Genomic DNA, 52111 nt, shown 5'->3' on the forward strand with positions numbered 1-52111 from the left:
CTCTTTATATTTAGTCAAGTTTTGACTAAATATTTTAACATCGAGGGGGAATCGAAACGAGGGTCGTGGTGTATGTGCGTATGTGTGTGCGTGCGTGCGTGCGTGTGTGTGTGTGTGTGTGTGTAGAGCGATTCAGACTAAACTACTGGACCGATCTTTATGAAATTTGACATGAGAGTTCCTGGGTATGAAATCCCCGAACGTTTTTTTCATTTTTTTGATAAATGTCTTTGATGACGTCATATCCGGCTTTTCGTGAAAGTTGAGGCGGCACTGTCACGCCCTCATTTTTCAACCAAATTGGTTGAAATTTTGGTCAAGTACTCTTCAACGAAGCCCGGGGTTCGGTATTGCATTTCAGCTTGGTGGCTTAAAAATTAATTAATGACTTTGGTCATTAAAAATCTGAAAATTGTAAAAAAAAATAAAAATTTATAAAACGATCCCAATTTACGTTTATCTTATTCTCCATCATTTGCTGATTCCAAAAACATATAAATATGTTATATTCGGATTAAAAACAAGCTCTGAAAATTAAATATATAAAAATTATTATCAAATTTTTTTTTCGAAATCAATTTAAAAACACTTTCATCTTATTCCTTGTCCGTTCCTGATTCCAAAAATATATAGATATGATATGTTTGGATTAAAAACACGCTCAGAAAGTTAAAACGAAGAGAGGTACAGAAAAGCGTGCTATCCTTCTGAGCGCAACTGCTACCCCGCTCTTCTTGTCAATTCCACGTGCACTGCCTTTGCCACGGGCGGTGGAGTGACGATGCTACGAGTATACGGTCTTGCTGCGTTGCGTTGCGTTCAGTTTCATTCTGTGAGTTCGACAGCTACTTGACTAAATATTGTATTTTCGCCTTACGCGACTTGTTTTACATTTAGTCAAGTTTTGACTGAATGTTTTAACATAGAGGGAATCGAGACGAGGGTCGTGGTGTGTGTGTGTGTGTGTGTGTGTGTGTGTGTGTGTGTGTGTGTGTGTGTGTGTGTGTGTGTGTGTCTGTCTGTCTGTGTGTGTGTGTGTGTGTGTGTGTCTGTCTGTGTGTGTGTGTAGAGCGATTCACTACTGGACCGATCTTTATGAAATTTGACATGAAAGTTTCTGGGAAAGATCACCCAAGACCTTTTTTTCATTTTTTCGATAAATGTCTTTGATGACGTCATATCCGGCTTTTTGTAAAAGTTGAGGCGGCACTGTCACATCCTCATTATATTTAGTCAAGTTTTGTTTTTTCAATCAAATTGGTTGACATTTTGGCAAAGCAATCTTCGACGAAGGCCAGACTTTGGTATTGCATTTCAGCTTCTTTACTTTTCTTTATTTGGTGTTTAACGTCGTTTTCAACCACGAAGGTTATATCGCGACGAGGGAACGGGGGGAGATGGGATAGGGGAAAGGGGGCAGATGGGATAAAGACACTTGTTAAGTGTTTCTTGTTCACAAAAGCACTAATCAAAAAATTGCTCCAGGGGCTTGCAACGTAGTACAATATATGACCTTACTGGGAGAATGCAAGTTTCCAGTACAAAGGACTAAACATTTCTTACATACTGCTTGACTAAAATCTTTACAAACATTGACTATATTCTATACAAGAACCACTTAACAAGGGTAAAAGGAGAAACAGAATCCGTTAGTAGCCTCTTACGACATGCGGGGTGCAGAGAAATAAGGATGTGGAAAAGAAGACTTTTGGTAAGTGAAATAAAGGTGATGGATCCAGTCAGGTAGAAATAAGACAACAAGAAAAGAATTGGAAAACTGCAGGGAATAGTAGGGAGAGTTTTCTTGGAAGGAAATATAGGTGAAAGGACTGGTAAGGCAGAAATAAGACAAAAGAAGAGAAGTAAAGGGGTGGGGTAGCTCTGTTTAAACGCTTCCGCCGCGTGAAGGCGACCCCATGGGAGCGCATTTCAGCTTGGTGGCATAACAATTAATTAATGAATTTGGTCATTACAAATCGGAAACTTGTCATTACATTTTTTTTAAACGATCCAAAAACAATTTCATCTTATTCTTCGTCATTTTCTGATTCCAAAAACATATACATATGTTATATTCGGATTAAAAACAAGCTCTGAAAATTAAAAATATAAAATGTATGATTAAAATTAAATTTCCGAAATCGATTTAAAAACAATTTCATCTTATTCCTTGTAGGTTCCTGCTTCCAAAAACATATAGATATGATATGTTTGGATTAAAAACACGCTTAGAAAGTTAAAGCGAAGAGAGGCACAGAAAAGCGTGCTATGCAGCACAGCACAACCACTACCACGCTAAACAGGCTCGTCAATTTCACTGCCTTTTGTACGAGCGGCGGACTACGGTCATTGTGAAAAAATGCAGTGCGTTCAGTTTCATTCTGTGAGTTCCACAGCTTGACTAAATGTAGTAATTTCGCCTTACGCGACTTGTTTGTCTTGTGTGTGTTTGTGTGTGTGTGTGTGTGTGTGTGTGTGTGTGTGTGTGTGTGTGTGTGTGTGTGTGTGTGTGTGTGTGTGTGTGTGTGTGTGTGTGTGTGTGTGTGTGTGTTTATGTGTGAAAAAGGTAAACCCTGGTTGTCGTTTTAAAGGACCGATCTCGAAGAGGAAGGCATGTTTTTTTTCTTTAGAAGGGCTTCTGCTTGAATTGCTCTGAAATTAGAGAGAGAGAGAGAGAGAGAGAGACAGAGACAGAGAGAGAGAGACAAAGAGGGAGAGAGAGAGAGAGAGAGAGAGAGAGAGAGAACGAACAATCACTCTTTTTTATTGTAAAAGGATACAGGTTAACGGTTGAATGGAAAGAACAGAAACATCTAGCTGAAATTAAAGAGACTAGGACGTAAACAAGATGAATATCAGTATGACATTTTAAAATATTTCCTCTTTACTTGAGGAAAACAGTATCGGTGTTGAAAAATCACTGGTGGAAAGGTGAGTGTTATATCAAAGGCTTTGAATGATATCAGGTCGTGAATGCATGTATTCAAACTAACTGCATTGATACCATGAGAGGTTCAAACTAACTGCATTGATACCATGAGAGGTTCAAACTAACTGCATTGATACCATGAGAGGTTCAAACTAACTGCATTGATACCATGAGAGGTTCAAACTAACTGCATTGATACCATGAGAGGTTCAAACTAACTGCATTGATACCATGAGAGGTTCAAACTAACTGCATTGATACCATGAGAGGTTCAAACTAACTGCATTGATACCATGAGAGGTTCAAACTAACTGCATTGATACCATGAGAGGTTCAAACTAACTGCATTGATACCATGAGAGGTTCAAACTAACTGCATTGATACCATGAGAGGTTCAAACTAACTGCATTGATACCATGAGAGGTTCAAACTAACTGCATTGATACCATGAGAGGTTCAAACTAACTGCATTGATACCATGAGAGGTTCAAACTAACTGCATTGATACCATGAGAGGTTCAAACTAACTGCATTGATACCATGAGAGGTTCAAACTAACTGCATTGATACCATGAGAGGTTCAAACTAACTGCATTGATACCATGAGAGGTTCAAACTAACTGCATTGATACCATGAGAGGTTCAAACTAACTGCATTGATACCATGAGAGCTGAATGGAGCAAACCCTGCAAGCGTGACATACATGAACATAATTCAAAACCAGGAAGAAAACTGTTTTAGTTTTGACGGTTGGCAGAACAGTGGGAAACTATTTTCGGGCAGGGCAGGGCCGGAAGGGAGTGGGGGTAACGGGGTCTTCTGGGAAAAAAACCCACTATTAACGTTGTGCTGATTTAAATGACAGTATGCTATTCATGCAGTCATGGTGCCAGCTGTGTACCTGCATGCACTAAACCTCTGTTGGTATGTGAGTGAGTCTATGTTAAAGTAAGCTCATGGATTTCATTAAGAATGATAATTGGCGCAAACATGAAGCATGCAAGAATGGTACTTTTTAATACTGGATCGAATTTTCCTTATAATCTGTTCTGTGTTTTGAGTCATGAATTATAGCTACCACAACCCCAAAACACGAACCCCCACCCCTTCCACCCTCATCCCCTTCTTTCACCCCCTCCTTCCACCGGATCCGGAAGAAAGTGTAGATCAGACCTTGGGACTTGCGCATAAAGAATACACGTAACGCTCTTGTGCACAAACATGAGCTCCCGATATGCAAGCATTTCTTGAAGAATGATGTGCTTAACACGATACACTAAAAGCTGTTGACTGTGGCTGGCAAGTCGCCTGCTTGGGTTTGTTTGGAGTGTTTGTCTGCACGCTGAACAGTGGAAAGAGTTAAAGTAATAAAAACACGCTTTTGTCGTCGCCATTGTGTAAATGCTTTGCTTGTGTCGCAAAAAGCCACTTCACACTAACGCCGCTGCTTTTGTTGATTGATCTTCTCACCCAAATGTTGTTACAAACAGCTCTATAGTCCTGTATTTGACTTCCTTGTCGGGCGCGTAGGCAGATCCGTAGAGGTGGTCTACTCAGTGGTCTACTCAGTGGTCTACTCAGTGGTCTTGACAAATATGTAGCGGCCTTACGCATATGCACAGAGCGGTGCAGTGAATAGGTGGACCTGTTAAATCTGTGTTTTTTTCATTTACCGTACATTTGTTTTGTATTATTTATAAATAATAGAAATGTGAGATAACCATGCATTACAGAGCAATCCTGTTACTCGTGTCTTTGTGTTGTACAATTATCACAGCTGACCAAAATGTTGGTGAGTACAACTTTTTTGCTGTCATTGATTTCACATGTTAATTATACTCTAACAAAGTGTACGACTACTTGAGCATGAGTTTACTTTTTATATTTAGTCAAGTTTTGACTAAATATTTTAACGTAGAGGGGGGAATCGAGACGAGGGTCGTGGTGTATGTGTGTGTGTGTGTGTGTCTGTCTGTGTGTGTGTGTGTAGAGCGATTCAGACTAAACTACTGGACCGATCTTTATGAAATTTTACATGAGAGTTCCTGGGTATGAAATCCCCATACGTTTTTTTCATTTTTTTGATAAATGTCTTTGATGACGTCATATCCGGCTTTTCGTGAAAGTTGAGGCGGCACTGTCACGCCCTCATTTTGCAACCAAATTGGTTGAAATGTTGGTCAAGTAATCTTCGACGAAGGCCGGGTTTTGGTATTGCATTTCAGCTTGGTGGCTTAAAAACTAATGAGTGAGTTTGGTCATTAAAAATCTGAAAATTGTAAAAAAAATATGTTTTTGTATAAAACGATCCAAATTTACGTACATCTTATTCTTTATCATTTTCTGATTCCAAAAATATATAAATATGTTATATTTGGATTAAAAACAAGCTCTGAAAATTAAAAATATAAAAGTTATTATCAAAATTAAATTGTCCAAATCAATTTAAAAACACCTTCATCTTATTCATTGTCGGTTTCTGATTCCAAAAACATATAGATATGATATGTTTGGATTAAAAACACGCTCAGAAAGTTAAAACGAAGAGAGGTACAGAAAAGCGTGCTATCCTTCTCAGCGCAAGTACTACCCCGCTCTTCTTGTCAATTTCACTGCCTTTGCCGTGCGCGGTGGACTGACGATGCTACGAGTATACGGTCTTGCTGCGTTGCATTGCGTTCAGTTTCATTCTGTGAGTTCGACAGCTACTTGACTAAATGTTGTATTTTCGCCTTACGCGACTTGTTGTTTAGTATCTTCACTGACTCCTCCTTCTTACCTTGTGTGTGCGTGTGTGTGTGTGTGTGTGTGTGTGTGTGTGTGTGTGTGTGTGTGTGTGTGTGTGTGTGTTTGTGTGTGTGTGTGTGTGTTTGTATGTGTGTGTGTCCTTGTATGTCTGTCTGTCTGGCTGTATGTCAATGTGTCTATGTGCATGTCTTTGTGTATGTCCGCATGTGTGTGTGTGTGTGTGTGTGTGTGTGTGTGTGTGTGTGTGTGTGTGTGTGTGTGTGTGTGAAAAATGTACTTCCTGGACCGATCTCAAAGAAAAAGATATGGGTTTGTTTTTCTGCTTGAACTGTTCTGAAATTAAAGAACAAAACAAACAAAAAACAAGCTTGCCTGTGAAAGAGGAAGAATACATACTTGCATTAAGTGGATTGCAATAGATAGTTAAAGGTATAGTACTATACACAAGAATGTATGAATGACAAAGAACAAGTGTTTATTTTTGAATGTTTTATGTATGTTTTATTACGGACACAAAAGCTCAGCAATGCAATTTCTCTTTTAGAGATTAATAAAGTTATTGTATTGTATTGTATTGTATTGTATTGTATTGTATAGTCTCACAGGGGGGGGGGACGTACATGTAGCTGCTCTACAGAGCTGTTCACAATAGTAACACATTTTACAACTGTTAATTAGGGTGGCTTACATTTAAATGAATACGTTTGGTGAAGAAAATACCTTGTTTATGAACATTATTTATTGAATCTTATCGTACAGAGGGAATACTATTTCCCCACCTCTCCATTGCTCTGCCGGGATCTCTCTCTCTCTCTCTCTCTCTCTCTCTCTCTCTCTCTCTCTCTCTCTCTCTCTCTCTCCCTCTCTTTCTCTCTCTCTCTCTCTTTCTCTCTCTCTCTCTTTCTCTCTCTCTCTATCTCTCTCTCTCTCTGTCTCTCTCAAGCTCTCCGACGACCAGCAGCCACCCTCACGACAGTGGCGGGCGCGGCGGGGATCTGGGTGGTGTACCGAGGGCACGGCTGGACGGCGGTGACGGAAACACGGCCACAGCCGAACCTCCAGGCGTGAAGACGCGCAGCAGGCTACAGACGGGCCCCACCTCTGGCCACGGCACCAAGACGCAGCGCCAAGGTCGTATCGACATCATGCTTGGCGGCGGCAACGGAGCGCCTGCTCCTGGGACGCAGGGTGATCCTGACCCCGGCACTCACCGGCGTCAGGGCCGCAGCGCCGACAAGCAGAGAGACAACAACAACACGTGACGGTGCGGCAACGATAGGCCAAACAGCGCACCGAGAGATAGTGCAAAGGGTAGCATTCGTTTCCTGAGTTGGAACATCGATGGACTTGCAACGAAAATAGCAGACCCCGATTTCGTGAGTTATATACACAACTTTAACGTCGTTTGCCTAGTTGAAACGTTCCTGGATAAATCGTTCATTTTGAGTAACACGTTCTGCGACTTTGTAGTATTTTCGAGCTCGGCTGTCAAACTGACTGACAAAGGCCGTAGGTCAGGTGGGGTCGTTATACTGGTAAAAAAGGAAATTATTTGATGCGATTGAGGTAACGTACGATCACATGGTTTGTCTCAAAATATCGAAGACACTGTGGAATCTGGACAAAGATGTTATATACCTAGCTGCGTATATCCCTCCCCAAACTTCACCGTACTATGATACCTCCCAGGCCAAATGTCACATTGAACAAACTGAACTATGTATGTTAGACATGTTAGAAAGATATGGAGAAGCTTACATCATCCTATGTGGGGACATGAACGCAAGAACTGGGTCCTTGCAAGCTATTGCTGACTCAGAAAATCAGTTAGACGACCCGTGCAACCATCAAGTTCTGTATAGTCCTTCTCGATTGTCAGAGGATCGGACAATTAACACGTTTGGCTGGGAACTCTTGTCGTTATGTTCTAGTTTTGGTCTGTGTCTGCTAAATGGTTTTTGCACGCCCTCTTCGTCTAAGCATTTTACATACATATCCAGACATGGAAATAGTGTAAACGACTACTTTATCATCTCAGAAGAGTTATCATCCCTCTGCCTGGACTTGACCGTCGAAGAGAGAATTGAATCCCCCCATATGCCGCTATGCTTAACACTTATAGGCCCCACCAACAAGAACACAGGGCAAACAGAAAACGAAACAAAGAAAGGGGTACGAGTTAAGATGTCATGGGATACACATAAAGAACATGAGGTAAGAGAGCTTATTGACTCGGAATCATTCGCTGGTAAACTCGAAGAGGCGGGGCAGATGATAAGTGGGGATATCGATGGATCAGTAAAGTTGTTCACCCGTGCCCTTAAGGAGGTAACTAAGCCAATGGAAATTACTGTTAAGCATGGTTCCGTTTCGGTCGGTGAGAAAAACAAATGGTTTGACTTTGAATGTCAACAGCAAAAAAGGTTGACACGAAAAGCTCTTCGAAGGTACAAGAAAAACAAAACAGCTCTTGACATGGAGAAGAGAACAGATAAAATCAGTTTTAAAGAATGTGAAAAAGAAGCAGAGCGATGTAAAACGGTATATTTAGATGAAAGGAAGAAGTACAACCAGCTGCTGAAAAATAAAAAGATTACATTTAAACAGAACAAAGTGTCACTTTTACTTGCCAGCATTCATGACCCTCAAAGCTTTTGGAGGGAAATTAGAAAATTCAAGAGAAAGGGAAGAAGCTCGCCTAGCATTAGTAAAGATGACTGGTTTAACCATTTTAACGGCGTGTTTAATAATTTAGCTGCTGGAGCGACTCCAGCTCAGCAAACCGAGTTACCCGCGGAAGAGGTCCCGGACCTCGACATGGACGAGCTAAATAAAGATATATCTGAAGGAGAGGTAAGAGAAGCCATTAGAGGGCTGAAAAAAGGCAAAGCAACCGGTATAGATGAAATCCCAAACGAGTTGCTTCGCATCGCAGGTGATGATGTTAATACTTACCTGGTAGAGCTTTTTAACAAACTGTTCCGCACAGGAACATACCCAGCCGAGTGAGCCAAAGCCATTATTCACCCAATCTTCAAAAAAGGCAACGATGAGAATCCTGACAATTACAGGGGCGTGTCGCTGCTAAGCTGTGTCAGTAAACTGTATACTGCCATCATTAACAATAGATTGACTAAGTGGGCTGAAATGAACAATGTCATGTCTGAGTCCCAAGCTGGGTTCAGAAAAGGGTATACGACAGTGGACCATATTTTCACGTTATACGCAGCTGTAAGCAAGCAACTTAAACAACACAAGAAACTGTATGTGGCCTTTGTGGACTTTCAAAAGGCGTTCGACACTGTCAAAAGAGATGTACTATGGAATGTACTGCTCAAGATCGGCATTGGGGGCAAAATGCTTCAAACACTCAGAGCAATGTACTCAAACGTATTATCTTGTGTTCGGTGTAACTCTGACTACACGGCCTTTTTTGAGTGTATGCAAGGTCTCAAACAAGGATGCTTGGCAAGCCCAAGCCTGTTCTCTTTTTTGATTAACGAACTTGCGTCTGAAATGATTCTAAAAGGGAGGCATGGAATTCAACTTCTTCCGGGTGAAATTGAACTATTTATCATGATGTTTGCTGACGACATAGCATTGCTCTCAGTGACACCGGTGGGACTACAAAACCAGCTAAATATATTGCATGAAGTTGCCAGCAGATTAGGTTTAAAGGTAAACAAAGAAAAAACAAAAGTGTTGGTATTTCGCAACGGTGGATACTTGGGGAAAAACGAAGCCTGGACATTTGGTCACGACAACATGTACGTTACCAACTCGTATAAATATCTCGGCTTAACCTTGACCACCAAAGTTTCCATCCAACGATGCTTTGAAGACTCTATTGTACGAGCTAAGCGTGGTGTTATCGACATTTTTAGAGTTCTGTGGAATATTGGATGTTATGATCTAAACCTTTTTTTCACACTCTTTGATACACAGATTACCCCCATATTGCTATACGGTTCAGAAATGTGGGGTTGTTTTGATTGCTCTAACATTGAAAAGGTACACATGTTCGCATGCAAACGGATAATAGGTGTTTCCCCTCAAAGTCCCAACTGCATGGTATACGGAGAACTCGGTAGATTTCCCCTATCAGTTCTCGCTGCTACCAGATGCGTTAAATACTGGTTGCGGCTAAATCGCCTCCCCAACACAAGATATGTAAAAATGGCCCATGTGATGATGAGGAACATGGCAGACAGAGGGACAGACAATTGGTCCGCTAGGGTCAGGAACCTCCTATGTGAAAATGGGTTTGGACATGTGTGGACGTACGGCTATGTCGGCAACGAAAAACACTTTATCAAGGCTTTTCAACAACGCCTAAAAGACTGCTTTATCCAGAACTGGCATAGTAAGCTGGAAGACAGTGAGAGGTATGACACATACAAATTGTTTAAACCTGATTTTGGAAGAGAAAGGTACCTTGACCAAATAGACAATCCATATATTCAAAAAGTGTTCACAAAATTCAGACTTGGGGTTTCACCCTTGATGTGCAACAAAAAGAGATACTCTGCAAACGGTTCACATGTTTGCCCACTTTGCAGATACCCTCACGAAAACGATCACCACTTTCTTTTTAAGTGCCCAGTATACTCGGATATAAGAGAAACCTACTTGGAAAATGTCTTTGAAATTGGTCAACTCGAAAACTCGTCAATGCAGATACTACTAACACAAAACAAAAGTAGGTTGTGGGCACTCTCCCGGTATACATTTTATGCATTCATAAAATGCATTTTATGCTCCGCCGCCGACACTCGACTCTTCCGACTCCCCACAGTGCAAACAAAGACATGTGGCGAGAGGTCCTTCGCCTATCAAGCCCCTGTGACCTGGAATAGATTACCTCTGCCTCTCAGACACACAGATTCTCTCACTACATTCAAGACAAATCTCAAAACACACCTCTTTCAGCGCAAGTGATTTCCCCTCCAGCATCTCCCCACCCACCCCATCCCGCCCCACCTCACCCCCTACCTAGTGCCTAAAATAACGTGTATATATATTTTCTGCGCTTTGTGTCAGCACTGTTTGTGTGTGTGTAAATAGTATTGTTGACACGTTTTTATACAGAAGCCTATTGTGGTTCTTGTGCCTAGGCTGTGTATTGGATTGTCATTGTATGCCTGCATTATTAGTTGTCAGTAATTATTACATGTGCTGATTGTTCTCTTTGTCTGCGCGCGTATAGTATGTTCGTTATGTTTGGTCATAGTATGTTTGTTTATGTTTGGTCGTTATCTTTGCCTGTGCGTGTATTGTATGTTTGGTCGTTTTCTTTGCCTGTGCATGCATAGTTTGTTGGTTATGTTTGGTCGGTTTCTTTGCCTGTGCGTGTATAGTATGCTTGGTCGATGTATGTATTGTAAAGCGCTAAGAGTAGACATTTTTCTAGAATAGCGCTATAAAAGTTTGCATTATTATTATTATTATTATTATTCAGGCATCGACAGCAACTGCTAGGCTAAAATGAATGTGTGTAAATGATTTCCGATCGATATGTTTCAACCCTTAGCACTGTATATGCACCTGTTCTTACTTGTCTCTGAGAGAGTATACATTGAAATGGAAACTCTTCTCCCCCCTTGTACAAACACAACAGTGTGGTTTACAATAAAAATTCTGAGTTCTGAGTTCTGAGTTCTCTCTCTCTGTCTCTCTGTCTGTCTCTCTCTCTCTCTCTGTCTTTCTTTCTCTCTCTCTCTCTCTCTCTCTCTCTCTCTCTCTCTCTGTCTCTGTCTCTCTCTCTCTCGCTCTCTTTCGGAGACCGACGCGGGTAGCTGTGTCTATCTATATCGTCCAATCTCAAAGCACAGTCCACGCCCACAAGCGGTCTCAAACATTCTGTCAATGCCAAGACTTTTAAAGACAGATATTTCTCATTCCTTATACATTGGCACATTTCGTTCTCTCTTAGCCTGAACACGTTTATATTGTTGATGCCTTATTTGTACCTTTTACACGTTTCAGTAGATAAATGTACCTAATTAATTTCATAACATGATGCTACATTGCTATTACTTGCAACGTAGTTGCTTCATTGACTCCTCAGTTTCACGGATTTTTTCTTCCCTCGAAGTTTCACACGTTTTTTGTTGCTTGAAACAGTTTTCATTATACCTTTGACAATAATATGTCATGTTCGTTTGTATGTATATTTTTGTTTGTTTGTTTAGTCTGTTAATCGTTTGCTTGTTTGTCGTTTGTTTTTATTACTTCTTTAATTGATATTCCAACATTTTTAAAACGTATTATCATTAGATTAAACCCTCCCATGGGCGAGGGCTGGATGTAAAAAAGCACCTGTTTGCTTATGCCATTACCCTCGTTTATAAAGAATTTGTCATTGTCATTCTCTCTCTCTCTCTCTCTCTCTCTCTCTCTCTCTCTCTCTCTCTCTCTCTCTCTCTCTCTCTCTCTCTCTCTCTCTCTCTCTCTCTCTCTCTCTGCCTTTTAGTGACCTTTGTGCATCATATGACTTGGTCGGACTCGTGTGACCATAAATCATTGTGTTTTATTTGACTTGATCGGACCCACCGACTTTGAGTGACCTTTGTGCATCATATGAATTGGTCGGATTCGTGTGACCATAAACCATTGTGTTTTAATTGACTTGGTCGGACCCGTGTGACCGTGTGACCATAGCGATCAAAGTGCCTTTATTAATTACACTTGCACGCTGTATGTTTTATTATGTTTTTACCGACAGCCATTGCTAGTGATTTTAATTAGCTGCTGCCGTATTTCTTGAGTTGTTCTTGCTTTATTTGCTTTAATTTCTTTGTTTGAAGTTTTCGTGTATTCCTTCTTCTTGTGTTTGATAATGCTGCATGTTGGTCATTTAAATGTTTACCATCTAGATGCCAAAGTACAAGACATATGCAATTTTCTACACAGCGCAACCCCCGTGTACCACTTATACGGCATCACCGAATCACGCTTACACGACAGCATCCCCGATACCCGCATCCGTATCCCTGATTATGACGTCATACGTCGTGATTCCCGTCGTACGGGTGAAAATGGCATCGCTGCTTACATCCACTCTTCCATTGTTCAATACACGCGTAGAAGACCTGACTTAGAACACAAAGACATTGAATGCATGTGGCTAGAGTTTAAACTAAAGGAAACAAGATACAAGATATTTATTCACCAATTTTGCAAAAGGATTTCATCTTGGCACGGCACGGTAAAAATAAAATAAAAACCAACCAGACACATATGCAGACACACATCACCATGCATGCATACATACGTACATTACACTGTCATGCACACACAGACACAACTCACACACACACACACACACACACACACACACACACACACACACACACACACACACACACACACACACACACACACACACAATTATTTACATACTCACACATAACCAGCCACATATCTACATCACAAATTCACATCGTCGCCTTGTAAAGGTAAAAACCGTATCAGTTTAAAAGGGGTGCCAGTAATATCAATACAACATCAGTGAATACTAGAACAATACCTAAAATGTATAATCCATTTAAAAGTAAGTAGTACACGTAATTATTATCATTTAGTCAGATCATCACATAAAATTATATATTCATGATCTAGCCAGTTAGACAGTTTAAAACAACAGCCCCTTCTACTCTTGTTTGTTTTCTTTACAGAAACCCTTCTGCCATTGGTGACTGGTACGATGACCTTATCGAGATGATAGATACAGTGTATAAATGTAAACCTCACGCAGACATCCTGTTATTCGGGGACTTTAATATTGACTTATTAAAACCTCAGCCTCGATGGGATGGGATTGTATCATCACTAGGTTTCAAGCAGCTTATAACTTTACCTGCTAGAGTCACAGAAACTTCATCTACTTTGCTTGATCACATCTACTCAAACAACCACTCCTCAGTACTAAATGCTTCACTCGCAGATCTTAGCATTAGTGATCATTCTCCAATATTCTGTACTGAAACCACTAAAATGCCAAAATCAAATCATAAAGGTCACACAGTCATATCTTTTCGATCCTTTAAAAATTTTGATCGTGATTCTTTCCTGTCCGATCTAAACGTAGCACGATTTGACCAAGTTTTCAACCACACGGTCCCTGATCAAGCATTAGAATGTTGGTATGACACCCTATTACCTATAATAAACAAGCACGCACCTATAAAGAAAATGAGAGTAAAACATCCTAAACTTCCACCCTGGATGTCCAATCAGCGTGACCTGTTAAAAAAAGCTAAACAATTCCAAGATTATAAAACAGCTAGAAATAGGTTAAAAAACATGGTTCGTGACTCAAAGAAAGCTTACTTTAATAAACTCGTTGAGAATAACCGGGATATCTCGCAGATCTGGCGTGCACTAAATTCACTCATCAGAGGTTCCACCTCTAACTCCACCCAGATCCCCCGTCACTTAACGCCAGACATCTTTAACTCTCACTTTTCGTCTGTAGCTACCTCTCTTAGCAACCCTGACAATGCCTCTCCCAACAACTCTGACAATCTATCCCTCTACTGCAAACAAAAGACGGCGAATAAAGCACCCTTTCAAATCCCACCCATTGCAGTGCACGAATTAGGACGACTGATTTCACAACTTCAGAACAAAAAATCTTCAGGACCTGATGAAATCAGCAACCACTTATTAAAACTCTCCCTTCCTTACACAGTTGACTCTCTCACATATATCTTCAATCTCTGCATACAGCGCAATACCTTTCCGCAAGCACTAAAGAAAGCTAAAGTTATTCCTCTCCCCAAATCCAAAAACACTTCTGATGTTAGCAACTACCGCCCTATTTCCTTACTCTCAGTACTATCAAAGCTTCTTGAAAGACATATTCACATTAATCTCACAAAATACATGGACCGTTTGGCCCTTTTCCACCCCTTGCAGTCTGGTTTCCGCAGTAACCACTCATGTTCTACTGCGCTCTCGCTTTTGACAGACAAATGTCTGTCAGCCATAAATTCCTCCCAGCTCTCTGGGGTCGTATACTTAGATTTTTCTAAGGCCTTTGACCTCGTTGATCATAAAATTCTCCTCAACAAATTATCACTATATCTCAATGGATCTGACTCTCTGTCTTTCTTTCAGTCTTTCCTTGAAAACCGATCGCAACAAGTCTATGTACATGGTGCGTACTCAAGAGAGGAATCCGTGTTATATGGAGTACCCCAGGGCTCTGTCTTAGGTCCTATTCTTTTCTGTATTTACGTTAATGACCTTCCACTTCACTTCTCTGACAACTCAGTAGAATGCCACATGCTCGCTGATGACACAACACTACGGACACAAAATAGACGCCTTGACAATATTCAACAATCTCTTCAGCACACCCTTAGAGACATCTCACAATGGTGCTCTGAAAACAACATGGTCCTAAACCCTCTGAAATCTAAATCAATGGTAATTACAACGCGCCAGAAGCATCAGTTGTCCCCCCTCTCACTAGATCTCACCATCAACGGAAACTCAATAGAAAAGGTTAGCGAACACAAACTGCTAGGCGGGATTATCGATGATAAGCTTAGGTGGCATTCCCACATTGAACATCTGTGTAAACGCGTTTCAAGAAATTTATTCCTACTTTCAAAACTTCAGTCAGTCATAACTTTAGACGCCCGAAAAATGTTCTACAACGCCCACATCAAACCTCACAATGATTATGCCTCTGTCATCTGGGATGGCTGTAGTGATGCATTATTCAAACCTATAAATTCTCGTCATCGAAGGTCAGCTAAACTCATTATGCCTGACCCATCACTAACTACTGACGCAAAACTGACAGCCCTCAATATACCTCAACTTAAACAACAGCTTTTATTTAATAAATCAGTTTTCATGCACAAGATCCTACGTGACCAAGCACCCGAATATCTAACTCACTTGTTTCAATCAACTCCTTCTCGGTATTCCACCTTCAAGCATAATCTGGCCTGCCCGAAGCCACGCATTGACATATTTAAAACTAGTCTTTCATACTCGGGAGCCTATGTCTGGAACTCCCTACCTACATGCTTAAAATCGATCAGTAACCTTAAAACATTCAAAACACATCTGCAAAAATACATTCAAACATCACTTTAATGTGATGTGCCTGGTTGCTCAAACGTATGTATGCCTTCTATCCTTCTGAAATGTGCATGTGTGTGTCTTGCGTCAACTTGGTGTGTGTTCTGATAATGTATGGTTGTATTGCCCGTATTGTGATATCTGTATATCACATGTCTGTAAAGAATGATCTTATTCTTATATTACTATTATTGCGTGTGTCTGCGTTTCATCATAAAAAGTTTCTTCCTATGTATTCCCATTTCGATTATAACCATTTTGCTTAGATCAGGACTAGCTGTAAGAAAGGACCTACGGACCTAATGCTATCTTTCCTGTAATAAAGTTCAAAGTTCAAAGTTCTCTCTCTCTCTCTCTCTCTCTCTCTCTCTCTCTCTCTCTCTCTCTCTCTCTCTCTCTCTCTCTCTCTCTCTCTCTCTCTCTCTCTCTCTCTCTCTCTCTCTCTCTCTCTCTCTCTCTGATTCTGTTCCTCTGACCAGTCGCATTTTCGCGAGTCTGTTATTTCATTTTGTTTAGGAATATATTGGTTGGATATATTGTGTGAATGAATTAAAAATGCCGAAGGCGCAGCGTGCTCTATGTTGTGTATTCTCTGGCAGTATTTCATGATTTTGTTTCTCTGCAACAATTAGTCTGACTGTGCTGTTACCTATTTGATTCAACAGACCTTCATCAACGTAAATATCTGTAGTTATTGGTTCTACCGAAGGGGTATTTGTCCAGCTATTGGGGATTGTGTGGATTATAGCGTTGTAATCTAACTGGAGTCCGGGGTAAGGTCCCACTGTCTGTTGTACTTCTTGACAAGTTAACAGTGACAGCTATTGTGTTTTCAGCGTAGCAATAGGGCCCGATATTTAGACGAGACAAGTATAATGCCGACGAGTCGAAGACGAGTCGCATTATACTTGTTCGAGTTTAAATATCGGACCCTATTGCTACGATGAAAACACAATAGCGTTTATATAGCTATTCTGACATTAAATTCTGTGTTAAATTCATGTTTTTGTCAGCAACAAGGACCAGAATGGTCCATGTCGTTGATTGCAGACGACGGTTCCCTTTCTGCATGAAGCCACGGAAATAACCGAACATTGAAAAACCCACGGACATGTATTACGGAGAAAACTCAAGATAACCGGATGCTTAGCATTACGTCAATATCTTAGGAATCATATGACGTTATGACGTATCATGCTTGCCTACGTAGATTGTATGTTCGAAAGTCTGACTTCTGTTGGGAATTCGCGTGGTGAAGACTGCGGTAAATCTGTAGATGATAAGAGAACAAGGATTGTCTCAGAAGAAACGACGAAATGTTTCAGACCGGTAACTTCATTTCAACATTGCACTACACAATGGACGTTCTATGTGACAGGAGAGTTTGCTGATTTTGTGTTAAACATTGGTGATTGGAGAGATCGTCTGCAAAAATCAGAGATAGGTCGCTTCAGATTGCAGCTTCTGGAAATTTGCAAGGTTTGCTGCCAGTTAAAGAACTGGATTTTACACGTAATGTATGTCATGTACAGTAAGCAACAACAAAAACACACACAAAGCAAATTGCGTCGTCTGTCGACTAGCCACAGACACAAGCCTGGCGAGGTATGCGTGTACTTTATACACGTGGAAGAAACCGGAACCATGCGTCTTTGTTATTGCCGATATCGTTTGGATATCGGCAAAAATGGCCAACTTTCGTAGCGTTATGCTTTGATGATCGGAAAAGGGATGTGTGAGACCATCCAATCACAGCCCCCGAATCCCCCCACGTGTCCATCAGAATAGCTATATTACCCGCTATTACGAGCTAGTCGTGTGACAGAGAGTTTTCTTGCACACGAGACTGTAGATGTTTCACGACGGCTTTAGCCGGAGTGAAACAGCAGCAGTCGAGTGTGCAAGAAAACTCTCTGTCACACGACTAGCTCGTAATGGCGATTATGTCTCACAGCTTCAACAGAGGAGAGAACAAACACGTTTTGCGTACTCACGCTTGATAAACCTAAACACAGGAGCAGCCATTGTGGAGAGATCTACTTTTTGACGAAAGTGACCGAACAACTATAAATGACGTCTCGGTATATGTGAATGACGTCACAGTCATCGTCACAGTCTGTATCTTTTGAAGCATCGCAATCTTCATGACGTCTTTCTGTGTCTGCATCCGCGAAATGTTTGTTCTTTCCGGGATCTTTGTCATCTATGTTCACAACTCTGTCCTTATAGTGTCAGACTAACAGGCCTCCTGAGCGAGCCACTTTCCAAGGGCAGCTAAATTCGCGTATGGAAACAGTACTGTCGTCTGGGATGCCGTTTTCAGTATTATGAGCGTTATAGAATGTGTAAAGAGAAGAAACGATAACAGCAGGAGAAACAAAAGTTGTGTGTGCATTTTGGGGTTTTTGGGGGGACGATTTCGAGTTTGAATCCGTTCTTGCACATGCTCCAAATCGCGTAACATACAATCTTGCACACGTTTGCTTTAGTAGTGGCAAAGAAGGAAAGCGTGTGACAGTAGATTATTGACGCAGAGGTCTTGCATGTGCACAATTCCAGCTTTTCTCCACACTGAAAAAAATAGTGCGTTACCTTTATACCTTACGAAGTTATTGTTTCACAGGCCTTCTGTTGGTATGATGTTGGGAGGTTTGTTTCACAGGCCTTCTGTTGGTATGATGTTGGGAGGTTTGTTTTGATTAATCTGCCCCAGCGTTTGTATAACATCTCTTCAAAAGACAGATTTGTTCTATCGAGGTGTTTTATTTCATTTACCTTGACCGATATATTAAAAGTCTAATGCTGACCTTGGAAGGGGTCCATAAGCGTGTCTGCTATTTTAACCCAGTGTTTGCCCTTTTCCTGTAAAAAATGTTAATGCCCATTTTGTTAAGAACATATTTTGTTGGTGCTCAATGTTTATCCATCCTTCTTCCGGTGGAAGGCTGAGGACACCTCTTTTTATCTTTTCAGGGGCTCTTTTATTATCATATAGTTACGTTTCCAGAGAAATGTATACATATTCGTGTTAATTTGGCGAAGCACATTTTCCTGGAATGACAGAACTTGCAGTGCATGTGAGAACTGGAAAAAGAGCATAGTGTTTGCCAAAATAAATTTGTTCGTACACTGTTGAGTTTCGTCCTTGCCATTTGTTTGTATTATTCTTTCAACATTCTCAATTTTACCTTTCCAATTTTCTTCAATCAGAGAGGCTTCTTTTTCAGCAGAAAAATATATTCCTAAAATTGTATACATTCCAGACTTCATAGGTATGTTGCTCACTTGTCCATGTTCTCCTTTTCGTCTACCTAGCCACGTGACTTCTGATTTGTGTTTATCTAACTTGAGGCCAGAAAACTTCGCATATTCTTCCACTATAATTTGTATTGCCCTCTGAATACCATTTTCATATTTTAATGTAAGGCTTGTGTCATGAGCAAACAATTCGCGTAAGGCACATTTACAACATTTAGTCAATCGGTCGAACCCGTAGAATAAAACTGAACGCACTGCACATTTTTTTCACCAAGACAAAACAGATTCGTCAATCCCCGCGGCACAAGGAAAACGCTCACTCTTCCCGTGCAACACAAAGTGAAAGTGACAAGCCAGAATAGCGTATTGTGGTAAGCAGGAAAGCGCGCTTTTCTGTATTCTTGTTAACTTTCTGAGCTTTGTTCTAATAGAACATAATATTATTTTATCTATATGTTTCTTGGAATCGGGAAATGATAAAGAATAAGATTAAAGTGAAATGCAAAACCTAAGTCCGAGCTTTGTCGAAGATTACTTCAGCAAAATGTCAACCAATTTGCGTAATAGCGCCGCCTCAACTTTCACAAAAAAACGGATATGATGTCATCAAGACATTTATCAAAAACAGGAACAAAAATGTCTGGCGATATCATACTCAGGAACTCTCATGTCAAGTGTGATGAAGATCGGTCCAGTAGTTTATCTGAATCGCTCTACACACACACACACACACACACACACACACACACACACACACTCACACACACACACACACACACACACTCACACACACACTCACACACACGCACACACACACACACACCACACCCTCATTGATTCCCAGTCAATGTTAAAACATTTAGTCTTAACTTTCCGACGTCGGAGGTGGCGGGAAAACCCGTCTTCTTGTTGTTAATCTTAGCAATACTCAGCACGTAAATGATGTTGTACGACGCACAGTGAACGTGGCGATCAACAAAACCTACAGTCAGATCAGCACTTACTCAGACTACGGAGCGGCCCGTAACGCTGCTGACGGCAACACAGCAGGAGTCTTGGGAGCGAACACCTGTAGCCACACGAACATGACGCCTGACGGGGTCGGTATCCCACCCAACGTGTACCACTGGTGGGAGGTGGACCTGGGCAGGACGTACCCTGTCCACAACATCACCGTCTGGGCACGCAAAGAAAAAACGGAGTCCATTTGTACGTATCGTAGTACATGTATAGCTACTCAGTTTGTATCTGGGTATAGGTATGCTTGAACATGTCGGTTGACTCTGTTCTTTCATGTTAATAACAACTGGTTTTTCTTTTAATTGTACGTATGTATGGACAAGCTGGTAGATGAATAGATCATGCGTCTTTAGATTTTAGCGCAAGGCAGGCTATAATCAAAATAAGGTAATTGAGAGTGAGTGTGTGTGTGTGTGTGTTTGTTTTTTAATTGCATAGGGTACGTAGGTGCATCATTATTCTTAAAAACTCTGTCTGGCTTGTCGCATAACAGCGTTACTAATGTTTCACATGATCTAAAAGTCCGAAATTATTGTTCTACATAAGTCAGCGCAAATCACCAAACGGTGTAAGTTAATGCGGTGATGTGTTTCTGAAATGTACCGTGTTTGTTGGTCTCATTAATTGCTAACACGGCTTTTAAAACGCCTTTAATAGCCTCTGAGAAGAATGACACCTACTCCGTTCAGCATGCCTATTTTGTTTCACCGATAGTATGAATAGAGACAAGAAATGGAACACGTTTTCTTTTGGCTGAATATGTCCTTTTCATTTGTATCAAGTTTTCGACCGTCTGTACCCGTTCATAATCACGGTGGACAACAAGACTTGTGTGAACGTGACGTCACCAACGAACAACACCATCAGGAGCAACTCAGTGATGTGTTCTTCAGTCATGTACGGGCAGGTGGTGCGTCTTACACTGACGACTAATAGAACTTTGAACCTGTGTGAATTTCAAATATTTGGTAAGTTGTACTTAAGGGTAGGAGCTACCATAAAATACACCGTTTTTCTCTTTAAGTCCTTTGACCACAACATTCACGAAACAGAACTGCTTGTGTTAAAGTTTGGTGTGCATTTGCTTCAATGTTTTTAGATTGATAGTATGGTCCCCCTACACATTGCATTTAGATTGACTTTAGTACAAATTATTACATGAAAAATAAGCAAAGTGGCGTTGAATCGAAACATGTTATTTCACGGATGTGAAATTAATTTCATAACTTTTCATCAGAATGATTTGAACTGTTGCTGACATGTTTAGACATTCTGACAGATGTTAAAAGGCTATGCTCTAGGAAAAAAAGGGGTAACAGGACACATGTTCCAGTTGTCATAAATGTTTAACCCACAAAGCCAAAATCGGTATCACTTTATTTTGTTTACACAAGCCATTGAAGGATCGGCCCCAGCACACATCCTATATGATTCTGGTTTATATTTGTTTTGTATTTTAAGAAAACAATTAATATAACATAGATGAAATACATATTATACGACATAAATGCTTTCAGTCGACCTTGATATTCCACAGTGCCCATACATATCATACATGTGCCATCGACTGAATGTGCATGGTAATACCATCTATGCCAAGTTGATCTATGCCAAGTTGGTGCATAATGGCGGCGTTACTGTCTGTTAAAAGTCTCTTACGCCGATATGAAGGCATATACCTAGTGGTTACTTTATTATCTGCTCAGTTCATCGTCTAAAGGTTTTACTGCGCCACATATGAGCTAGAAGTACTTGGAACATGCACAAACCAGCCTGTCAACATGACTCTTGTATTCAAGGATGTATGATAAAGAGCACGCATGTGACATCTTTGGCATACATTATGTATCCTTGAAATGTTGGCAGTGCAGGTCGGACGCGGGCCAGATTGTTTTTTTGTTCTTTGCTAATTGCTGTTCTGTCTCAGTTCATAGAGCCGGCACCAACAAGCAGGAGCACACCCATACACACAGTTCGTCATGTTGATCAAAGGAGACAAGAAAATGATTATGTGAATAGGAAACAAAGTAAAGTACACGTTTAGGTTCCCAGACAAGGACACCGCGATCAACAGAAGTCATAATTATTTTACACAGTGATGCATCACAGTTATGACACTTTTAGCAAGCCAGGACTTGCATATAAACCACTGAGTGACGTTCGCACAAGTTCTAAACATCGTGGTATTACCATGCACATTCAGTCGATGGCACATATATGGGCACTGTGGAATATCAAGGTCGACTGAAAGCATTTATGTCGTATAATATGTATTTCATCTATGTTATATTAATTGTTTTCTTAAAATACAAAACAAATATAAACGTATAGTATATTTTCAGAGACACATGAGGGAGGCCATGGCATATAACGTTTTATCCTACATACGTGAGAGAGACACCCGTGAGATAATAATCGTTCAAATCACACGTGTGTATATCATGTAAATGAGGTCATGTCAAGCAAGTCTGGCAGGGACCTGTTTTTCCACTGCTTATGATGCCAAAGTCACCGAGACAAACGTCATTATAGAAACACAAATTGCGCTCGCTAATTACCCTCGATGAATCTTTAGAACTAACACGTCACGCCACACTTTCAGAGTGACGTTTCTTTGCTTTGACGTCATAGATTGCACGAGGCTTTAGAAGAGATCGAGGTTCCAAAACAAGCGTCTTCAATTTAGCTGCCTCGAATGCAGGACATTTTCAGTAAAATACACGTAAGTATAGTATGTAGGATAAACAGAATACTACATGGCTTGCTGTGTCGTACCAGATTTACACTCGTTGCTTTTTCAAATAGTGAACAGCTCGCTTTCGCTCGCAGTTCAATATTTAAAAAAACAACTCGTGTAAATCTGGTACGACACAGCAAGCCATGTAGTATTCTCTATATATCCCATGACCTCCCTTCTTTGTCTCTGTAAATGTACTCTAGGTATATTTCTTGTATTTCCATTGTTCTCTTGTTACATCTATGATGTAACTATTGCACTCTTATAACACATAAAATAGAGGACAAATAAGGGTGCACGAAATACATCATAGCTGGCTCTACTTTCTGTCGTCCTTGACATTCCAAAATGAAAAGGTACCTTTAGACCGAATGTGCAAGGGGTAACCACGCTTTTGAGAACTTGCGCGAGAGTCGTTCAGTGTTATAGCCACAGATACAGCATGACTTCCCTTCTTTGTCTCTGTTAAATCTAGGGAGAAAATATCCAGCGATATTTCTCCGTAGGCCTAAAGTTCGGCCATGACCTAGGCAAAATAACTTGCGCAGTCGCAGAAACAAGAAAATGGAAATCTTTTATGGAATGATTGGGAGCCACGCACATTTGACCTCTTGATTCCGACCATGAACCCGCTGTTGATAATCTGGAAGGTCGTACCAGAAATGCAGATCTATCTCTGGCCGATTCATAGATTCAACCTACAAACTGCGACCTCATCTGTGATCAGGTGGCCAAGCAATGCGTGAAATCTTTTATTCTAAAGCCTTATGGCTCGTTTCGACAAGCATTAAACGGATGAAATTAACCACATGCAGTTTATTCTTCAGAAAAATGCACACAAAAAATGACCAAAAAATGGGTTGGGTTCGGTGATTTGTACATAAACGTCTTCCTCACGATAGATTCGCTGATAATTTTGTCTTATGAAGCCGTCATCAACACGAACACAATGATTGCAGAAGCAAACTCTGTACCTACACGACCGATACACAAGACTGATTATTTCACAGCTGCAATGTGAATAGAGAACAACAAAGACGTTTTGGGTAAGCTTACTCAGGTCTTCACTGACAAGCTGGGAACAGACGGAAAATTCCGAACAAAAGTAAATGACGTCAAAGTCTCTTTCGCTTTGCGTGTAACTTTGTCATGACGTCTTTTTGTGACGACAGTATACGCGACAATTTGTTCGCTTCCGGTGTCATTTTAGACTGAAAAGCAACTCAAAAGATGGAGCCAAGCCTGTGTCTTGAAACAGCTGAAACACTCTTTTGGATTCCCGTTTCAATGTCAACCAAAAAGTTAAAGAAAAAAACCAAGGTTCAGTTGCGAACCGACAGCGGATTGAGCATTTATTCCTGTTGATGAAGGTACGATTGAAGCTTTATTCTCTCCGTCAACCAACAAGACTAGATTTGTAGCAGACGAAAATCAAAGTGTGCGCTTTTCCTGTTTTGTGAAGGCGATTATGTCGTTATAAGTTACCTGTACGTTGTGAAGACATTTCAAAACAAAATTTAGCTTTGATGCGTCACGGGATATAAGCTTATACGTTTTCATCTATGTTTTTGTTCGTCTCGGCAGGGTGAATGAATTCATGGTGTCATTTCCGGAACTGGACAAAACTGGCCTTGCCAAGACTGAAACCAAATATAGTTCTACAACTTCTAGGCTTGGGTTGATTGCCCATGGTGAATTTCCAATCATTTGTTGCCACATCCCATGAACAATTCTCTTTACTTTGGTCATGCCATATATACGTTACAGCTCCGTCCACCCATGGTATCGCGTGATATTGGATGGACGGAGCTGTAACTTATACTTATAGCTGAGTTTTAGTCTCGACTTGCCGAGTCTATCATCGTAGCGTCATAGATTTCATGACGTCTATCGTCCATCGCGTCATATTAAGGGGACGTAATCTGTTATGTTTCTTTCTATTCGCTGTTCTATTTCTCTCTTGTGATCAACATGACAAGCCGTATGTGTTTGAGTGTGTGTGCTCGTGCTCTCAACTAAAACAAAAGTCAAACTAGCAATCGTTAAAAACCCAGTCCGTCCGACCAGCACTGCTATGTTCAGACTATACTCATGTGAAGTTACAGCGTGCCCGGTGTAACACGAGAAAATTACTCCCACGAGATTGTTTACTCCGGAGTAAACATTTCGTACGAAAAAGTTACTCCCTTTACGAAAAAAGCACTCCCCCATTACACGAGAAAATTACTCCCCAAGACAGGTGAGTTCCGAGTAAACATTTTGTACAAAAATGTTACTCCCCTGACGAATAAATAACGAATAAATTACTTCACCCCAACACAAGCAATTTAACTTCCCATGCCAGGTGTACGAAATATTTACTCCCTTGTCCCCTGTTAGTTTTGGTGGTGGAAGGGGTGGAAGGAGGGTAGCGCGACATTCGTGTGCGCGAGATCACTTATTGGCATTATCCCTTCGCCCGAATCCCATTTTTGCGTACGAGAATTTTTACTGGAAGTAAACAAAATGGGGAGTAAAAATTTTGTGGAGGGAGTAATTTTTTCGTGCCTTGGGGAGTTCTTTTCTCGTACGAAAAGTGTACTCGGAGTAAGAATTTTGTACGAAATATTTACTCCGGAGTAAATGTTTCGTGGAGTAAAAATTTCGTGTTACACCGGTACACACGCCCTTATCGGTACATTATCGACTTCGAGTGTTCTCTGGACAAGCTGTTTAATGCATTTTGCGAGTAATTCTAGCTCTTCTGTGGTGCAGTAGGCCCTATAGACGATGAAGGTGTCTAAGATCTCAGGAGATGCGTGTGTAACCACTAGGTATTCAGTCAAATCCGTGTAAGAGGCTTTCAACTGACGGGGACAACCAAGCCACCATTATGCACCGACTTGACATAGATCAACAGACGTGCCTTTAGAATAAGGTATGTGCAGAGGTGCCTCATCTGAACAGACAACTACAGCTTGATGTTTCCGTCACACTTTCTCTTTTAGATCTTCATGGGATATACAGGTTACAACACTCGTGATTTTTTTATATGGCTTGTATTTCAGTCAAGACCCAGCGGGAATATCAAAGGGACTCGATATTCATCCGCTGGGTCTTGACTGAAATACAAGCCATATAAAAAAAACACTCGTGTTGTAACCTCTATGTATGCAATTATACAAGGATATTGTTCTTGTTACTTGCCAAAACATGCAAAACTGCAACCCAACTCAGCCACTGTTGTGGCTCTGTTCTGCTGTCCTGATGAATATGCATACAGTTTTAATTCGGCTGCTGAGCTATGCGTTTTGATTCTATTTGTAAGCTGTTGAAATAAAGATGTCCAATCCGTGCACATCTTTTCAGTTTGCAAAGAGGGATTTTATGGACTGGATTGTTCGTCTCCGTGTGACAAGAACTGCGATGAAGGGTGTAACATGACAAGTGGTTTCTGCACACGTAAGTAAAAGCCTCGTCTCAGAGTTAGCAATGGCTAACTGGTGTTTGCTTGTTGTTGTTGTTGTTGTTGTTGTTGTTGTTGTTGTTGTTCCAGTATGTATTCGCTGTTGGCGTTTGCATTTGCTACCAAAGCGACATAACTGTGTCAACCTTATGTGCTGTAGAGTTTACTATCATCATATTGACAGGATGATAGCAGGTCTGGTTCAGAACCGCAACAGATTTGACCCACCAGTTCTGCGAGGAATTGTATTTCCCCAGTAAATGCTTGCACAAACTAACCTCGGCGACTTAAGTGTGAGTTTAGATAGAGCGGACAGCGTCAGATAAACTTTATTTAAACGAGACAGATTAGCCGCGGGTGGAGGAGGAGGATGTTAGATACTTGAGGTAGGCCTAAAGGGATCAGTGTTGGCAGGTAGGGAAGAGAGGGTAGTAAAGCAGGATATCAACACTTAGGCCCGTAATTAGAAAGAGAGGGGAGAGCAGGATTTGTGAACGTCAAGGAGAAGAGCCCAGCCGCAATGTCCATGTTGCCGGGGGGCTTGCACGTGTGATGCATCAGCGGGGGTCTATAAGAACGGGAGAGCAACACATTGTGGTCAGGACTGTCTGTGGTAAACCAGACTTCCATTTCAAGGCAACAGCCAGTCATAAGGCCCTATGTGCAATACTCTCGGGGGTTCCTCTGAGTGAAGGGGAAGAAATTAGCTTTACAAATGACATCAATGGGGGGCCCAACTAATGCAAATCGTCCGTCTTTGGCTCACAAAAGGGCACCATCCGACTCAACACGATTGCCCAGGAAAAGTAAAAACCTGTCTTTATTACAGTGGAATGCGCTGAGCCTTAGCAGCCGGCTGCCATTGTTAGTAGATCATCTGAACAATTTTGAGACTGATATTGTTGCTCTACAGTCAGCCTCGGATAGGATAGGAAACCTCCCACGGTTGGTAGGTTACTACTACCCACCCGAGGTTGCCCTGGCTGACAATGGGAGAGTACATGTTGCCACATACATCCGGGCAGACCTCAAATACAAGCTTATAGACCCACCAATGCAAGATATGGAAGGACTTGGTTCCATGTGTGCAGTGCAGATCTCCATGCGGGGAAGGAGGCCACTTAATCTAGTGAACGTCTACTATCCCAGGGGCTGCAAGGCACTGGGTTGTACCAATTGGCTCACTCAGCTCTCGTCAGATTCGGGCAGCTGGGTAGTGATGGGGGATTTCAACGCGCACCACCGGATGTGGGACGCTGACGCAGAAAGTAGCCCTGACACTCAGCTGGCTGAAGACATCAGCATCTCAGATTTGGTGCTACTTAATGATGGCACGGCCACCAGACAAGCCCAGCGACAAAGAGACAGATCATCTGCCATTGATCTTACCCTGGTTAGCCCCGAACTTGCCCTTACCATCGACTGGCAGGTCTACCCCAACACACTCGGATCTGACCACTATCTGATACACGCGACCATCCATGAAGCTGACCCTGATCCTGCTGAAGTTGATCGTACGCCAAAGTACATCTGTGCCAAAGCAGATTGGGAGAAGTTCAAGAAGACTCTAACGCATATATGTGGAGAGACTGAGTTCAAAGACAATGACATAGACCAGTACTATGGTAACATCAGACAGGCAATCCTCAGTGCAGCTGACCAAGCTATTCCAAAACGCGCTTCTAGGCCTCAAAAGAGAGAACAGGCACCTTCCCCCTGGTGGAATGAAGAATGCAGAGCTGCGGTGCAGCGCAAACGGCGTTTTACAAAAGCATATCAGAAGAATCAGTCAGCCTCCAATAAAACAGCCCTCGAAGAAGTTGAAAAGGAGTGTGCTGCGGTCAATGAACAGGCAAAAGCAGCCTACTGGACAGATTTCTGTTGTAAAAAGGTGCATAACCAAGGAGACGCGTCCCTTGTATGGACCAAGCTGCGAAAATTCAAAAGGAACGTGTTCTTGCCTGAAAAACCTTTGCTGAACGGGAATGAGTACACACAAAGTAATCTTGAGAAGGCCGAGGTGCTGGCTGAGACATTTGCAAAAGTCAGTCAGGCAGCTCATATGCCACAGTCGCTCGCTGATTACCGTCGAAAGGAAGAAGATAAATTCGGGCGAGCAGCAGCAGACAACTCACTGCCGATAAACCAGGATCTGGGTATCAATGAGTTGAGGAAGGCAATCCAAGGAATAAAATCCGGAAATGTCGCAACAGGCTTAGACCCCACTTCATACAACATGATACGCCGGTTTCCTGAGCCCATGCTGGAAGTGCTGCTACAGTTTTACCAGCACTGTTGGGCGAGCTCAAAACTTCCCTCAGCCTGGAAAAACGCTCTGGTGATTGCTCTTCCCAAAGACGGTAAACCCCGGCACCTGCCGACAAGCTACCGCCCAATTTCACTCACACCTCACCTTGGCAAGGTATACGAAAGAATTGTAAAAAACAGACTAGAACACTTTCTTGAAAAGAACAACATTCTTCCCCTCTGCCAGGCAGGCTTCAGAAAGGGTCGAGCCTGCATGGAGCATGTGGTAAAACTTACAGCCCACATCAAGAAGGCTAAAGCACGAGGCAGAACAGTGCTGGCAACCTTCTTCGACATTAGAAGAGCATTTGACACGGTCTGGCATGGAAAGCTAATTCAGAAAATGTCCAACATGGGGATCTCAGGGCGCCTGCTGGAATTTGTCCAGGAATTCCTCACAGACAGGTCCATGGCTGTTAGAGTGGGGCAGTCCATCTCTCAAACACATGTCCTAGATATGGGGGTGCCTCAATGAAGCATCATATCCCCCATATTGTTCAGCATCATGGTCCACGATGCAGCAAATCTGAACCTCAAGGAGGCCTCATTGTCTCTGTTTGCCGATGACATGGCCCTCTGGGAAGCAGTCAACTGCAAGTCAGAAAGAACAATCAAAACAAAAATGGGGCGGTACCAAGAAAAAGTCGACCAAATCGCTGACTACATGCAGACGAATGGCTTTGAGCTATCTACCGAAAAAACCGTGTTCATGGCTTTCACAGGAGTGCAGCTTGTCAAAAGGACATGTTCCATCACCATAAATGGGGTGCAGCTGGTGCCAGCAGATAAAACCAAGTTCTTGGGAGTGACATTCACAAGCTCTCTCAGTTGGGGCCCACACATAGACTCACTTGTGAGAAAAGCTCAACGCTCTCTAAACCTGATAAAGGTTCTGAGCAGAGAGTCGTGGGCAGCCGGAAAACCATTGATCCATCTTGTCCGTGCCCTTGTTCGGTCGCGCCTCAGCTATGGCCAAGAGGCTTTCTTTGCAGCTCCTGACAGTCAGTGGGTAAAGCTTGAAAGAGTAGAAAGAGCCGCTCTCAAAGTGGCGCTGGGGGTCCCCAGATCGGCAGTCTCCACCCTACTTTACCAGGAAGTGGGATGGCTGCCACTGAAAGAGGAATGCCACCTCAGATGTGCACAGCTAGCTGTCAGAAAACACTGTGTCCCAAACACGGCAGTGGAAGTATTTACCCCAGACATGGGAGATACCGACCACATGCAATACAAAGCTCTTGAGTCCAAGACTCATACATACCAAACAGTGCTCCCAATATACAACCATGTGAAGGGCATATGGGAACAGAGTGGCCTGTCCAAGGAAAAGCTGGTCACAGGTGGTACTCTTCCTTACCCTCCATGGCTGCTTGAAGCCCCAAATCTGATCATAGACTATGGAGACGGCCTCAAAAAGGCAGAAGACCCATTGCTGCTAGCCACAGTTGCAAAAGAAAAGATCGATCAACGATTTAAAAGCCACCTACAGGTCTTCACAGATGGTTCGATCCTGCAGTCAGGGGAGGCTGGGTGTGCCTTGTCGATTCCTGGACTTGATATAACACGAAAATACAAGCTAAACAAGGGGATCAGCATCTTCTCTGCAGAGTTATTTGCTATCTACATGGCCTGCACACTGATAAACGATCTGCCAACCCCACCCCTGGGGGTGGTCATCCTTACGGACTCAAAATCCTCGTTGCAAGCACTTGCACATGGCACCAAGAACAGAGGAGAGATGCAAACTGAAATTCATTTCTTAGCCCACCAAATTATGACAAAAGGAACAGACTTTTCCCTCATGTGGCTACCATCCCACACAGGAATCCGGGGAAATGAAATGGCGGACAGAGCAGCAAAAGCAGCGGCTATGTCAACCATGCCAGTGACAGACATTCGGCTCTCCTGCCAGGAAGCCAAACTGCTGCTAGCCAAGCTAAAAAGAGAGGAAAGAGAGCAGACACTGTCACAAACATGTGAAGAGAGAGGATGGATACACCTCCCCTACAATAGGAAAGGGCACCACCTCCCACTCCCCCCGAGACCCATGAGCCTGTTGCGTCGCTTGCCGCATCTACTGGGACAAGGTAGTCTGTCAGTGTGGCAAGACTGGACACCTCACACACGTGTTTGAAGGTTGTGACACTCTCAAGGAAGAGATGTCTAGTCTCATCCGCTACAGAAGGGAGAATGCTCTCAGTCTGGGAGACTTTCTCCGCCCACACCCATCACTCGGAGAGAAACCGATGATGGTCTTGGTCACCAATTTGTTCACCTCAACTGTTGCGAGCTGGTTCTAGTGTGCTTGCAGCAGACCCAGCACAGCACAGATCCACTTCTGGAATCTTAAGCTAAATGTGTCCCAAGACACACATTTTGTAGTCCTGGCATCCTGAAAGGTAGAGGCCCCAACCTACAGGTTTGCTACCATACCAAAAACGCCTCCAGACACGGGAACTTGGGAGCAGAGGCAACAGCTCCGCTTGAACCTCAGAAACCAAATGTGCCTCCAGACACACAGATCCCTTAGACGGCCGAGGCTGTGGCCTCTAAGGTTCTCTTGTACCAAACCGCCTCCTGACTCTGCATCAGATTGCTTGCGCTGGCATCTGCTTACATAGACCCACATTAAGTCACCACCGAGTGGTAGACACAGACGACATTTGGTAGCACTGACTGCCAGCTTCACGGTAATGCGTACCCATAGCGCGGCTCTGCATGGGTGGGAATGTTCTGAGCAAAACACTATGTGTTACTCCATACCCCCCGCCCTCCATGGAACTTCCTGACCACAACAAATTGGGGGGGGGGGGGGTTGCCCAGTCGGTAGAGGCGCTGGCTTTAAAACCGGTTGTTACTATCCGCGTGGGTTCAACCCCCAAGTTTGGCGCGGGATGTGTGTCCCAGAGTCAACTTTGTGCAGACTCTCCTCGGTGTCCGAACACCCCCGTGTGCACGCATGCGCACGATAAAGATCCCAGGGTCACAACGAAAGCCTCAGGCCTTGGAAACACGAATACATGCATGCAAAAATATGAAGCCCGGGTGTCCGTTCGGCCAACAGCCAAAAAAGTAACCATTTCAGCACTGACCCAAGACGTCCCAACCAGGTCCCTAGCCCACTTCAGGTCTCCTCTAGCAGCCGGCAGCCAGCTGTCTACATCCCCCCCCCCTCCCCCGCATTTTTAATTTTTATTTTCATACAAAGCCGGGTTTTCCCGTGTAACATGCCCCTAATGGCTTTGCCGTGAGGGCGTAAAACTTTCATTTCACATTGTGGTCAGTCCTTACCAGCGCGGCGCAGCGGGCATATGCCAACTATTTCTTAGTTTTTTCGGAGTTCTCCGGAGATCGAACTTGTTTCAGGACAACGGGAACTTCGATCCTTGTAAGCAGCTCACAAGAGACCAGGTGGTTATTCTGGGTACGGGCATGTCAATAACGCTCCAATGGAGCAAAACGATTCAGCGTAAAGAGCGCTCTGTTGAAATTAAGCTCCCGGCAATGTCACTCCATCCCTTGTGTCCAGTGTCTGCCGTGACCGCTGTGTTACCTTGGCTTTGTTGGGGCCGATGGACCCCAAGGCGCAGGTCTTCCCAATGAAAGGATCAGACTTTAATAACTTCTCCAGCCACAGCTTTCGGCGGGGTGGTGCCGCGTGGGCGTTGAGTTGTGGTGTGCCGGGGAAAATTGTCAAGGTGATGGGGGATTGGAAAAGCAACGCGTACTTAGGCTACTTAGACCAGCTGCCACAAAATATCATCTTACAGATCACATGTAGCCCAGGCAACTCCTCCACAACAATCCTAAACCTCCCACCTCTAACCTAGTATACTGTCTTTAGTTGGGCTGAATAACGAGTAGTACCTCTAATTTGGGACTTATCACTGCACAATGATATCTCTCATTGTCAGATGGTATTCTCTTGAATAAACTGCCCTCGTTATTTGCCCAAAATCAATACATGACTTGGCTATGTGTGATGTATGTGCGCACGAGAGTGATTGCGTGTGTGTCAGGTGTATGTGAGTGTGTGCGCGCGCAGGTGTGTGAGTATAACTGTAAGTAATAAGAGGGAGAGAAAGAGGAGTGTCATTTCTTTGGGATTATCGTGTGCTCTTGATTTGCGCCGGGGGGGGGGGGGGGGGGGCGATAAGTGAGTAGTTTAAGTGTGAGTTTAGATAGAGCGGACAGCGTCAGATAAACTTTATTTAAATGAGACAGATTAGCCGCGGGTGGAGGAGGAGGATGCTATAGATACTTGAGGTAGGCCTAAAGGGATCAGTGTTGGCAGGTAGGGAAGAGAGGGTAGTAAAGCAGGATATCAACACTTAGGCCCGTAATTAGAAAGAGAGGGGAGAGGAGGATTTGTGAACGTCAAGGAGAAGAGCCCAGCCGCAATGTCCATGTTGCCGGGGGGCTTGCACGTGTGATGCATCAGCGGGGGTCTATAAGAACGGGAGAGCAACACATTGTGGTCAGTCCTTACCAGCGCGGCGCAGCGGGCATATGCCAACTATTTCTTACCCCCCATCCACCCTCGGCATCCACCGTTGTATTTTGTTAGCAATCCGTTGCATGATGTTTTTAATTTTGAGGCAAATGCATGCCTGTTTGTGCCTTCACTTGATGTGAGGTTGTGCATGAAGCGACTCGAACCTTGTTATGTAATCATTATTCACGGTGTTAAATTTTTGAGTGAGGGCTCCTTGTGTTTGTTGTTAGTGTAACCAAATGTTTGTTGTTTTTTGTTGTGGACTTATCACTGCACAATGATATCTCTCATTGTCAGATGGTATTCTCTTGAATAAACTGCCCTCGTTATTTGCCCAAAATCAATACATGACTTGGCTATGTGTGATGTATGTGCGCACGAGAGTGATTGCGTGTGTGTCAGGTGTATGTGAGTGTGTGCGCGCGCAGGTGTGTGAGTATAACTGTAAGTAATAAGAGGGAGAGAAAGAGGAGTGTCATTTCTTGGGGATTATCGTGTGCTCTTGATTTGCGCCGGGGGGGGGGGGGGGGGGCGATAAGTGAGTAGTTTAACACCCTTGTGTGCACACGAGCAAGAACGAACCCCCTAAGCACAAAGTGCCTGGAAAACAAAAATGCACACAAACATGAACAAGCCTATAGTGGGTATAATGAGGCGCAATGGCAACTCATATTTTAGAGGATGAAAACAGCCAATAATTTAATGAGCTAAGCCTCATGAGACTAGGTTAATATATCGTTAAAGGTACAATGTCTACCTAGCTAGGACTAGATGTGTGTATACGATACAATAAGGTACCCTATGCTGTATTGTGTATTGTAATGCCCACCAGTAGTTATCAACTTCAGCTTTGTCCCCTCGTTTCTGTTTGCATGTATAACGTTGACATGTTTTAGGGTTTGATATCTGCCTATCTGGTCGTGTACTCTGCAAAACCTGCACATGGTGCCACAGTCCCGAATAGCAGTGACAGAATAATGCTTTGTATTCCAAAGATTCTCGAAAGGTGTAAGGCTCTCACAATGTTCTTTTGTCTTCTCAGACTGCAAGAAAGGATTTTGGGGTCCTGAGTTGTGCCATCAGACCTGTTCTACCCACTGTGCTGGTCCTGCCTGTCAGCGTGATGACGGCAACTGTGAAGGTGAGTCATCGCACTCAAACTTCACTTGCCTGGATATGGAGACGTTTGTGGATTTAGAACAGCTGCGTCGCCCAAAACAAATAACGGTTTTGGGTGTGACGAAAAAAAGAACAGGGCCGGAGTGCTATGTTAATTATAACCAGTTCTTCCACACCCATTTAAACAATATGACACTACTACCATGTTCTCGCATATTGAGCCAGATTTTTTTTGTTTTGGCAAATCGACGTTGCAGTTCCGGAGCAAATGATCAAAATTACTTGGCGAATTTGCGTTCAAACGTGTTTTTCCCATAATATAACAATGCGCAGCTGGAAAATATGGCCAAGAATTGATCTATGGTACTTCGAAGAAAGAAGAATAACAAAGATATACAACAATACATACATTATAGAACACTTCGCATTGTATTGTATCCTTGGCGGATGATGACTTTATTCAGTTATTCTGCAGAAAAACAGAAATGCTGGAGAAAAACCGTTCTTTTCTGCAGCATTTCTGCATAATGTCATCTTTCGCGAGAGCAACGTTTTTTTCTGCAGTAAAACAGTTTTACTGCAGTAAAATTGAAATCAAGAATGCTGCAGTAAAACGGAGATGTTGTTTTACTGGAGAAAAACTGTTTACACTTTTTCTTCAGCATTTTGGCATTATTCAGTTATTCTGCAGAAAAACAGAAATGCTGGAGAAAAACTGTCTTTTCTGCAGCATTTCTGCATAATGTCATCTTTCGCCGAAGCAACGGGTTTTTCTGGAGCAAAACATTTTACTGCAGTAAAATTGAAATCAAGAATGCTGCAGTAAAATGGTGCTGTTGTTTTACTGCAGAAAACCTGTTTACACTTTTTCTGCAGCATTTTGCACTGGCTCTTGGCAGATTATGACATTATTCAGTTATTCTGGAGAAAAACCGAAATGCTGGAGAAAAACTGTCTTTTCTGCAGCATTTCTGCATAATGTCATCTTTCGCCGAAGCAACGGGTTTTACTGCAGTAAAATTAAAATCAAGAATGCTGCAGTAAAACGGTGATGTTGTTTTACTGCAGAATAGTCTGTCACAGTTTTTCTGGAGAAAAACGAACGACCTTGTAAAGTAGCGTTTGTATTCGTCGCCCCCTGGGATAGTATAATAGTTTGTAACTATTGGTAATTCTGGATGAGTCCATCTCTCGACAGAGGGGGGCTCGCGTGCTCTGGATAACATTATAATGAGCCAGTACAAAATTCTGCAGAAAAAGTGTAAACAGGTTTTCTGCAGTAAAACAACAGCACCGTTTTACTGCAGCATTCTTGATTTCAATTTTACTGCAGTAAAATGTTTTGCTGTATGGCCCGTTTCAACATGCAGCCTCATACAGTTCATTTCTTCAGCAAACTGCAAACGCATCAATTCATCCTGTTGGGTTGGGTATTTTCTACCGAAATTTCTTCCACACGATAGATTCGCTGACTTGTCTCACGAAACCGTCATCAACATGAACAAAACGAGCGTAGAAGCAAAATATATACCTACAGGGACTGAGGCAAACAAGCGATTGTTTCAAAGCTGCAACGCCAACAGAGAAACAAGTCGCGTAAGGCGAAATTACTACATTTAGTCAAGCTGTGGAACTCACAGAATGAAACTGAACGCACTGCATTTTTTCACAATGACCGTAGTCCGCCGCTAGTGCAAAAGGCAGTGAAAGTGACGAGCCTGTTCAGCGCGGTAGCGGTTGCGCTGTGCTGCATAGCACGCTTTACTGTACCTCTCTTCGTTTTAACTTTCTGAGCGTGTTTTTAATCCAAACATATCATATGTATATGTTTTTGGAATCAGGAACCGACAAGAAATAAGATGAAATTGTTTTCAAAACGATTTCGGAAATTTTATTTTAATCATAATTTTTATATTTTTAATTTTCAGAGCTTGGTTTTAATCCGAATATAACATATTTATATGTTTTTGGAATCAGAACATGATGAAGAATAAAATAAAAGTGATTTTGGATCGTTTTATAAAAAAATAATTTTAATTACAATTTTCAGATTTTTAATGACCAAAGTCATTAATCAATTTTTAAGCCTCCATGCTGAAATGCAATACCGAAGTCCGGCCTTTGTCAAAGATTGCTTGGCCAAAATTTCAATCAATTTGATTGAAAATGAAGGTGTGACAGTGCCGCCTCAACTTTTACAAAAAGCCGGATATGACGTCATAAAAGAAATATATTGAAAAAAAGAAAAAAACATCTGGGGATTTCATACCCAGGAACTCTCATGTAAAATTTCATAATGATCGGTCCAGTAGTTTAGTCTGAATCGCTCTACACACACACACGCACAGACACACAGACACACAGACACACACACACACACACACAAACACACACACACACACACACACACATACACCATGACCCTCGTCTCGATTCCCCCTCTCTGTTAAAACATTTAGTCAAAACTTGACTAAATGTAAAAAGAAGTGTTCGATACTCACGCCGTGACCATAGACCCAATCGCGCTAATACGGAGGAGGCCAAGTTGTCGGACAGTCTTGAATACGCTCCCCAGTCTCAACAAGATACCACGCGATACCATGGATGGGCGGAGGTGATATTGTTTCTCCTAGAATGTTTATAACCTACAGAGATTGCTCTTTCAGAATGCCAACCTGGGTTTTACGGAGAAGGTTGCAGCAGAGCGTGTGGATACTGTCAGGTCAACACCACGTGTCATCATCAAGATGGACACTGTCTGGCGGGGTGCGTGTCAGGGTTTGCAGAACCACTCTGCTTGCAAGTGCAAGGTAAGCTGGTTTAGAAATACACTGTTAAGTATATCGTGGTATTTTCGTTTATCTTACTAACACAACAACATTATACACATTTGTGCAAGAAGTCAAAATAAAACAACAATAATAATGTGTTTGCAAGCAACTTGTATCATAGCATAATTATGCGTCCTTTGGAACAGTGAAACAGGAGAGCTGGGTTGTGCCTGTGATGGGTTCCCTCGCTGCTACATTGCTGATAACCATTGGGGTCGTTGCGATTATGTGGTGAGAACGCACACACACACACACACACACACACACACACACACACACACACACACACACAGACACACACGCACACACAAACACACACGCATACACACATATAATTATATACACACACACACACACAGACACACCAACACGATGCGATGTAAGGATTTCTCTCTCTCTCTCTCTCTCTCTCTCTCTCTCTCTCTCTCTCTCTCTCTCTCTCTCTCTCTCTCTCTCTCTCTCTCTCTCTCTCTCTCTCTCTCTCTCTCTCTCTACTACGAGGCATTTTTTTGTTCTCAGATGTAGATACGTTTTGCCAAAAAGAGTTAATAACTGCTCAAGACAGATCAATTTTTGCACGGGAAAAAAATCAATTTGTTTATAATTATTTCAGATTGATGATCAATTCAAAGCTACCTATTGTTGCTTTTTAACTTATCGCACAATATAATTATTTTATTCTGGTTTCAGTTGGTGTCGTCGATCAAGGGAAGACATTGAAGAGAATCACCAACGCGTGGCCCCTCCTGTGGGTGAGTTATTGTTGTTACTGTCTTTTGGAGACCAGCTTTCTTTGCAATTCGTGTTCCAATTACATAAAGTGTCACCATGCCTTGTGTTGACATGTCCTTTAACAAAGTAAATGCTTGATTGCTTCTGTATACCCCCTAGTGTCTCTATACCTGAAATCTGAAATCAAAACCCTGGTTGCGGATGTGTATCTAGGAATACTCATTTCAATTACACTGCTTGTTTATGCATGCAAATGCATGTTTGTTACATTGAAAGCCTTTTATAAACTTGTGTAGAACATTTATGTATGAGACAGAGTTTGTAAAACGCATAGGATAAATGGAGTTACAGGGTAACACGTTTTTTGAAAGGCTCAAACTGATGAGTCGTAATCATCAAACATTGTAAGTGGAAAGTACGTACTAAGAATGGCTACATATGATTAAGTTACTTGTTGATCAGTAAAGGTTTAGGACGTGTACAGTGACCAAGTAAGCTATTCCATATTTTCAGAACCTGAAAGCACTAAGGACCGAGACCGCCCTTCTTCAGCTTCCCCCATCTCAGACGCGGATACAACAGTCTACGAGATAATCGACAAGGATGACGCAGAAAAGATGCACGTGCAAGAGAACAACTACGAAAGCCCCCACCCATACTCCAACGACGACGCTGACAGAGCTCTCTACATGCAGCTGTCGCCTCCTGCTTCTGATGACGCCTCAAAGGTCAACATTGAACTTTCTTGAAACGAGCAATCCACAAATAGTGACTTCCACTGAAAATGGACAGCTGGATTTATAAGTAAGGCCTATGTACAAAGTATAAGGATTTTCAAATCATGCAACCATGTTCTTAAGTGTTTGATGGCCAGAGCACTTTTGTGAACAGAAACAAACAAATTACTATTGCATGATTTTAGAGTCTGGCATTTTCAAGTCATTAGAGGTAGTTATAAAGGTTGTGTGTTTTGGATGATTGTGAATTGTTGCCTTTGTCTCTTAGAGAATGTTGGTCCTTCATTATGAAAATCTGTCCCCACAAGATTTTGAGTTATTTTTGAATGATGCAAAAAGCCATAGTTTAAAATGTGCCGACAATATACGATGTGTGGTGGCGTGTTGGCAGACAAGCTTTTTTGTTCGTCTGAGTGGACTATGTCTTCTATTGTTTCGTCGTTATCGACCAAGGCTTAAGGCCGAACGCTTGTATGTCAGATAGAGGGATATTATGTTTTGCAATAATAGGGATTGCTGTGCAATTTATAGCAATATTTTTTTACCCGGCAATAAGTCATTAAAGCTGGCATACATGTGTGGGATTGATTTGATTGCATGGTTTACCCAGTTTGACGATCACGTTGTTATGCATTTGTATCACATGTAGAACTGTTGACAGAAATTGAAGTGAGTTGATATAGGCTGTATGAAGAAAGGTTTGAATACATATTGTACTGGTTTACCTTCACCGGATCACGCTTTGGACTACACAGTCCGAATGATGCTTTGTTTGTTTGTTTGTTTGTTTGCTTAACGCCCAGCCGACCACGATGGGCCATATCAGGGCGGTGCTGCTTTGACATATAACGTGCGCCACACACAAGACAGAAGTCGCAGCACAGGCTTCATGTCTCACCCAGTCACATTATTCTGACACGAGTCCGTGGGTCGTGTACGACCCATACTTTCTAAAGAATGATTTAACGTAAAAAGTATGGGTCGTACAAGACCCACGCAAGCAGAATAGGGATAAACACTTTAATACCGCCTCTTTGCAGAGTATGGGTCGTTAACGACTCACGCCATCCAAATAGGGAAACGCCTTATTTAATTTCATATGGGTCGTCCATGACCCACAACATCCGGACTGTGTAGTTCAAATGACGTCATTGTTTATTTGTTTGTTTACAAAGATAATGCTTTAAAACATGTTCAATAGGAAGGTTATATGGTGTTTGAAGTCTCAATCAAAAAACTCCTAATAGTTTCAGAGATACATTAAGTTATACTTGTGTGAGGCTCTGGGTAGTCCACGACCAAGTAAGCACGTTGTGACAAATGGATTTGTACATAAGTTAGTGTTAGATGGTTTAAACAAATGTGTACAGATTGGCTAGCCATACTTTTAGTTTCACGACTTGACCGCGTGGTAGGAATGTCACATGTTGAGATAGTTGGCTGACTCTTGTGACCTGTATTGTCATTGGCTGCTACGGGCCAATCAGAGATGACTAAAATATGATAACCTTGAAGCGGCCATGTTTGATAGCCGGTAGAACATCTGAAATCGCTCTCGGGAGAGGGTGTGTTTACTCTACGCTGTTGTAAGATGTTTCTCAAGGAGCAGTGAGTCAACTGTTTAGTGGCTACTGTGAATGAATCTGGTATGATTCAAATGCTGTGAGAATACAGCATTCCGGTGGGAGCAAGGACGCGCTCGACCGAAGGGTAGAGGGATGAGAAGAGGAGCGTCCCCTCCTTGCGGCCAGGACCAGTAGTGTCGGCGCAGGGTTGTAACGCAGCGCTGGAGAACTTGCATCTGGTGTGTACCCCATATCATGTGTGATATGGTGCAAGTGTCGGACCCGCTGATTTGTGAGTAAACGTAAAGTGTAACGCAGCGCTGGAGAACTTGCAGCTGGTGTGTACCCCGTATTATGTGTGAATATGGTGCAAGTGTCGGACCCGCTGGTTCGTGCGTAAACATACATGTGCGACCTGGAAGAGAGTGCGCACCCACAGAACTTTGTATGTGGAATAGGATTGTGAGAATCCAGAATAAACTTGTAACCACTGTATTGTGAGTTGGCAAGTGAAGATAACCAGCTAAGTGGTGTAGTAACGGATTGGATGAATCCAGAATAGATGTACGGCCACTGAAATGTGAGCCGACATGTGAATTATTCTAGTATGTGTGATTCTTGAACGGAGAATCAACAAGGACGACATCATCAAGGGAGAGACTTTCTTTTCATCTTACTCGAGATAATAATGTTATATTGAATGAAAGAGTCTTTGAGTGGATGAGATATTATATTGATATTATGTTGTGATTGTTGGTTAATGTGTGATCACTTGAATACAAGTATGAGGGCAAAGGGCAGGAATTGTGTTTAGTCTTTGTGCTTTGTTCGAGTGTTGTGTGTGTGTGTGAGAAAGGAGTTTGTGAACAGAAATAACACACGCATTTTTTCTGATAGGGTATTGACGACACACATACATACATTTACACACAAGTGCCAGCCGTAACACCCGTGTACGGTAAAGGTTTAAGGGAACGAAAAAAAGTTATTACAATTTTTTATCAATGATGTCAAAGTGTTCTTGATAGTGATGCTTTTTGTTTTCAAATTGTACAATGTTTCAAGGGAGTTTTGGATTTTCTTTGCCCCGACAGTGTTAGTAAAGTCCAAATGAGTTGAAGTTGTTTTCATTGGAAAAAAGGTCAAATTGGTCCGTTTCTTGGGTTGTTTGAATAAGGAGCAGTAAAAATACTTAAAGTAGGATTCTCGATCTCGTTTTATGTATTTATCTATTAAATTCATAATTGTTTGTTTCCTTTTGTTTTAGAAGTGCATGTTTGTTGAAGCATGCAATGTTGATTTGTGTAGTAATTGAAAGTGCAACTGTGTGTTTTCACTGTGCCTTACTGCATGATGGGTGCCAGGATTTACATTACCCCTTGAACCTCCAAAACCTTCAAGACAAGTTCCAGTCAAATACAGAACAGGAGAAACTATATGCTGTGTTACAGATAGTAGTGACTGTAATAAAACACAGGGCATCAGGAAATTGTTAAAAATAATAAGAAATGCACACAACTGATATACACGCCTATATAATGCATCCTTCATTTTGGATTATTTTTCAAAGATGGGAAATTGGGAGTTTCACAGAAGCAGTGACCTTAACATTTGATGAAGATTCATTTATCTGAGAAAAGCCGAGTTCTATTTTCAACTGCTGCATGTCCGTGGTGGGTCCTTGGTCCTCATGAAGTGAGTCAAACTCCTTGACATGTTGTCCAGCCACTTTAGAAAATGAGACCTTGTCTTCTAAAACTACACAGACCTCATGTTTTCCCCCAGGGTGGCAACACCTGTCAAAACTGTCAGGGAAACAAACTTACGAGATAATTTACACAAGCATTAGCAATCATGGATTCAACAAGGGAATCCTGTAGAGCAAAAAAGGGTAAAGAGCGGATAGTTATCTAATTATTTTCATGTCTTGTACAGAATTGTTCATAATTATATTTTGTTTTTAATCGTGTGTGTTTGTATGTGACCAAGTTTAGTTTGAAGGCACGTGGAAGTATGTATAGAGTTGACATGCAACTTAGTAGTCAACCGCACTGTGTGTGTACGTGTGAGTGTGTGTCTGTGTCTGTGTCTGTGTGTGAAACATTGTCCTGTAACATACATATCTTGATGTTTGAAGCAAGAGGTGCAAGGCCTAACCCACAATAGCTTGGGTTACGCTGACAAATAATAAATTCGCAATACTGTTTTGACAACCTGTATATAATACATCCAGTCTGAAACATACATTGTACCTTAGTTTTAACATTCTTCATTGCTTTTAACTAAATACATGGCTAATGGTAACGTGTGCTAAATGTGTGTCTGTGACAACATGTGTCTGGGCGTGTGCGCGTGCGTGCGTATGTTGGACAATTATGTTTGTCACGTTTCAATATATCACTTAAGGTGATTATGAACCGGTTAATTACTACTAATTAACTAACCACACCACGATCCACTCTCGCAGTCATACAATTAAATAGAGTCAACAAAAGTATAAGTTTCAGACGCCTGTTTATGTATAAACTCGCCACCTCCCTCGAGCCTTCACTCAAAATATGTTCCTTTTACGTTCTCAACACGTAAAAAACCCGTGATCACTGACAAAATGCCAGTAGTATATAGAAAATTATAGTAACACGCTGATCCCGTGTAAATACAGTCAAATGAGAATGTTCTGTTCAAAAAGCTCTAGTTCATGCAGGGTTCACACACCCCACGTTGTCACTACTCCAATGAAATCACAGATAAGAAAAGACAACGGTGGTCAACGGGGTGCGTAAGACACGGTGCACTTAGCTTTCTTTCTGTATGCTGGTTAGCCGGTATGCTGGTTAGCCGGGTTGCTGGTTAGCCGGTTCGCTGGTTAGCCGGTCCGCTGGTTAGCCGGTCTGCTGGTTAGCCGGTTATACGTTAGCGTAGCTTCCTCAGGTCCCAGCTCCAACGTCTGCAGCTAGCAGTGTCCCGCCAAAGGCAGCCGTGCAGCAGTTACAGGAACACGAAACGAAGGCTGCAAACAGAAAGCATCGGTGCACTAAACATGTCTGCTACCCCTCACCCACCACCTTAAAACGTGTCATCTTTAAATACCTCATCGAGCACGTGGGCCTGCACAAAACGGACTTTTTACAACAACAAAACAGTCATTTTCCGTCCTTCTCTCCCTATCTGCAAAAACCATATACAGATTAGTATTTTAGCGTCACAGAGAGTAAATTATGCGCTAACCTGGAAAGAACAACAGAGAGTATTTCATTCCACAACACAGACTCATCAACAGCGTTAAATAATGATTTATTACCTCAAAAGCCTATGATTATACTCTCATGGAAGCAAAATCCGCTTCCTCCCTGGAACAGCCTCTGTTCGTCAACAGTGACCAAAAACCTCCAGAACCCCTTGTCGAATCCTTATGCGAAAGCCATCGCCGACGAAGGAATGTTGACGACTTGTCATCAGCAAAATACGTGGCAGGGAGAAAGAAATAACTCGTGGAAGTCCCCCTAGAGTGCCGAATACAATATTCGGTGAAAAACCATCATACTCTAGAAACTGTGTATTAGATCCTTCCCCTTCTGCCGCTGGGTGTCAAGTGCGCCGCCCTTGTGTCTCTCTCAGACAACCTAGCCAATAACACGTGACTGACCTTGTCACAAAACCAGTCCAGCTATACACAATTCTGCCTCCCAAGCAGAAAAAAGACACGAGAAACTTAATCCCTGAAAATCCCGTGCGCGCTGTCAGCGAAAAACCGTCAGCCCTATGACAGCAAAAACCCCCACTGTGAAACTCGTGCGCTACGAAACATCCGTGCTCGTTGAGCACTGTCAGCAAACTCTGCTGTAGCCCAATATCACGTACAGGCGCTTTCTATCATAATCGACCAAGAACAGGCACTCCACTGAGTGACACTTTCTTGGTCTCTGTCACCCGATCGTGACACACCTCCCCTCTTCAAGACGAAACCTCGGTTTCGCTCACAGTCATGTTCTCCTCTACAGCCCGAGAGAGAAAGTCAGCTCCAACATTGTTGGCGCCCGGAATGACGCGTACCGTGAATTGGTACGGTTGGAGAATCAACGCCCAGCGCATAAGTCTGGCGTTTGCCAACCTTGCAACCTGAAGATATTGCAGAGGTTGATGGTCCGTCTCCAGACAGAAAGGTCGTCCGTACAGGTACGCTTCGAACTTCTGGATGCCCCAGACAATGGCGAGACACTCGCGTTCAACCGTTGCATACGCTGCCTCGGCCGAGGTCAGCTTACGGCTGGCGAAGCAAACAGGGTGCAAAAACCCCTCTGTCTCCTGAAGCAACACTGCCCCAAGTCCCTTCCCTGAAGCGTCTGTCCTCAGCACGAAGTCCTTGTTCAGGTCTGGTAGTCGGAGAATAGGCTGACTGGTGAGTCGCCTCTTCAGGGTGTTGAATGCGGAGCTGCATTCCTCAGTCCACACTACAACGGTCGGTTGTAGTTTCTTGGTAAGGTTGGTCAGTGGTAGTGCGATTTCGGCAAAGTGCGGGATGAAGCGTCTGTAGAAGCTGGCTAGGCCCAGGAAAGACCTGACTTCTTTCTTCGTGCGCGGTGGCTCCGCCTCCCGAATCTTCTGGATCTTGTCGTCCTCTGGAACGAGCAATCCCTCGCCGACAACATGACCCAGGAAAGACAATTCCCGAAATCCCAAGTAGCACTTGGACGGTTTAGCTCCCAGATTTCCGTCCTTCAACCTTCCGAACACGTCGCGCAGGGCGTCGAGATGTTCAGTCCATGTCTCTGTCGCGATCAGCACATCGTCGATGAAACTGCTGATGTCCTCGCGCTTCAATGGTTCCAAAAGTTTCCTCATCATGCGAGTGAAGACGGCACCTGCATTCTGTAGACCAAAAGGCATGACTGTCCACTGGAACTGGCCGAATGGAGTGGTAAATGCAGTCTTTGGGCGATCTTCCTCGGCAACTGGAATTTGCCAGTATCCCTTGGTGAGGTCTAATTTTGAAAAATACTTGGCCTTGGCCAAGTGACTGAAGAGGTAGTCCACATCAGGCATGGGTTCCGCGTCAAACGCCGTAATCTTGTTCAGCTTCCGGTAGTCGACACAGAACCTGACGCGTCCATCCTTCTTCTTCACAAGCACAATTGGTGAACTGTAGGGAGAGTTCGCTGGCTCGATGACGCCCAACTTCGTCATGTCGGCGATTTCCTTCCTGACCACCTCCTTCTGGGCATGAGGCATGGGATACTGCTTCGTCCTCACTGGCTGTTTCTCCAGCAAGTCGAAGGTAAACTCCTCTAGGTGCGTCTGAAGTGGTATGTCTGTAAGGACCCGTGCTGCATCCTTCAGGATCTCTTGCAGGTCCGCCTGCTGGTCGTCCCCAAGATCAGGTGAGATGTGCACGTCCGTGTGATCCTCACTAGCCTCCAACGGACAAACTGGTACACGTCCTCCTCCCTGTTCTTCCGTTGTCTCGTCCATCACGACAGCAACTGCTTCTGTCACTTTGTCCTTTTCCCCGTAGGCAGTCCTCTCTATGTAGGCGCGCAGCAGGTTGGCGTGGTACAGGCGTGCTTTCCCGTTCATGACGATCCTGTAGTCGTTCTGGCCCACTTTTGCTGTCACCTCAAAAGGTCCTTGCCACTGCAGTTGTAGCTTGTTGTGTTTGACAGGTAGAAGTAGCAACACCCGTTCTCCAATCTTGAAGCTGCGCGGCCGTGCCTTGCGGTCGAATCCTCGCGCATAACGCTGTGCTGCTCTTCCCAGGTTCTCTTGAGCCAGTTTGCAGGTCTCTTCAATCCTGTTCCTGAGTTCTACTATGTAGGTCGCTGTCGTCTGCACCTCCTCGTCAGCTTCTTCGTCCGTCCAAGCCTGACGCAGGATAGCCATGGGACCGCGTACCTGTCTGCCGTACAACAACTCAAATGGGGAAAAGCCCAAGCTCTCCTGAGGAACCTCGCGGTATGCAAAAAGCAATGCTGGGATGTACCTGTCCCACGTGCGTGGTTTCTCCTGAGCTAGTTTCCTCAGCATGGTCTTCAAGGTGCCATTGAACCTTTCCACCAGTCCGTTGCACTGAGCATGGTAAGGAGTGGTGAAGTGCTGCTCCAGTGATAGCAGTCGTGCTGCCTCCGCCATCACTCCTCCCGTGAACTGCGTGCCTCTGTCGGTGAGTACCTCTGATGGAATTCCCAGCCGGGACCACATAGTAACCAGAGCCTCAGCTACTCGCGTGGCTTCAATCGATTTCAGAGGGATCGCCTCTGGGTATCGAGTAGCGTAGTCCACCATGGTCAAAATGTATCTGTTTCCGTCCTCAGACGCAGGCAAGATGGGCCCGATGATGTCCACTGCCACCCGACGAAAGGGTTCGTCGATGAGCGGCATCTTCTCTAAGGGGACCTTCCTCACCCTTCCTTTGGCAACCACCTTCTGGCACTTATCGCAGGACGCGCAGAAACGTCGGACATCCGTGCAGATGCCTGGCCAGTAAAAGTGGCGCCAGACACGATCCGTGGTCTTCTTGGTGCCAAGATGACCTCCCAGAATCGAGTCGTGTGCCGTTGCCATGACACCCTCGCGAAACTCGCGAGGCACGACAACCTGTTTGAATGTACCTTCTTGGTTGCTGAACTCCCGGTAGAGCAACTTCTTGTCCCTGAGGAACTTTGACCTCCCATGCTTCCCGCTCAGCTTCACCTTCCCCGACTTCGCGTGCTCCCGAGGAGTCGCTAATGTCGGATCAGATGCCTGAGCCTTCGCGAGAAGCGCGGGGGTCACGTTCCCCAGGGCAGCTCGTGCAGCAGGTAGGGGTTTGAGAGGTTTGTCCTCTCGCTCCGCCTGTGCCCGCGTGAGCACTGAAATGACGTCGGGAGACCGATAAACGGGAACCTCCCTGGTGACGCCGTCCACAAACTGAACCCGGTTTCCAATGAGCAGGTCGCATGGAGGATCGTCCATGACGACGGCCACAATGGTCCCCGTGAACAACGGTGTTACGACCTTGATCACTGCCGTGTTCAAGTCGTAAGCGTGAGATGCCTCGGCCATTCTCACCCTGATGCTGTCTCCTGTGTAGGCCATAGCTGGAACTAGACTCGCCCGAACCACTATCATGTCTGCCCCTGTGTCCCGCAGACCTTCGCCCTTCACTCCGTTAACGTAGACGTTGCAGTGGGGCTGGAAATGTTTCCTGGAGCACGGAACGCAGAGTTGTGGAATTGTGCACGAGCTCGTGACGTCCCTTAGCTCCTCACTGCCAACAAAGTGTACGCCCTTCTGGTCAGCCTGTCTCCTGTGGCAGTCCTTCTTCACGTGGCCCCGCTTGTTGCAGTAATAACACTGGATGTCAGTTCTGGAACTTGATCCTTTGTGTCCCTGATCGTCCTTCCCGTCCTTGGGTCCTGAAGAACCTGAATTTCCCGATTTTCCCGGCCGTGAGCCTGAAGATTTGCCAGAGATCGCCTGGGCGTCCTCGTGTACTCTGATCCAGTCGGCTGCTTCCTGAGTAGTCTTAGGCTGGTGCTCCTGCACGAAGGTCACCACCTCAGGTCGCAGGCTGGACATCAGTTGTTCCATGACTATGAGGTCGGCAAGGTCGTCGACGGTCCAGTTCTTCTCGGCCATCTCCACCCAGCGCCGCAGGTAGAGATTAAGGCGTGCCACAAACTGATGGCTCAGCTCGCCGCTCAGTCTCTTGCTGTTACGCAGACGTCGTCTGTAGGCTTCCGCAGTCAGGTTGAAGCGCTGGAGTAACGCCTTCTTTAGTGCCTGATAGTCTCTCGCCTCGTCGTCATCCAAAGCGTTGTAGAGCTGCAATGCGCGTCCTTTTAAGCAGGTGCTAAGGCGGCTAGCCCACGTGGCCTCTTCCCACTTCTGGTCAGATGCAATGCGCTCAAACCGGCGTAAAAAGTCGTCGAGCTCGTCCTTGTCATCGTCGAACGTCGGCAGTCTCGTACGGTCGGCAACAAACGTCGGCGCGCTAGCCTGAGTAAGCGTACCCTTCTCTGCCTGTAGCCTAGCTAGTTCTAGCTGGTGTTCGCGATCCGCCTGTTCCTTCTCTTTCCGTTCTTGTCTGTCACGTTCGGCCTGTCGTTCTTGTCTGTCAAGCTCGTCTTTCTTATCCTGTCGGTCACGTTCTCTTTCTTGTCTGTCAAGTTCGTCCTTCTTTTCCTGTCTGTCTCGTTCTGCCTGTCGTTCCCTTTCTTGTCTGTCACGTTCGTCTTTCTCTTTCTTGTCCTGTCGGTCACGTTCGGCCTGTCGTTCTTGTCTGTCAAGCTCTTCTTTTCTTGTCTGTCGCTCTATGTCTTCCTTACGTTCTAACTCCTTGCGCTTTAGCAAACTACGCGCTCTAACGCGTGCGTCTCGCTCTGTCTGTTCCTCACTGCCAGGAGTCTCGAAAGTTAATCTCTTCGTAGGAGATCCCCCTGTAGCCATGGTTAGTTTAGCAAAGCTTTATCACAAAAGTAAGTCTAACGCAGCTATAGCTAGAACACGCGGTGATGAAAGCGATGGATACAAAAATCCAGTAACCAGAAAATGCAGAAGAAAAATCCAAACGGTGTGGAACAAATCGCGTAGCCTACTTTATGGCTGCTTTTTGCGGTGAAACAAAGTGTTTCCCACAGCCTTGGCCTACTTTATCGGCTGCTTTTTGCGGTGAAACAGAGTGTCTCCCACAGCCTTGGTTAGGACAGAAGTCCTCGGACCCTTCCCCCCCAAAAATTCCAACAAAGTCAAAATATGGAGAAAAATCCAAGTAAAACAAGACGGTAGAAATGTAACCTGTTACAGAATACGAAACAACAATGTAGAGAAAACTGAGTAAAACGAATAACGAATCCGCTAACCCCGCTCAGCTCTCTGCAACGGAAAACTCTGAACGTACAACAACAAAGATTCACAAACAAAGGGAAGGGAGGTAATCACAGTTAGCGCATACAATAACTCACAAATTACAATTTACATTTCCTGCAAGATGTGAATCGCTTAAGGTGTGGTATATGATCAAAACTATACAAAAAAGGGTAGCACCAAGCAGAAAATAAGTCGAGCACTGACGAGATTATCTGCTCTTAGTTATCCTTAATTGGTGGGTCTTTATCAGTTGGAAATTAACTGAGTAAATCCCGGCTTGGCCCCCATGTGTCACGTTTCAATATATCACTTAAGGTGATTATGAACCGGTTAATTACTACTAATTAACTAACCACACCACGATCCACTCTCGCAGTCATACAATTAAATAGAGTCAACAAAAGTATAAGTTTCAGACGCCTGTTTATGTATAAACTCGCCACCTCCCTCGAGCCTTCACTCAAAATATGTTCCTTTTACGTTCTCAACACGTAAAAAACCCGTGGTCACTGACAAAATGCCAGTAGTATATAGAAAATTATAGTAACACGCTGAACCCGTGTAAATACAGTCAAAATGAGAATGTTCTGTTCAAAAAGCTCTAGTTCATGCAGGGGTCACACACCCCACGTTGTCACTACTCCAATGAAATCACAGATAAGAAAAAGACAACGGTGGTCAACGGGGTGCGTAAGACACGGTGCACTTAGCTTTCTTTCTGTATGCTGGTTAGCCGGTATGCTGGTTAGCCGGGTTGCTGGTTAGCCGGGTTGCTGGTTAGCCGGTCTCCTGGTTAGCCGGTCTCCTGGTTAGCGTAGCTTCAACAGGTCCCGCCAAAGTCAGCCGTGCAGATGTTACAGGAACGTAACGAAACGAAACGAAACGAAGGCTGCAAACAGAAAGCATCGGTGCACTAAACATGTCAGCTACCCCTCACCCACCACCTTAAAACATGTCATCTTTAAATATCTCATCGAGCACGTGGGCCTGCACAAAACGGACTTTTTACAACAACAAAACAGCCATTTTCCGTCCTTCTCTCCCTATCTGCAAAAACCATATACAGATTAGTATTTTAGCGTCACAGAGAGTAAATTATGCGCTAACCTGGAAAGAACAACAGAGAGTATTTCATTCCACAAACACAGACTCATCAACAGCGTTAAATAATGATTTATTACCTCAAAAGCCTATGATTGTACTCTCATGGAAGCAAAAATCCGCTTCCTCCCTGGAACAGCCTCTGTTCGTCAACAGTGACCAAAAACGTCCAGAACCCCTTGTCGAATCCTTATGCGAAAGCCATCGCCGACGAAGGAAAGTTGACGACTTGTCCTCAGCAAAATACGTGGCAGAGAGAAGAAATAATTGGTGGAAGTTCCCTTAGAGTGCCGAATATAATACTCGGTGAAAAACCATCATACTCTAGAAACTGTGTATTAGATCCTTCCCCTTCTGCCGCTGGGTGTCAAGTGTGCCGTCCTTGTGCCTCTCTCAGACAACCTAGCCAATAACACGTGACTGACCTTGTCACAAAACCAGTCCAGCTATACACAATTCTGCCTCCCCAAGCAGAAAAAAGACACGAGAAACTCAATCCCTGAAAATCCCGTGTGCGCTGTCAGCGAAAAACCGTCAGCCCTATGACAGCAGAAACCTCCACTGTAAAACTCGTGCGCAGCAAACCCTCCGTGTTCATTGAGCACTGTCAGCAAACTCTGCTGTAGCCCAATATCACGTACAGGCGCTTTCTATCATAATCGACCAAGAACAGGCACTCCACTGAGTGACACTTTCTTGGTCTCTGTCACCCGATCGTGACATGATTGTTTGTTAGTTGTAGATATAGTGCGATGTCTGATGTAATGTTTGTGCGTGTGTTATAATGCAATATGTTATGATGTAATGTATGATGATGTATTCGGTGCATGATAGTGGAGGTATGCTTGTTAGTTGTAGATCTAGTACGATGTTTGAGGTTGTAATGTTTGTGCGGGTGTTATAATGCAATATGTAGCCGTATGAGGGTTCCAGTGTGTGAGTTGTACATGGCCGGGTGCTAGAGTGCTGCATGAATGAGTAAGTGCATGTGGAGCTGTATGACTGGGTGAATTGTGGGTTGCGTACGTCCGAGGGGCACATGTAGCCTGTGTGTATGAAGTAGTGGGTATGTTGCGTAAGGGTGTGCTGATATTGAACTTCAGTTGTGTTTTGTAAATGTCTATGTATCAGTGTATCATGTCTTGCCACACACATGCCAAATTTCCTTGTATTGATGAGGACAATAAAACTTCTTGTATCTTGTATCTTGTATCAACGCGTATCAATTACAACGTGTTGGTCATCATTACACATCCATGCTGATCCTGACTGACTGTTGTGTTTCCTATAAGGCAAAACAAAAATATATGTTGGTTTAAGGTAACCCGACCTTTTTCCTGCCGACCCTAACACTTTTTTTCATTTCTCAAAAAAAATCCAAAACAACCTCTGGCACATTTTGCGAACCATACCGAGACTAAAAAAAACAAAAAACTAAAAAAAGCCGACCCACCGACCCTATTTTTGGGGGGTCATGTTACCCTAAACCAACATATATTTTTGTTTGGCCTAAACATACCAGGGGCATCCATTGAGTGCTATGCTAAAAGCGCTGGTCCTTTGCGGAAGATACCCCGTCATCAACGGTATGCTTTTTCCGTTTATGCCTCTCCTTTCTATTTTATGTCTTCTTTTTCTTGTCCGTCAGTTTTTTTGTCGTTAAATAAATTCTGTAACAGCATTTATCGTGAATTCTGCATTTCTTCCTTTATTTCAGAGAAAACATGCTAAATTGTATCATCAGACTTCGACGCGTTTGAATTTTATTGATTATTTTCGCGCGCGAGAAATAGAGAGAGAGAGAGAGAGAGAGAGAGAGAGAGAGAGAGAGAGAGAGAGAGAGAGAGAGAGAGAGAGAGAGAGAGAGAGAGAGAGAGAGAGAGAGAGAGAGAGAGAGAGAGAGAGAGAGAGAGAGAGAGAGAGAGAGAGGGAGGAGAGATCTATTTCCTGCTTCATTGATTCATTGCCAATGATGCTGAAATTATTGACATTTTTTAGACTGAAGTTTTGTTTGTTTTTGTTTGTTTATTTGTTGATTGTCCATTTCCAGCAAACAGGAAAAATAAATTGACTATTTCACAATTTGTTTATTAATTTTGTTGTGGAAACTAACAAGCATGTACAACATGAAGCAGACAGCGGTGGG

General features: G+C 43.4%; 1 protein-coding gene across 1 annotated transcript; it reads left to right on the forward strand.

The window, feature by feature from the left end:
• The first annotated feature begins 3856 nt into the window (after positions 1–3856).
• LOC138956755 (uncharacterized) lies at positions 3857–42394 on the forward strand. Its single transcript, XM_070328025.1, has 9 exons — positions 3857–4723; positions 19996–20244; positions 20838–21023; positions 26141–26233; positions 34079–34177; positions 36822–36965; positions 37133–37217; positions 37677–37738; positions 38232–42394. Exons 1-9 carry the CDS (start codon positions 4654–4656, stop codon positions 38465–38467), a joined length of 1224 nt encoding a protein of 407 aa, XP_070184126.1. The 5' UTR covers positions 3857–4653; the 3' UTR covers positions 38468–42394.
• The last annotated feature ends 9717 nt before the right edge of the window (positions 42395–52111 follow it).

Source organism: Littorina saxatilis, unplaced genomic scaffold (assembly GCF_037325665.1).
Source record: "Littorina saxatilis isolate snail1 unplaced genomic scaffold, US_GU_Lsax_2.0 scaffold_473, whole genome shotgun sequence".
Taxonomy (NCBI): Eukaryota; Metazoa; Mollusca; class Gastropoda; order Littorinimorpha; family Littorinidae; genus Littorina; species Littorina saxatilis.

Excerpts from the sequence above, each read along its gene's own strand:
- LOC138956755 (XM_070328025.1), top strand. The coding sequence starts at position 4,654 with ATGCATTACAGAGCAATCCTGTTACTCGTGTCTTTGTGTTGTACAATT. Across the intron at positions 20,245-20,837 it reads AGAAAAAACGGAGTCCATTT|TTTTCGACCGTCTGTACCCG; the intron begins GTACGTATCGTA and ends ATTTGTATCAAG. Across the intron at positions 37,218-37,676 it reads GGGGTCGTTGCGATTATGTG|TTGGTGTCGTCGATCAAGGG; the intron begins GTGAGAACGCAC and ends TTCTGGTTTCAG.